Below are 70253 nucleotides of genomic sequence, written 5' to 3'. Positions count from 1 at the left end.
CGTGCCCCGGGGCGACGGTCACGGGCGGCCTGAGGCCCCCGGAGCGGTGGGGGCCGGTGCGCAAGGTCACTTCGAGGCCACGGGATCGAGCCTGCAACCGAGATCCACGGAGTCCTCGAAGAAAGCTTAGCATATTCTCTCTCTGGTCCGAGTCCTTCCCTCTGTGTCCCCCTCCCGGCCTTCCGGATTCCGCCGGCGGTCCTCTGCCTTCTTCGTGCGTTCCGCGAAGTCTCTCGGCTATTCCTTCTCACAGCGCTTTGCGTTTTCCAACGATGTGCCCGCTGCCCCCGGGGGATATAACATTCTTCGGGGAGTCACTCGGGACCTTCCTGACACCTGTTCCAGTAGAACGGCGTGCGGTCGCGCAGGGTGGGCTGCTCCCGAAGGGTCCCCACGCCGCAGACTTTTCGCCAAGACAAATTCCTGCGTGGCCACGTGGTGTGGCGTGAAAACGCGGGCAATTTTATAAGCGACCAGGAGCCTGGTAACTGTTTGTTGTTATTAATCCTCACCCGAGAATATTTTCCCACTGATTTTTTTTTAATTTTTATTTATTTATTTTTATTTTTTTTAGAGAGACTGGAAGGGGAGAGATGGGAGAGAGAGAGAGAAACATCGATGTGAGAGAGACACATCGGTGGGGCTGCCTCCCCGGCCACGTGCCCTGACCAGAGCCGAGGATGGAGCCTGCCATCAAGGTCCATGCATGCCCTTGATCAGAATCGAACCTGGGACCCTCCAGTCCACAGGCTGATGCTCTATCCGTTGAGACAGACCAGCTGCTAGGGCTGTGGTCGGCAAACTCATGAGTCCACGGAGCCAAATAAACAGCACGACGATGGAAATTTCTTCGGAGAGCCACGTTTTTTTTTTAAGCTTAAACTTCTTCTAACGCCACTTCTTCCACATAGACTCGCCCAGGCCGTGGCGTTTTGTGGAAGAGCCACACTCAAGGGGCCGAAGAGCCGCCTGTGGCTTTCGAGCCGCAGTTTGCCGACTACAGAGCTAGGGCAGGGGCCCGGCTTCTTAACCGCCCGCAGCCCAGCGCTCCTGAGGGTCCGGGCTGGTCCCAACATCTCCAGCTCAGCATGGCCCTGGCAGCCCAGCCTCGGCCAGGAAGGGGTGGGCAGAGTCGGGGTCGCAGTCACCCCCTCTCTTCCCACGAGCGGCGCGGACGCTCACTCCATGGAGTTCCGTCTCCGTTGCCAGTCCCGGGGAAGCTGTGCCGGGTTCCAGCCCCGTTGGCACCCCGCGATCCGGCCGAACTGACGTCAGCTGTTTGGGGCAGGAAATACCTTCCTCCCCTGGTGCGGACGTCATGGCTTTGCAATGACAGGGCCACGGACACGCTTCCAGAGCCTGACGCCACCTCCGAGGACTCTCGGAAATGTAAATACAGCGGAGCCGCATAAACAGAACGCGGCGGAGCCTGGAGCCCCCGGGCTCTGCGGCTCCGGGCGGCGTGCACAGCCTGCCCAGCCTTCCGAAGCGAGACTCAGAGAGAGGAGATCCACAGCCCACCCCTGTGCCCACTGGGAGCACGGGGAGGGGGGGGAGAGAGGGGAGGATGGGCACAGGGTTACTCTTCAGGCCCCTACACAAGGAAGGGAGGATCTATGCTCACTGTACTCCTCCTTCCAATGTCTCTGGAGCCCTAGCCAGTTTGGCTCAATGGGTAGAGCGCCGGCCCACGGACTGAAGGGTCCCGGGCTCGATTCTGGTCAAGGGCAGGTACCTCGGTTGCAGGCTCGATCCCCAGTCCTGGCTGGGGCGCATGCAGGAGGCAACCGGTCAATGCGTCTCTCTCTCACATCGATGTTTCTCTCTCTTGGTCTCTCCCCTCCCTTCCACTCTCTCTAAGAATCAGTGGAAAAATATCCTTGGGGGAGGGAAGATTAACCAAACGCCCCAGGAGACAAGACTGCGGGGAGGAGTCCACCCGGCAGGAGCAGGGCGGCGTCTACTGAGCCGCTGTGGGGACGTGAGGTGTGGCAGGATTCCCTTGCCACTCCGCATGGCCCAATAAAGTTTTATTGACTGCCCGTGTGTTCATGTACCCTCTGCGGCTGCTTTCTTGCTAAAAGGGGCCCCACAATCCCTAAGCGAGTTCCTGCTCAGCCTTTCACAGGTGGAGCGGGCCACCTCGGGTTCTGTGGCCCAGAATCCATCTGCGTGGCGTTGCCTGTCTCCCACGCCTTGGAGCCACGCCTGTCCTCACACATGCCACACACACACATGCACACACGCGTGCACACGCCAGCTCTCCACCTCCCAGTGCTTCCACCTCGGTCAAGAGGGGTTTCTCAGGCACAGGTCGCCATGCCAACCTGGTCAGCCTACGCTCCCTGCTTTCTCTTCTCCCTGCGTTCAGGCCACCTTGCAAACCGAGTCCCCAGGCCCTCTGTCCCCTCCTGCCTGCAGCCAGAGTACCCTTAGGGAAGGAGGGCCCAGCACGCAGCTCCCTCCCGGGGACCGGAGGAACAGGGCAGACTAAACAACAGAAGCCCCGGCTTGGGCAGGAATTTAGGATCCCTAGTCCACGAGGCCCGCCCGCCCGCCCGCCCGCCGCCGCTGGCAGGGTCCAGCTCAGCCCCTTGGCCCCGTTCCTTTATCTAAGGCACAGCGCCCTCACATGGTGCCGGAGGGAAGGGCAGCCCCGAGAGCCTGCAGGACGGACACGAGCCCTCATGGCTCCGATGCCATCTGCAGAGGGCCCGGTGCTCCCTGGCTCTCGCTCTCTCGCTCGCTGGGGATTGAAACCGACGCGATCCAGACTCCCACCCCCGGCTCCTCCGCAGATAGCTTAGCTACTCGCTGGAAACTTTACACCGGGAACGTCTACACTCTGACCTCCGCCGCCGAAACTCACGAAACCGCAGCAAATGGGATTCAGATGTTTCCATGTACGGGCTGCGGGGATGTGACCTAGACTTTTAAACGCTTTGGCAGCAGCGGCGAAAATGATGTGGGCCTTCCAGTCCCTCCCCGAGCGCGGTCCGGCCTTGACCCCGGTCCTACCGCGGCTGGCCGGGGCCTTTCTCGCTCCGGCTTCGCCCTCCTCTCCCACGGCCCACGCTCTCTGCCCCTCCCCTCCCCCCTCTGTCCGCCCACGGCCCCTGTTCCCGGTTTCACCAGGGAAATCCATCTCTCCTGGTCGAGCACAAGGAGATCGCATTCCCAAGCGGGACGCGGACACGTCCGGACTGGGGCGCTGGTGAGGGCCGGTCCCTGGACGTTTCCCCGGGGGTGCCCTCCATCGCTCAGGAGAAAACGGAACAGTCCTGGGGACCGGGACCCCAGGCCGCCTGGCTTTGCCGTGGCAGCGCGAGGAAGGGCGAAGGGATTCTAGAAGCGGCAGCCAGGTGAGCTCGGGGTCAGGGGAGCAGCTCCTGTGCCTGGGAAGGGCAGACACACAGCGATGGGTGTCAGAAACTGCTTGCCAGGCCGGGGTGGCTCAGTGATTGAGCATCACCCTATGGAGGGTTGGATTCCCAGTCAGAGCACGTGCCCTGGTTTGCGGGCTCGATCCCCAGTAGTGGGACGTGCCAGAGGCAGCCGATCGATGATATATTCTCTGATCGCTGATGTTTCGCTCCCTCTTTTCCCCTCTACCTTCCTCTCTGAACTCCGTAAAAAAATATATATATTTTAAAAAATAAGTAGATAAAAACAAGAAACCGCTTTGCCGGCAGCCAGGCACGGCAGCAGACAGAGCAGCAGCTGCGTGGCTCCTGCCCTGAGCCTCTGCCAGGCTTGCTGGGGGCAGCCTGCCCTCCGCAGGCCGGAGGAGAAGCCGGGACGCACATGGCTGGGTGTGTGTGCAGCTGAGTGACCCCTGGGGGTCCAGGCAGGTGCCCGGAGCACGGGTGCCTCCGATGCAGGGGGCGGGGGCGGGGTCCTGGGGACAGAGGAAGCTGGGGACTTTTGGAGACAGGGCGAATCTTATGTCCGAGGTCAGCACTCCTCGGGCCTGGCTCTGGGCGGGTGCCCCGCAAACGCCTACTTGTCATGTAATCAGAGCGGGTTAGTGGCCTGGGGGAGGGGAGAGGCGAGTCCCCCAGACTCCCTTTCCCATGCACAGGGGTCTCAAAGGAACAGAGGGGAGGTGAACGAATGCCGCCACCCCCGAGAGGAGGCGAGAGGGACTCCAACAGGTGTCCCGCCTGAAAGTGCACACGCGCCAATAGTGCACACGCTAGCCGAAACCGGTTTGGCTCAGTGGATGGAGCGACGGCCTGCGGTCCGAAAGGTCCCCCGGGTTCGATTTCAGGTCAAGGGGCATGGACCTTGGTTGCGGGCACATCCCCAGTAGGAGGTGTGCAAGAGGCGTCTGATCGATGTCTCTCTCTCATCAATGTTTCTAGCTTTCTATTCCTCTCTCTGTAAAAACTCAATTTTATATATATATATATATATATATATATATATATATATATATACATATACATAAATAGTGCACACGCTCTATAGCTCTATACCTGGGCCAACAGACGGGGGAGAGAGAGTGGGCCTGTCTGGGGGCCTGACGGGCTGAGACACGTCCCCCTGTGTCTGCGGTAAAGCAGCAGCCCCTGGAGGCTTAAGCTGCCATCCCACCAAGGCACCCCAGCCAAACCCTAGCACTCCTGGGGAGCGGGGGACCGTCCCCTGCGCTGCCACAGCCCGAGGGGCAGACCCAGACCCGGGGGAGGGGAGGAGAGGGGCGCGGGCAGTACCAGGCCTCCGGCGGCGCCGCAGGTGCTCACGGAGACCAGGGAGCCCGGGTGGCCCAGCACGCGGCCCGAGTAGAAGCAGAGCTCGGCGGCGGGGCGGCCGCGGCGCCAGGCCTCGCCGGCCTCCTCCACCTCGAAGCGGCCGGACAGGAAGCGCAGGTCGCGGCGCAGCTGCAGGTACAGGTCGCGCCCGAAGGCCGGCAGGTGCAGCAGCAGCGCGCGCTCGCCGGGCGGCGGCGGGGAGCGGCGGGGGGCGGCCGGGGGCGCGCGCGGGGGGCGCCGCCGCCGCCGGGGACCCGGGGGGACCCCCGGCAGCAGCACCCCCGGCAGCAGGTGCACGTCGTCCGGGCGCACCCGCCGCGGGAGCACCACCTCCACGTCGGCCGCCCCGTCGCCGCCGGCAGCTGCAGGGGAGAGAGGAGACGTGTCAGCGCGGCGGGGCCCACCCACCCTCCAGCCCTCCCGCCGGTCCTCCCGCCGGTCCTCCCGCCGGCAGCGCCAGGGGCCAGACAGCCACCGGACAGCGCGATCCCGAGCGGGTGCGCCCTGCCCGGCCCTCGCCCTGGCGCCTCCGGGGCCGCCAGCGCCTCCGCCCGGGGCCCGACCACCCCGGGGAGGTCCCCCGTGCAGCCGCCCGGCTCGGAGCCCCATCCTGCGGCCTGCGCCTCGTCGGCCGGGGCGCTGTCAGCCGATCGATCCGATCGATCCGATCGGAGCCCGGGCAGCGCTGCACGGACGGATGCCTCCGGAGGGCAGAAGCGAGGGGGTCGGCGAAGAAGGGCGGCGGGAGGAGGGGAGGGGGCGATCCGCTACCTGTGCCCGGGTCCACCAGTCCCCAGATCATCAGCAGCAGCAAGGGCAGGGCGAGGGGGGGCAGCAGGGCGCCGTCACACATGGTACCGGGGAGGAGCAGCCCCCCGGGTGGATGGCGGCGGAGCAGGGGCGCGCGAGGCGGCGGCGGCGGCGCCAGCCGGAGTGGAGAAGCCCTCCTCCGGCCTCTCTTGGAAAAAGTAATTAGCGCTGCGGACAAACCCAACGTGGTGAGCGCCGAGGCCCCGCCCCCGCCCCGCAGAGGCGGCGGTGATTGGGCGCCGGCTTCCCCCAGCCCCGCCTCCCCCTCGCCCATTGGCCAGGGCGGGTGAAAACCAGGGTGTGTTGTTAGGTTGTAAGCACTTTTCTTACACGTGGTTTCTGGGCAGTGGCGGGGACCGGGCGCCAGGTGGCGCGCGACCCCGGAGGACCCAAGAGGGGACACCTTGAGGGACCACCATGGGGGGAAGTCTCTTAATCTTGAGAGTTTCTCATGTTTGAAGTCCCCTGATTTGCCGCCCCTGCTGCACACGTCCTGGCCAACCACATCATCCCTAAAAGAGCATTCTTGCTGCATCTGGATGTTTGCTGCTGGGCACTTGCTTGCACACACACACACACACACACACACACACACCTCTGTCTGCACCTGACTGCTGGCTACTCCAACATAGCAGAATTTCTCCAGACCCTTCCCACCGCCTGCTGTCTTTATCCTCACAGAAGCCAGCGGAACAGGTATGGTCACACCCTCTTACAGATGGAGAAGCGTCATGGTGACCTCTTTGGTGCAGCTTTTGTTGGCCAAAGAGCCACTCAAAGGCCTGCCGTGGACAGCCCGTGAGTAGCAGCCAGGAGAACCGTTACTTATGCCTCTGAGGTCAGCCTGAAGGAGCCACTGTCAACCTAACAGACACAGGCAGACTAAAGCAGCAACTAGACAGCAACTAGTCCGTGCGAAACTAAAGAGCTGAGAAACATCAGAAATTGGAGAGCAGCCCTTACTGGTGTGGCTCAGTAGATAGAGCTTTGGCCTGCAGACTGAAGGGTCCCGGGTTCGATTCCAGTCAAGGGCATGCACCTTGGTTGCGGGCACATCCCCAGTAGGAGGTGTGCAGGAGGCAGCTGATGGATGTTTCTCTCTCATCAATGTTTCTAACTCTCCCTCTCCATTCCTCCCTTTTTTTAAAAAAAAAATCAATAAAATGTATTAAAAAAAAAAAGAAAAAGAAAAGGAAATTGGAAAGGACACTCTTGTGCCCATGGCTGGGAGTGTAACCTGGCACAGCCACTATAAAGAGTAGCCGAACAATCAGCAGTAAAATTTTAAATGCATGCACCCAGCCACTCGGTAATTCCCATCTGGTTACCTGGCCATGGAGACACAAGGACACAAGGACAAGAATGGTCACCACAGCACACATAAACTGCCAAAACCTGTATGTCCATCCTCAGATGCACTGCTAAACAGAACACCGGGCATCAATAAACGAAAATGGAGTAATCTGGGGTTTATAATCACAATGGAGAGGCATGTAAGACTAGTTGACAAATTTTTTTTTTTTTTTTTTTTTAATCAAGTTGCACCCAGCGCGGTGGTTGAGCATCAACCAATGAGGTCACAGTTCCATTCCCTGTCTTGGCACATGCCCCGGTTGATTGCAGGCTCGATCCCCAGTAGGGGACTTGCAGGAGGTAGCCGATGGATGATGCTCTCGCATCATTGGTGTTTCTATCTCTCCCTCTCCCTTCCTCTCTAAAAGCAATCCTATATAATAAAAGGCTAATATGCAAATTCTCCCCTTGACTAGGAGTGCCTCCAGGAGTTTGACCAGGGGGCAGGGCCCGCCAGCCAACCACCCAAGTTCCCTTCTGCCAGCCGGCCTGGCCCAATTGGCCCCAATTGGGGTGGACCACCCAGACCCCACCTGTGCACGAATTCTGGGCCTCAGCATATTTTCTTTAAAAAAAAAAAATCACTAGTTGCCATAATCTCATTTCATGTTCACACACACCAATAGCCTTGTCTTAATTTTTTGGAAGGGCGTGGCTTAAACCCATTGTACAGATGGGAGAGTCAGGGGTCAGGGGGAGACGAACACAAGACACGCAAGCCCACCGAAGCCCTACAGGTGGCAGCAGAGGCCTGAGTGTGACGTGCGGGGCCGCTGGCCTTGGTTGGCTCTGGGTCAAAATAGTTCCTCATCGCAGTGGCGTATCCATCCGTCCACCTGCGTTTTGTGAACGACTCTCTTTCCCATCACGCTGCTGGCGCAGACACCAGCAGGTCGGTCACCTGCCTCTCTTGGACCCTTCATTTGATTTTAGGAAATGCCGATGGCGGTGGCTCAAACTGGTCGAGTGATTGATGTTTCTCTCTCTCTCTCTCCCTTCCTCCACCGCCTTCCCCTTCCTCTCTCCAAAATCAATAAATCTGCATTTTTTAAAACTCAGCCATGACCGCTCACAGTATTCACAGCTGAAGGGATGGCCGGGGGACAGGAGGCTGCTGCTGCTGGTGAAGGTGCTGACCGCTGCGATCGCGTAGTGTGTGTGCCCGCGTCAAAGCTTACCCGGCGGTGCCCTCCAGACCGGGCATGTGGGCAAGCTCTCCCGAAGCTGTGGCGGGAGGCGGCGTTGGGTTGAAAATGTGAATCATCATGGGGCACTGTGTTTATGGAATGAAAGCACAAAACGACGCTGTATTTCGAAGCAGACAGTGGACAAGGAAAACATACGTTGAACATACAGACGGCCTCCCTCTCTCGGGGAGTGGAAGGCGAGGGATTAAAGAGGAAAATCACGGAAGAGAATGAAGAGGGTTCTGGGTGGCTGGTGAGGGCACCAGGCAGTGGGATGGCGTCTGAGCTAAGACCCATCCCTGGGGGAGGGCAGGAAGGAGTGCGAGAGAAAGCCGGAAGGAGGGAGAAGAGAAAGAGTCGGAGGGAGGGAGAAACCTAAGGGGAAGGGCAAGGGGTGGGGGGACAGACAGACACAGCGCTGACACACAAATGCATTTTGTACAAATGACTTCTCCCGTTCCGCTGCAAACGTGCCTCTGGCTAAGGGCCAGACCCAGGCTATCTAAGGGTGTAGCTGCCTGGTTATCAAATTCCCCCTCCCCGGAGCCTTCTGGAAGTGGCTGCCAAGAACACAAGGGGGGAGTCCAGCCCTCTCTCTCTCTCTCCCTCTCTCTTTTTTTCCGTTGGACTTGATTTCATGGTTTCCTCGCTTTATTTCTCCCCGGGGACCCCTCGGGCCCTGCTGCAGGTGGGGTGGGTCGTGGGATTCGGGTCAGGCGCTAGGGTTTCACAAGCCTGAGGGCTAGACGGATGCCCAGGCCCTGCTCAGAGCCACGGCCCCCCAGCCGGGTGTGCAGTCAGTAACCCTCGCCTTCCTCTTCCTTCCCCAGGGTCCCAGCCCATCCCACGCCCCAGCGTGTGGGTGTGGGGAGGGAGGGGGGGCTCTGCCTGCACCCCTCCATTTGCTCATCCCTCTGCCACCCCCCTGCCTGGCTCGCCCTGTTGGCTTCTCATGGTCCTGAGCACCGGAAGCTCACATCCTGTGGCTATTGGGGGGGCCTGCAGGGCGCAGGGGAGCGGGAAGAGGTGGGGGGTGAGGGAGGCAGGAGGGGGCAGGCCGTGAACTGGGCTGGTGCTGGCAGCTTGCTCTGGGAGGCATGGGCAGGTCCCACCCTCTTCAGCCTGGAAACGTTTTATGACGATAAAACAAGGTCCCGGGAACCAAAGCAGAGGTCAAACGGGTGGGCGGGCGGGCGGCCAGAGGCACATGGGCTTCTTCAGATGGGCAGGTGGGAGGGGCCAAAGCACAGCCAGCTGTGGTCACGTGCCACCCTGAGAAGTGGGGGAGGGGAGTCAAAGTCGGGGTGGGGGGAGTGAGTCGGGGAGGAGGTGGAGGCTGGTAGGGATGGAGGAGCCGAGCAGAGGGCGGGGTGGGGGGAGAGTTAGGAGGAGCCTGGGAAGGAGAAGGGAGAGGGGACTCTGCCCACTCTGCTCACACACCTGCTGGCTCATTCACACCCCAGCCCATCTCTCCCTCTCTCTCTCCCTCTCTCTCTCTCTCTCTCTCTCTCTCTCTCTCTCTCTCTCCTGTTCTCCCTCCCTCCCGGTCCTGTGTGTGCTTGCAGTCCCTCTCTGTCACACACACCCTGACTCCCAGGCCTGGGCTGTGTGCCCCGCGGTCAGGAGCCAGCCCCCGCAGGACCCCACGGACCCCCCCCCCCATAGTGGCCACAGGCCAGATGTGCTCCCAAGAAGCTCCAATCAGAGTGGCCACACTGACCGCTGTGTTCTTGGACGTGCCTCCTGGACCCAAAGCCCATAATTTGACTTGGCTTACTCAACTGTCCCAGGGTTTTGAGCTTTTTAATTTTATTTTTCTATTTTTTCCCCTCTCTATATATTTTTATTGATTTCAGAGAGGAAGGGAGAGAGTTAGAAATAAAAAACATCCATGATGGGAGAGAATCATGGATTGGCTGCCTCCTGCACGCCCCCTACTGGGGATCCAGCCCAAAACCCAGACATATGCCCCGACTGGGAATCAAACCGTGACCTCCTGGTTCATAGGCAGATGCTCGACCACTGAGCCACACCGGCCAGGACCCCTCTTTTCCTTCACCAGAGCTTGAGGGCCCCCTGGTGGAAGGTTTTATTCGAAAGGACCAGGAGTTTGGCCACTGGGCGAAGGGCCCCTTCACGTGTTTATTTTTGTTTTTTACTATGTTTTTTATTGGGTTCAGAGAGGAAGGGAGGGGGAGGGATAGAAACATCCGGGAGGGATGTGAGAGAGTCACTGATCAGCTTTGGTTTAGGGATTTGGTTCCCACGTTCATGAATGACAGCCTTTAATGGTTCGTGTGTTGTTTTTCCCCTAATTCTCTTGTCAGACTGTAGTGTCCGGATTGTGCTGGTCTTATAAAACAAGTGTGGCTGTGTTCCTTCCCTTGGTCTCTGGAAAAGCTGGCGTGACGCTTGTGTAAATTCTTGCTTAAATATTGCAAGAATTCCCATCGGGGCCTACGGACTGTTTTGTGGGGCTGTGTGTGAGTTTTATAATTTCAGGTTTAATTTTGTCTTATCCAGACGACTATTTCGGTAGCTATTTCCTCGTGTGCCCGTTTTGACAAGTGGTATTTTCCTAGGAACTTATGCATTTTACTCACACCTTTCGATATATTGACGTAGTGAGGGTACGGGCTCTTTTAAAGGTATTTCTGGTATTAACGGTTTTTAGGCAAAAGGAGAGGCTGAGGTCAAACAGCACCAGCCATCTGAGAAAGGCGCCAGCTTGCATTCTCCCGTTATCTGCCCGAGGTCTGCTTTGTCTGAGTGACGGATCTGGGGTTCACTAGCCTGCGTCAGGGCACGTCCCCATCTACCAGCGTGTGAACCTGCTGGTGGGACCAAGTGAGTGGGGCTCCCCAGGCACCCTCGGGGCTCCCCGGAAGCACCCGACGTGCTGACATGCAGATTTCTGTGTCTCACCCCAAAGCATTGGATTGAAACATGCAGTGGGCACCAGGCGAGGCGTGCAGGTCACAGGGATGCTGATGGACCCGGCTTCCCTCCATCCCTGACGGACCGCGGAGAAAACAGCCCCAGGACGGGCGCCCGCCCGAGCCCCTCAGAGGGCCTCTGCCGCGGGGCCCTGCTGCCAGGACTTGTGAGTCCCAGCTTGTAGGTGTCTGTCTGTCCGCACTGTCACCTCTTGTTGGTGCCCGTACCCACGGCCAGCAGCCCCACTGTGCTAACGCGGCTCTGTGGCCCCTGCTTCCTGGCAGGGCGTCTCTGGAGCCTTGAGGAGCGGCAGGCAGGTGGTTCCGCACCAGGTGAGACCAGTCACAGCTCTAAGAAGCCGGGCAGCGTGTGCGCCGAATGTACTTGATCCCGGTGTGCCGGCCCCGTCTTGGCTGCGCCGTCAGTCATTCCCACGACAGTCACGTTGGGGCACGGCGGCGGCTGCACCTTTACTATGTCACCGGGCACAGCCTGAGCCCCCGTTTCCCGTAGGGAGCCAGCCACGCGCACGCCCCACGGCGTACCTACCCGAGAGGCAGCCGAGGGCCCCGGCCACCAGAGGTGGCAGAGACTGGCGCATGGATACCACCTCCACCATTCCGACAAGAACAGAGAGAACTGGAGGGCAGAGCAGCCAATAGACAATTCTTTACCATAAGCGAGAAGATACTGGGTACAGAGACAACACTGCAGTGAGTCAAAGAACAGACACTCTGCCGACCGAAAACACTGGAAAACGCCATCTCAGCATGCTCTCCTTCCACCAGAACAGTAACAAGGTAACGGCAATAACAGGCCCACGGCCGTGCCCCTCGGAGCGCGGGCACGCTGGGCTATAGCATAACGTTATGGGGCCAGTGCACTGGACTCGCAGGGGCCAGCAGGGCTGCGCAGAGGACACGTGCCACCTGCTTTCCCACCGTCCTAGTGCGTTCTCAAAAGAAGGTTCCATTGGGGGAAGAATTCAGAACCGTGTGGGTTTCGGTTTAACCGGAAGGTTTTAAAAACATCTCTTTAGTTAAAAAGAACTAAAATCAAAAAAATAAAAAATAAAAAGACAACAACAACAAAAAAGACAGCAACATCTGTGAAGTGAAACACAAGGTCGGGTACCTGTCCTGCGCACAGAGCCGTCCTGCTCCCGGGCCTGTGTGGACGCGTGAACGGTGCCCACGGTCCTAGCTGTCCCTTGGCTTAAATACGGGCCCTGAGTGAAATGAGACGAAGGTGCACAGTGTGACCAAAGCGTCTGAGAGAGAGGGGGCGGGGAGGGGTGCACGTGGTGCCCGCTTTTCCTTCTGCGGGGAGTGGTCTCTTCTCGGCCTGCACGCTGGGCTCAGGAGACGTGCCCCCCGCGGGGACCGGGCCCCGGAGCCCCGGCCCTCCATCCTCCCAGAGACGCAGGTGGCCTGGGAGCTGCCTGGACGGCTGGGTGTCGGCCAGGCTGCCGCTGGCTCTGCTCTGCTCTTTGGCAGTCTGGCTGGTGGCAGGGGAGATGAATGGGTAGTGCCCTCCCGCTGGGTCTAAGGTTTCCTCTGGGCCAGGAGCTCACATGCATACGGTGCCCAGAGGCTCCGGTTTCCCGGGGATGGTGGCTCAGGGAGCAACCTGACCGGCCCCAGGGCCTGCTGGGTAGCTCTGAGAAGAAAAGGAGGGACAAGGCAGAAAGATGGAATGGGATCCAAACTCCCCTGGGGCAGCTAACAAATAAATAGTGTCAGGGGAGAATGGAAAGGGCCTCTGGGCGTTGGCATTTCCAGAAGAACCCGGGCGGGCTGAGCGGGACGTTTTAAGTCAGTGTCTATCCTTCAGGCCCGTGCAATGCCCGGCTCAGCCTGGTTCTCCCCCAGAGGGGGCGGCGGTCTCAGGGGACGAGGTTCAGGGACAATAACCCCCGAGTTGCCTTCTCTGGTTGGATCCTTCCTCCGAGCCTGTGAGGTAGGAGGGAGTGGTCTCTCTCTCAGTATTCTTCCCCTTGGACAGACGAGCGGCAGGCTTGGGAGGTTTCAAACAAGCCGCTGTCCCATCACCTCTCAGTCGCTCTGGGCAAGGAGCCCTCTGCGGCCCAGCCCCGGGGAGGAAGTGGGCGAACAGCACGGCTGCCCTCGCTCGGATGGGCCAGGCGGGCGGGGCAAGGGGACGCCCGAAGTGCCACCATCTCCAAGGACGGCCCCTGGAGAACCTGGGAGTGCCCGGCCGGCCTGGTCCTGCCTGCGGCACACCCACGGGAACGCGAATATTGAACATTTAACACAACCCGACAACGCTCGTCTTAAATACATCTGAAGGGGCGCTGGGAGGGGGGAGGGCGGACCTGGGGTCCCTGTGGGTCCTGGTGGCAGGAGGGACCCGCGTGGGCGTCCGCTAGCGGCCGTGGTGACCGTTGGGAAGGAGGCTCCGGTCGGGCCCGAGGCCGTTCTGCAGACAGTCTCGCTCCTTGTCTTTGGCCGCCTCTTGCTTCCCCTCGTCCTCCTCCTCTCCCTCTTCTTCGTACTCCTCGTCCTCGTCATCGCTCCTCACGTCCTGGATGTTCTGGACAAAGCAGAGAACGGCTGTGAGTGACAGCTGGCCAGCCCGGCTGGAATGAATGAACGAATGAATGAAGGAATGAATAAGTGGGCCGAGGTCAGAGCCGTGGCCCCCGTCCGTCAGAGGAAACCCGCATCCAAAGGAGCAAACACGCACCGGGGCAGGTCAGGGCATGAGCTCGAAGCAAACCTCCGCGCACTTAAAGGACTGACACGGGCGAAGCATGCTTTAGGTCAGGATGGAATTACACAGAAGACGGCGATGTGGCTCAGTGGGTGGAGCGCTGGTCTGCGGACTCAGGGTCTTGGGTTTGATTCTGGTCAAGGGCAGATCCCCAGCAGGGGGTGTGCAGGAGGCAGCCAATCGATGATTCCCTCTCATCGTTGATGTTTCTCTCTCCCTCCCTCTCTAAAATCGGTAAAAATGTTATCTTTAAAAACCAATGGGATAGATAACCTCCTCGGAGGGAGGCTTAACAAAGAAAGGCAGACGCACACCTCCCGCCACTGGCCCGGGCTTGGCGGGGCTGCCTGCGCCAAGAGGCGAGCTGGTCCTCGAGGGCGCCCCATGGCTCCGGGCCACCGTGTCAGCACCCTCACTTCCAGGAAAGGCCCTGCACCACGCGAGAACGTGGGTTCGCGGTGGGTCCCACGGTCACGAAGGGTGGGGCGTGCCCTGACACGGAGGGGGCAGGGCTGGCACGCCGCACCCCCGGGGTGCAGGCTGCCCGGATGGGCTGCCGGGCCTGCGTGCAGGGGGAGCCCTGGTTACGACGACCTGAGCCCGGAGCCTAACACCGCCGTCACTCAGGCGCAGCCATTGCTGCCTGGCTTCAATATATTCTCCGTTTTCCGGGAATGCGGCGATGCCCATGAATCAAAGGAAGAGTGTGCTCCTTGTTGTTCAGAACCTCAGTTTTAGAAAAGCATGCCACCAGCGGCAAGACTGCCAGTGCCGCCCGAGCGCCCGGCGCAGCCCCGGCGCCGGCTGTGGGCACAGCCGCCCCGCTCACAGTCGGTCCACACACAAGCAGACGGCATCTATCGACTCCAGCTGGGCGAAGCCACACACACGTGCTACACGTGAAATGCGTATTTATCGGAAATGTCTTGCATCTCATTTCTTTTCCATTATGGCGGTGGCATTGCACTGCTTTCTGACATGACGGCGAGAGGTGAGTCATAGGACCCAGGAATTTAATTTCCGGCTCGTGCCGGGGTGCGGGTCCGGCAGGATGGAGGGCCCCGGCCCGAGATGGCGCATCGGGTTCAGAAAGGACTTCCTGGGACTGAGCGCTCGTGTGATGGACATGTCGGCGGCTGCGCGTGACAGCATCTTGGTAATGTAAGCTGGAAACTGTGAGGCATTTAATAGCAACAAAACCCCACGTTACATCCAAATGTATCGTGTATGTGCGATCTGTATACTCACGGCCACAGGCGTGGAACCCTGAAGGGGATGTGTTTTCTGCCCTAAAATCTCCTTCTTCACCTGACACCTGACATCGCCGCAGCGGCACCTGGGCGGGGAGCCAGCTGCCCGGCTCGGTGGAGCTCACGGGCGCTCTGTGATTTGGCACAAAGAACGGGCGTCAACAGTGCTGCTGCTGCTGCTGCTGACAGCTCGCACTTACCATGTGCTTCCTGTGGGCCAGGTCCCAATCCCCTCACCCCCATGTCACAGGGGAGGAAACTGAGGCAAGGACTAGATCACAGCCAGGGGGTGGGAGAGCTGAGATCTGAAGGTACAGGAGCCTGTGCTCTCAGCCAGTGCCCTGCTTGCTGGGCAGGAAGTTACTTGAGGATTAAAAAAAAAATTATTATAAAACGTCTTCTTATGCTTTAAAAAGTCCCAAAATAAGTTAGTTTGTCACTGCATTTTAATTTGTGATCTTGGTTGGTCCATGTATTTACGTACTCACTATTATTCACTTCATACAAACATTTTACATTCATTTTCTAGTTATTTCAAATGAGGAAGTGTTTGAGCTGGGCTGGGGTGGCTCAGTGGTTGAGCAGCAACCCTCACACCACGAGGCCGCTGGTTTGATGCCCAGTCAGAGCACATGCCTGGGGTTTGGGCTCCATCCCTGGTGGGGGTGTACAGGAGGCAGCGATGGATGTTTCTCTCTCATTGACGTTTCTCTCTCTCTCCCTCTCCCTCCCTCTCTGACGTCAGTGTAAAAAAAGACTCAGCGTTTGCGTGAAGAGTGACTAGAAAAGGCGGAGCGTTGAGTGCAGGGACTCGGGCCGGGCACGGCTGCGCGTCCGGCAGTGACTGTGACCTTGCTGCAGGCCTCGCTTTCTCCGCAGCTGTGAGGGCTCCTGTCCCTCTCGCCAGCGGTGCGGCCCGTGTCACGTGTCACTCGGTGAACTCGGGGCGCACTGCCTGGCGAGAGCAGCTGTGGGGCGGGCTGCCAAGGGGCCGGCCTCTCCTCCTGCCTTTCCGGCTCCTCCCTCGCGTCTTGGCCGCGCACCAGGCTAAGATGTCGCAGAGACACGCTCGAGTTGGCCCGCACCCAGCACGCTGTTTACCAGGGAGAAAAGCAAAGCTGAGGGATGATCAGGTCCTAGGGATGGCAACGAGAGCAGGCTGAGCCCCTTTAACGCTCCGACAGCTCTTGTCCTGTTTGTGGGGGAAAGACAGGGAGCACCGGGCTCGCCACGCTTCCCGGTGGCGTGCGGGCTGGTAGCGCGTCACCACGTCCCCACGTCCCCACCTGACGGGACCCCGAGAGGGTTCAGAGCCAAGTCTTGGTCTCGAGCAGCCAGATGCCTGCTCCCCACGCTCGGCATATGTCAGGGTCCCGAGATTATAGCGCCGTTGCTCTTATAAGGCTTGTGACCACAGAAGCAAATGGCAGGTCCTCATTCATGGTATGCATGCAATGACCCAATTGTTCAGGAAAAACAAAGTATGACTATTTCGAAAATCACTATTGAGAGGTATAAAGAGCCGAAACCCATTTGGCTCAGTGGATAGACTTTCAGCCTGCGGGCTGAAGGGTCCCAGGTTTGATTTCGGTCAAGGGCATGTACCTTGGTTGCGGGCACATCCCCAGCAGGGGGAGTGCAGGAGGCAGCTGGTTGATGCTTCTCTCCCATTGATGTTTCTAACTCTCTCTCCCTCTCCCTTCCTCTCTATATCAATAAAATATATTTTTAAAAGAAAGAAGTATAACCACTTTTGTCTTTTGCAGTCTACCATGCAAACTCGTGAAAACCGTAAAAAGGTTCATAAATTATTCTCTAACTTTCTACCCAAACAGCGTGGTTCGCTCCCCCCAGTTATGTATACATTTGCATATTCAAAAGTACTTACGAAGGGCCCACCAGGCAGAAGAGACTTAAAGGGACAAATTCTCACTCTCTGTTATACGATTTAAGAGAAATTTTTGGAGGCCTACAATCTTCTGCAATCCCATGTATTAAATATGGAAGGATTTGTCACTTTAGTAACAACTAAGTTGTGTTACATACTCAATATTTATGAAATATTGCTGAAAACTGACTTGTTCGTTGTTGCTCTAAGAATGTCAACTGTCACCTCTGTCCCCTCCCCACACGGCTCTGTCCCCTCCCCAGAGCTCTGTCCCCTCTCTCCTCCCCCCTCCCCCACGGCCCTGTCCCCCTCCCCAGAGCTCTGTCCCCTCTCCCCCCCCCCCACGGCTCTGTCCCCTCCCCAGGGCTCTGTCCCCTCCCCACACGGCTCTGTTCCCTCCCAGAGCTCTGTCCCCTCTCCCCTCTCCCCCCCCCCACCCCACGGCTCTGTCCCCTCCCCAGAGCTCTGTCCCCTTCCCAGAGCTCTGTCCCCTCTCCCCTCCCCCTCTCTCCCCAGAGCTCTGTCCCCTCCCCAGGGGTTGTCCCCTCCCCAGGGTCCTGTCCCCCCCCCTCAGGGCCCTGTCCCCTCCCCAGGGTCCTGTCCCCCCCCCCTCAGGGCCCTGTCCCCTCCCCAGGGCTCTGTCCCCTCCCCCCAGGGCCCTCTCCCCACCCCCCCCGGGGCCCTGTCCCCTCCCCTGTGCCATGAACGCACTCTGCCTGAAGCAGCATGCTTTCACCGGCGGCCAGGGCTTTGGAGGGACAGGCCGGTTTCGCAGCCAGGTTTGCCACCGCGGAGAGCGGAGTGCACATGCTCGCCAGCTGAAGTCATCGGAACCGCGGCGAGGGGCCGGGGGCCTCCGCCGCCGCTGTCAGCTCGCAATTGGAAGCAGCTTTTCCACAGCGCAGCATGGGAAACCAGCACTTCCTGTCCACAGCCCCCGGCCCGCTGGGCCTTTACTCAGGCCTGGTACGAGCCATCAGGGACGAGACAGATGACAATGACGATGAAACCAAACAAGAATCTCTCCCGGCTTCGAGTTCTGTCCTGCAGGCTCCCTCCGGGCCTGTGGTTGCTGACCCACACCAGGGAATGGACATCCCTGCCCAGGGACAGAGCTCTGGGGGGCCTAACCCACAGCTAAGGCGGTCCAGCCTGGTCTCCTTCCCTCCCTCCAACCCTGGGCCTCGCAGCTGTCTAGCAGCTCAGTCGTATCCTTATCTCAGTCACTTCAACGTTATCAGTCACTTGGAGATAAAGCAGCTCTGGAGAACGAATATTAATAGACTAGAACCAGTCAATGAAATGTTTTCTTGGCACTCCAACCTTAATGGAGAATCTACTCTCAGGAAAACAAGCTCAGGTCAGTAATTTAGATTTAAAAAAAAAAAAAAAAAACACACAGCTTTCAGAACTGGGTGTGGGGAACATGCAGATGTAGCCTGGTTTCCCACCCCTCTGTCTAGATGGAGAAGGTAAGACATGGTGGAAGGTCAGTTATCGTAATGTCCATGTAACTGTCTGCTCCTCGGGGGTCCCCGAGGCCCAGGCACTTCCTCCGGTGGGAAGCGGAGTTAATCAGAAGGGAGCGTGAGCTCATCAGACAGGTGGCCAGCATCTCCACGGCCTGCAGGGCACTCTTTCTGATGAGGATGCGGTGCTGCCAGACACGGAGGGCCCACCTTTCACTGGGAAAGAGCCTTTCGAGCCTCAGATGTATGGTTTACACACAAAGGGGAGCTGTGATCTGATTTTGTTTAACTTGCCTCCAAGGCCAAGTCCAGTCCCTGAAGCCTAGTCCATGAAGCACTTCCTACTGACGCAGACAGTCGCTACAGGTAACTATGCCCCAGATGCTGACTTGCTCGTGGCTGAGGCCCGCTCCTCCCTGTTCTGAAGTTAACATCCAGAGCTGAGCTCAAAACAAAACCATATTCTATTGTCTGAACTGTCCTATCGTTGTGTTGTTTAGGAAAACAGATGTTTTCAGGAAAAAATGATTGCCAAATGATATGCAGTATTTCAGAGAGTAGGAGAAAACTCGGGGGAGTACATTATATGCAAATCAGATGCTCTAAAATATTGTTCAGCTGTCACCATAAAACTCATCTCAACGTGGAGCAAATCTAGACTCATTAGGACATTTTTTAAAAAGCAGCAATCAAGTTTTAGATAAAAATCTCTTGAAATTAACTTGTCCTCTAAGAAAAGCTATTTCTTAAAAGCACCTTTGAGACCTACTTAATGAAAAATCTAGCTAAATTTAGGGGGAAAAAATTTTAATAATGATCAAAATGTTAAAAAAATAATTCTGGTTAACTATAAATTAAGTAGAATATCCCACTGCTGGGCCTCACCTTCAATCTGGCACTGAAGTCTACTTGCTAAGAATAATAATGCCCAGCCGATGTGGCTCAGAAGTTGAGGGTCAATACCACCCTGAACGTGACCGATCTCGTCTGATTTCAGAAGCTAAGCAGGGTCGGGCCTGGTTAGTACTTGGATGGGAGCGTCAACCTATGAACCAAGAGGTCCCCACAGTCAGATTCCTAGTCAGGGCTCATGCCGGGCTGCAGGCTCAACCCCCGGTGGGTGGTGTGCAGGAAGCAGCCGATCAATGATTCTCTCTCTCATCGATGTCTCTCTCTCTTTTTTCCTCTCTGAAATAAACTTTTAAAATACTAAAAAATGAAATCAATAGAAACGTATATATTTTTTAAAAAGAGTAACAAGACGCGGACAGCACTGACCTTCGTGAAAATGCATCTCTTGAGCATCTTCAGGATGAAGTAGCCCCAGTACAGGTGCAGGACCTGCAGGACCATGAGCTGCAGGTTGAGGAAGATGTAGGAAAAGAACGGCTCCAGGTAGAGCATCGGGATCACCAGCGTGCAGTACAAGATCCTGGAAAACCAAGCAGACAGAGCGCTTCGTTCCGGTCCGAGGACTTGGGAATTCTCAGCGAGAGGACAGCTTGTTTTCCTCCCAAGCACACAGCATCCGTTTCATCTCTAACCATGTCCAGGAACTGCTCAGTACACAGCCATATGACAGCACTGCCTTTTATGTCATTATTGGCAAGCGCTCTGCCTCCTGGGAGGAAAGGTAGGGCTGGGGGAATGTTTTCGGCCACCAGCCTGCGCCCCGATGCTCTGGGGCCTCGGTTTCCTCTCTGCAAACAGAAGAGCAGGCACCGACCCCACTCCCCCTCCCAGATCTGGAGAACAAACAAGATCGTGTGTGGATACATGGGGTTATTACCACCTAACGATACAGTCTCATCATGTGGCATCAAAGGTGAATGGGGAATTCTACAAAAGTCAGTTTTCCGGATAAAAGAGGCTCTGAAAGGAGCAGCAATTCCATGGCTCCTCCCACTTTCTAAGGGAGCCGCGTGCCCCCGGGTTTCATACACAGGCTCCTGGACGCGGGGTGTGTGTTGGGAGAGAAGAGAGAGAAGGAACGACAGAGCAAAGGGGACCAACACGAACCAGTGAATCGGGGTGAAGGGCACAGTGAGAGTTCCTAGAATAAATGGGATTGTCAGGAAGCTGGCGTTGTTTCTAAAGCAGTAAAGGAAGGAAGGAGAAGGGCTGGATGTGGCTGAGGCCCATCCCCTCAGAGGCTCTGACATGAAGAAGAGGCCGTGCCGCCCTCTTTTTATTTATTTATTTATTTATTTATTTTTTTTTTTTAAATATATATATTTTATTGATATTTCACAGAGAGGAGGAAGGGAGAGAGATAGAGAGCTAGAAACGTCGATGAGAGAGAAACATCGACCAGCTGCCTCCTGCACACCCCCCACCGGGGACGCGCCCACAACCAATGTACATGCCCCCGACCGGAATCGAACCCGGGACCCTTCAGTCCGCAGACCAACGCTCTACCACTGAGCCAAACCAGCTCCGGCCGTGCCGCCCTCTTAAAGGTACACACGGCAGGGGCCCGGCTGGGGGGTCCGGGAGGAGCACTGCGGAGGCCAAGGGGCGGACTGGAAAGTCTGGTTCTGAGATACGCATCTGCAGGGCGGCTGGGGAGCGGCGGCCTCCCCGGAGCCTTCTCACCCTGCACCGTCCCTCCTTCCCCTGGTGGCCAGGCCAGGCCCCGAGCCCTGACAGGGTCCTGGGAGCCGACCCCAGCCCGAGAGCCGGCTCTGCCCGACTTGTCCTTCACTCAGCGCCTTGTGACACGCATCAGCTAGTCTTTTCTTTCCTTAAACTGTCCTCTCTCTGGTCGCCATTCCAAGCACTTCCATGTTCTCACCACCCTCAGGCAACCACCTGAATGGCGGCCAGGGGACCAGTGGTGGAAAACAAAGTTCCACAAGCACATCTACCCTTGGAGCTGAGGATCTGGGTATTATTCACAGTTGGAGATGATTTTGTTTTCGTGGGGGGAAAAATTCTTTTTAAGGTCAGTATTAATAGTCTTTAGCCTGACTGGTGTGGCTCCATAGCTAAGCATCAGCCCATGAACCAGGAGGTCACGGTTCAATTCCCGTTCAGGGCACATGCCCAAATTGCAGGCTCCATCCCAGTGTGGGGTGTGCAGGAGGCAGCCGATCCATGATTTTCTATCATTGATGCTTCTGTGGCTCTCTCCCTCTCCTGTCTTCTCTAAAATCAATAAAAATATGTATTTTTTTAAAAAAACACAAGCCTGAAATTGAAACACTTCTGAATACACATGCAAACCAAGAGGGTAACCAGGCATTTCGATTAAAGCCATTTGGAGAATGCCAAGTGGAGATTCTGCCTGAGGTTGAGAGTAACGGTGTTTAGAAAGCCCGTGTCTCTCACTCGGGCTGCCGGTGGCTGAGAGGCAGCGGAGTAAAACCGGGAGAGGAGCAGGAGAGGGGAAGCGGGAGCGGCGGGTGCAGATGCCAGAGGAAAGCCCCCAGGGAACGCACGTGTGCTTTGGGCTGGGAAATCCAGGAAAAGCCAAAGGAAGGGAGACAGGTGTAATGTGCAAGCGCCAGTCCTTTCCCGCGAAGCTTCCTTCCAGAAAGGCTTCACGTGGATCTGCTTTCTCCCTGAGCAACCTTCAATCTCACCCCCAGGGGCGCAGCAAAGGCGTCTGGGAAGACTAGAGCGACGGGGCTGCACACGGCTCCCACCGCAGCTCAGAAACGTCTGAACCCCCAAACCGTCTCTCCTCTGCATGTGGTTTGCTCGGTGGGAGACCCCGCCAACCTGGACTCCTCAGCCAGCCTTGCAAAGGAGCGTGCTCAGGGATAGATCCTCGAAACAGGCAACAACAGGGACTCGCTCTTCCTCTCTGCTGTCACAAGGTGATGGATGGTGTGACAGGTTTGGGGGAAGCTACTTAAGCTAGAGAACAAGGCATGGCAATGGAGTCTTTCCAAAAGCCTTGAAAACCCAGCTCCCAGACTTCCAATAGGTTTCCTTCGCTCCAGACAATGTGCATCGGTCAGCAGCGGCACAGGAACATTCTTACCAGCGGAACAGACATTCACGGTCAAGTCTGTTAAGACTGGTTGACTTGCCATCTCTAACTCCCCGAAGACAGCCAACGGTGCTGTGGGCTGCTCTGTGACCTCACTGGAGAGTCAAGGTCAAGACCGTGCCAGATGCATGTGACTAATGCTCCTTGAGATGCAGAAGCGCAGGCATGGGAATGAGTTCTCAGACGTGGGATTTTTAAAGGCAGGGCTGTGTGGGAAAGCAGCGAACCACCTCCACAGTCACGCAAGCCCAGCTGTTTCCCGGGCGGGAGGAAGCGTGTGTGGGTCTGTGGCTTCATGGGAAAGTGTGAGGGAGCGTCCTTCGTTGCTAAAGCACAAGCCAGCCACAGCACAACACCAGAGGCCCTCAAGGAGCTCCCGGCCGGCGTGTTCCCTGGGGCTTGCTTTCGAAATACATCCACAGATTCTCTGACACTGCTCCCATCGAGAAATGGAGCCCGACTCTCCTTCCCTTCATGCGAGCCGGCCCCCCGGACCCGGACCCTCTGCAGAACCAGGCTGGAAGTTATAAGAGAGAGACAGCATCTGCCCCGCTCTCTCTCTTTCCTTTTAAAAATATGTTTTTATTGATTTCAGAGAGGAAAGGGGAGGGAGAGAGAGAGAGAAACTTAAACAATGAGAGAGAATCATGGATCGGCTGCCTCGTGCATGCCCCTCAGTGAAGATGGAGCCTGCAGCCCGGGCATGTGTCCTCACCGGGAATTGAACCGTAATCTCCTGGTTCGTGGGTCAACGCTCAGCCACTGAGCCACGCCAGCTGGACTGCCTCAGTCGCTCCTGAGTTATGAGGAGGTCAGGCCGACGGAGGGGCCATGTATAGCTCCCCCATCTGACGGCCCAGCTGCAGCCCTAACCAACCATCAGCATCAGCCTCGTCTTGCATGTGTTACCTCCACCATGTGGGTAAGGGAGCCTTCAAGAAAACCTCAGCTGACTTTCCAGCCGCCATCTGCCCGAAACCACATGCATACAAACCACGCAGCTGAGGCCAGTCAATTCCCAGAACCATAGCGATAATAATAATCAATAAACGTTGTACTTGTAAGAGTGAGGTCTGCAAACTATGAACTGTGGGCAAAACTTGGCCTGCGACCCATTTTCTACAGCCTGTGAGCTGAGCTGGGTTTGGCACATTTTAAAAGAAACGAAACAATACGGAGAGAAGTATGCAGCAGAGACCATATGTGGCCCTCAGAGGCTTAAAATCGTTATTCCACGGCCCTTCACAGAAGTGTGCTCACCGCTGTCGTAAGCCACTACATTTTCAGCAGGTTTGCTATGAGGGTACAGATCGTGGGGACGTGGGGACCATAACAGGAGTCAGGGATGGGCAAACCCTGGACATGGAGTACCATGAAACTCACCCTGAAAAGCCACAACTGTTATCCTCAACAATATCCAGCCCATCATTAATGACTATCGTGCGATCTTCTGATTTCACAAGCACACTTGCTCAGCCAAAGCGAAGTGGCAGTAATGTGATCCATCAACCAAGAAGAGGAAAACAAGCCTGGATCTCAGATTGGATTCCAGATTAAACTCCAAGGTCTACAAGACTCATCAATCATTTTAGTAACAATAGCTGGCGTTTACTGATACTGTCACAGACACTGCTCAAAACGATTTTGTATGTGTTACTTCAGCTAAGCCTCATGACGACCCTTATTTCCATTTCACAGATGACAACACTGAGGTGCAGATAAATGATCGAACCTATTCACGATCACACAGGCAGTAAGTACAGAGCCAGGGTTTGAACTCAGGACTGACTTGCATCCATGAACTTAACCGCTGCACTCTGCCTCTCCTGGCCAGAAAATGTCTAATCAAGACATGCAGTCCTGGTTTAAAAAATGCAGATGTGCCCAGCTGGTGTGGCTCAGTGGTAGAGCATCAACCTAAGAACCGGGAGGTCTCGGTTTGATTCCCGGTGAGGGCACATGCCCGGGTGGTGGGCCTGATCCCAGTAAGGGGCGTGCAGGAGGCAGCTGATCAAAGATTCTCTCTCATCACTGATGTTTCTCTCCCTCTCTGAAATCAATTAAAAATGAAAAATAAAAAGAATGCAGCTGCTCCCCAAGACAGGGCAGAGCCCTGTCCTCCCTGCCCAGACTTCCCTGGATGCTGGTCAAGGGTACAGTCCCTCCACCAGGCCTCTGGCCTTTACCCTGGTCTCTGGATCTTGCCCCTGGAACGCCGGAACTTCAGTAGCCCTAGGTTTTCTGCCGAGAGGATCTGAGACTCCTAGGCTAGCCCCAAACTCTGCCTGGTGACAAACTGTTCCTTCCAAACCATCAAAGACGGCCTCCCGGTTTCTCCTGGCTTCTGTCAGCCCACACAGGGAGCACGGAGCTTTTTGCCAGAGGGATGGCTGTCAGGGAAGACACGGGTGCTCCACTGCCAGCCCCGGGACCAAGAGCCAATGGGCATGGAAAGGACACGCGGACCACGGTGGGGACCAGGGACGGTGGAGAGTGGAGAGAGGATCACTTTCCTCACCCGTGAGCCGGGAGCCATAGCAGCCGTCGGGTTTGCTGTGCAGACTAGTGCCAAGACAGACAGAGGGCCTACCTCAGGGGCTGGCCTGCAATTAATGGCGGTTATAATCGCTATAATTTTGACACAGAACATGCCTCTCCGTTAAAGAGCCGGCCAAGGGCATTCACTGGAATAACTGGAAAAGCTGTTCATCACAAGGAAGAGCCACAGTCACGGCCAGGCAGAGGGGAGGAGGACGGCCTACCTGCTGGAGCAGTTTCCACCTCCCGTGTCACCTCTTCCACAGTGGCAGGTGTCAGTGTGATAGAAATATAAGTGTCTCTGTGTGTGTGTGTTTATATATGTGTGTGCGTGTGTGTCTGTGTGTGTGTGTATTTTTTTCATTTTAGAGAGGGAGAGAGATAGAAACATCTATGAGGAGAGAGAATCATGGATCGCTGCCTCCTGTACACCCCACACTGGGGATCGAGCCCGCAACCCAGGCATGTGCCCTGATTGGGAATCGATCCGAGACCTCCTGGTTCATGGGTCGAAGCTCAACCACTGAGCCACACCAGCTGTGCGGCACTGCTTTGATTATATGTGAAAAAGGTCCCTTCGTGGTCTTTCTCCCACTGAACTTGGCACAAAGAACTGGAGATCAAGGAAAGGCAGGCCAATGCTCCGACCGGACCCCCGTGCCAGGCCACCTGGGCGCGGGGACGGGCCGCGGGGCGCCGGCTACTCACCAGAAGGGGAAGATCACGAGGCGGCTGATGAAGAATATGGCGGAGAAGATGAAGAACAGGGTATTGCAAGTTTGCTTCCATCCGGCATAAGAAAACATCTTGGCAGACTGAAAACAAAGGGAAAAAATGGTGTTCAGATAAAATATGAGCACACATTTCTAAAATTAAACATTTATAAATGATGGAGTGTCTGGGATTTGCTTCCAAACAATCGGGGGAAAGGTGGAGTGCAAGTGGGGAAACAGATAAAATAAGATTTGCAGCATTATAAGTAGGGTGTCTATTTTAATCCTCACCCGAGGATATTTTTTCTATTAATTTTTTTTTTTTTTTAGAGAGACTGGAAGGTGGAGGAGAGACAGAGAGAGAGAGACATTGATGTGAGCAAGACACACTGGCTGGTTGCCTCCCACACACGCCCCAACCAGGGCTGGGGATTGATGCCGGGGTTGTGGGCTCGATCCCCAGAGGGGGGCGTGTAGGAGGCAGCCAATCTATGATTCTTTCTCATCATTAATGTTTCTCTCTCTCTTTCTCTCTCCCTTCCTCTCTGACATCAACAAAAATATGTTTTAAAAGTAAAAATAAAAGTTTTGTTTCTCTGAGCTTGAAGGCTATGGGACCAGAGCCGGCTGTGGGCTGTGGCTGTTTTCGGGGCTCACACACGCTGCTTGCCCTGAGGGCCCTGCACCCCGGGCGCCCTGTGTTGCCGTGGGCGATGGCAAGCGTGTACCTCCAGCCAGATGTCGGCCACGTCGTGCACAATCATCACCAGGGTCCCGCTGCGGATGTAGTTAGCGCACCAGGAGAAGCTCATCAGGCTGAGCGCAGCCAGGTGGTGGATGACGTGCGCGAGGAAATCCTGCAGGATGGGGGGAAGTGGAAGCCATTAAGGAAGTGCAATTAGTTCCCAACACTGGAAGAACTGATGAGAAGGAGGAGGAGGAGGAGGAGGAGGAGGAGGAGGACTTAAAAACTAATAACATTTGCATGTTTTAAAATGTGTAAAATGCTTTCACTTTAATTCTAAATATAATCCTTGTGAGGGAGATAGGACAAGAACTGCCCTCACTGATAGTCACTTAACTGTGAGAGATCCCCTGGAATCTGTCCTCTAAGTCCTGGCGTCTGCTGTTTCTCCCGCACTGGGAATATGTACACACACACACACACACACACACCATATTCCTGTGTACATTTACGTGTGTTGTTTGTTCCGTGTCTAATTCCCAAAAGGGAAACAGACTTATAAGAAACACTACACAACCAATGAAATAAGAGGTGTTGCATCCGAAAGAGATAACAAATAAAAGTGGAATAACCTAGCCAATCCAGGCTTAAAAAGGTGCCACAATTGAGCATAAAAACACAAAGGTTTTCTGCAGCGATGATGTACCAGTGGCCAATAAGTCCTTGAAAATACGCTCAACCTCATTAACCATCAGGAAAATGCAAATTTTCTCTCCACAGGAGAGAGATTCTACCTACTTCACACCCACCAGGATCGCTATAACAAAAAAGATAAACAATAAGTGTTGGCAGGAATGTGGGGAAATGGCAACGCTTGCAAACTGCTGTTAGTGGTGGCTGCTTCGCTGAGTGGTGAGGCAGTTCCCTAAAAGGTTAACCATAGAATTAACGTGGAGCCCAGCAATTCCACTCTGAGGTATGTACCCGAGAGAAATAAAAACATATGTCCTTGCAAACTTCTGTATCTGAATGTTCATGGCAGCTTTGTTCATAATAGCCAAAAAGGTGGAAACAGCCCAAATAGCCATCAGCTGGTAAGTGGATATCCATACAAGGACTATTTAAAAAAAAAAAAAAAAAAAAAAAAAAAAAAAGGAATACTGACACGTGCTACAATAGGAATAAACTTTGCAAAGACTGTGCTAAGGAAAAGAGGCCAGATACGAAAAGAACACATATTGTGTGACTCCATTTATATGAAATGTCCAGAAGAGACGAATCCATGGAGACGAGAAGCAGGCGAGTGGTTGCCTGGGGCCACGGGAGTTGAAAGAAATGGGAACTGACCGCCAGAGCCATTCATTTCTGAGGTGATGAAACGCTCTCAGATTTGACTGTGGTGACGACGGCAGAAGTCTGTGACTAGACTCAAAACCACCGAATTATGCGCTTTAGATGGGTGAGTTGTATGGTATGTGACTATTTCAAAAGAGTGCTTTAAAAAAAAAAACTTAAAAGATTTCAGTTTCCTTGTGGCCAAAGTAAGAGACTAAGCATGATGATAATAACAGCCTAATTTATTGAGCACTTACTGTATACCAGGAAGTGCTTCATGTGGTTTAATCCCCACAGCAACCGGAGCAGACAGGAACTCTGTTCCACTCCGTGCTATAGACAAGGAGATCAAGGTGGGGGAGTTTAACTATCTAGCTCAAGAGGTTAGTGAGGGTCAAATGAGGGATTCAAACCCAAGCAATCTGACCCCAGAGTCTGTGCTTTACCCAACTCCTAACCATTTTATGTCTCCGAAGATATGTGTTTATAAACATGTGACATATATCTACACTTAATTTTTAAAAAAAAGACTCAATGCACCTGTACATGATAAAGAAAAATCAACTACTGAAAGAAAATCAAAGGTTTTATTGCCTTAAGAAATCAAAAAAGACAGAATCATTACAGAATCAACCTACCTGAGGTAAGTATATGTGTGTGTATGTGTGTGTGTATGTGTGTGTACCTAAAATGATTTTTTTCAATTCTGTAGCTTGAGAAAATGACTCAGTTAGTTTCATTGTTAATCCTATATAATAAAAGGCTAATATGCAAATCAACAGTGGAACGACTGGTTGCTATTGATGCGCACTGACTACCAGTGCTAAGGATATCCATCATTCGAACATCCCCTGAGGGCTTTGGGACTGAAAGAGGGCACAGGAACCTCTGCCCGAGTGCATGAATTTCATGCACTGGGCCTCTAGTGTTTATATAATGCTCCACTACAAATACCTAGGCACCCAAGTATGAATATAATTTGCATTATTCTATGTGCTATAAAAAGCAGAAAACAAAAAAAAACAAAAACAACCCACAAAACTATGAACTAGAACTTAACACATATAAAATACAATTTAAAGATTGAGGTTTGGGGTAGGGGATAAAAACTTTGGAAAAATAATGAATAAAGTAACTTTGTAAGTGAGACACTTACCTTCCTCTTCACATCGGAGCCCAGGCTAAATAAGAGAGAACAGTAAAAACTCATTTCCAGGATGTAGTACCAGTACTGGGATGGCAGCAAGGGCTGAGAAAAATGAGAGTATTCGCTTTAAGGCCATGTAACTCGTTTTATACTTATTGATATAACATTCCCCAGGAACCCAAATCTGTATTAATCCTAATAATTCAAGGATGTATATGGTAATCTCTAGGATAATTACTAAAATAATAAAGTATGCATAAATGAAAAGCTATATAAGGAAAGAAGTGGAATAATTTTTTAAAACTTGACTGTCCCATAAAAATGTAAGAAAAGAAAATCATTTTTTTAAAAAAGGTGGTACAAATAGAAGATAAAAATAGCAAGGCGGTAAATTTAAACTCAAACACAGAATGAGCTGTACACAGACTAACAGAATGAGACACGTGATGGGTAAGTGAGGACGAGTCCGTTCCAACAGAGGAGGAGGAAAAGGCCTACAGATGTGGACAGAGCAGGACCTAACGCAGGGGGACAGTATTGAGGTCAGAGGTCCTTACCTGTTTGGGATAGCCATTCCACACCTCCCCGAGGTCATACACCCAAGGTTTCTGGGGGGAAAAGTTTGTCAGAATCAAAGGCTAGCTTCAGCAGAAAATGCAAGCTCCTCCTGATGGTGCTGACAGGGGCAGGCACATGCAGAAAGATGCGTTTGTGCATCCCGATGCATGTCTCTCCCTCCGGAGATAGCCACACACGTCGCCATACAACACCCTGGATTAGTGGATGTGGGGCCAAAACCCGCCCTGTCTCACAGAGCAAATCATTTCAAACGAGTGCCTCTTCTAACAAACTGATTTTCGAACCAAATCTATGACTGCTTCTGTAGCAATCAGATAATCTGGAGCAATAAAGTATCTGAAGAGAAACTGAGAGCAGTCTCTAAAAGCTGGTTGTCTTTTATTGTCCATGAAAAATGTACCATTAAGTTTACAATCAGTAATTACAATTAGTAATTATTTACATAACTAGAGGTCTGATGCACGGAGATTCATGCAAGAATGGGCCTTCCTTTCCCTGGCTGCCAGAACCGCCTCCACTCTGGCCAGAGCTGCCTTCCCGCCTTCCCACGCTGCCCAGAGCCCTGGAGTGGCTGCAGCAACATGAAATGCCCCCAGCCTCTCGGCAATTGTGTATGTAAATTAACCCGCCATCTTTGTTGGGTTAATTTACATAGTCACTCCTGATTGGCTGGTTGGCATTGTGAAGGTACAGTCAATTTGCATCTTTCTCCTTTACTCATGTAGATGGTAAGGAGAGATTTAGTTTTTGATAGACGAGTAAGGAAAGTCTTCATGGGACAAGTGGCATTTGCTATGATGCCGGTTGGGTTGGATAGGCTGAGAGAGATAGGAGGGGCAGGACATTCCTGGCGGTGGGGGAAAATGTGCGAAAATCCCCAATGGGGATGTACCAGGCCTGTTCTGGGATTGTCAGGAGTCCAGCTTAGGGGGTGCATGAGTTGCCTAAGTGGACACAGGGAGAGACTGGGGTTAAGGAGGAACTTGGCAGATGCACAGTTTAATGGAGGCACTGGGAGGGTGGGCAGGCTACGAGCTGCTATCTCCTGGAAAGCACTAGATCCTCGGGGAGTCAAGGGCAGGGATTTTAAAGATTAAAGACAAGTTCCAGTCAAAAATATCAAAAAGACAACTTACATCATAAAGAAATGCAATTCCAGCCACAGTGATCATCAAGTAGAATGCAAATCGCCAGCTGCCAAGAGAAAGGAGTCCGGTGAGGGAGGTGGGCGCAGAGGGGAAACACACCCGGAGCGGCAGAAAGCCCGAGCATGCTGCAGGCGGGTCCATCCACGGTACTGAGAGACTGCCACGCGGAAGGCCGCACGTCAGCTCAGTTTTAACCGCAGGGAGCCTACCTTCTTCACTTGTCCCAAAACGTAAAAAGAACTGAAAATAATTTATGAAAAATACAGATCATAGTGTCCAGTAGGAAGTAAGCAACAGTAAGTGGCAGTTGTTTATTATTATTATTATTATTATTATTGATTTTTTTACAGAGAGAGAGAGAGTTAGAAACATCGATGAGAGAGAATCATCGATCAGCTGCCTCTTGCACGCCCCCTACTGGGAATGTGCCTGCAACCAAGGTACATGACCTTGACAGGAATCGAACCCTGGACCCTTCAGTCCCCAGGCTGACGCTCTATCCACTGAGCCAAACCGGTTTCGGCATATTATTATTATTATTATTATTATTATTATTATTTGCTTAGTGTACTTCCTAAGACACAATAAATGATGGTTTGATGTATTATCAAATCATTTTATTCCCATTTAGTTCCCAGTGACGAGGTTTCCATGTGGCCCAACGTTTTAGTCTTGCCTTGGAAAAGCATATTTTGAACAATTATCTTTTTGTCGTGGATGGAGAAAGACCTATACATTAAGAGACTTAAAAGACACAACCCAGCTGTAACGCAGGGGTCTTATTTAGACCCTGATTCAGTGGTTGAGCACTGACCTATGAACCAGGAGGTCACGGTTTGATTCCCATTCAGGGCACGTGCCTGGGTTGCGGGCTTGGTCCCTAATAGGGGACGTGCAGGAGGCAGCTGATCAATGATTCTCTCTCATCATTGATCTCTCTCTCTCTCTCTCTCTCTCTCTCTGTCTTCCTCTTTGAAATCAATAAAAAAAATATATATTTTTTTTAAATTGTAGCACTTCAAAAGCCGGGACTGTCCTTCTTACCAAGCCTCCTGGAATTTTTTCATCCTGCAAGGCCTGTCCTGGTTCCGCCGGCTCCGAAACCATCTTTCCACCTGGCGCTCAGTCAGGTTGCACTTCTTCGCCAGGCCGTAAACATCGTCCTGAGAGGGATGAGACGGTGAGTGAGTGATGAAGAGCAGAGTCAGGCTGGCAGGCAGTCAAGAAGCAGTGTGACTGGATTACGAGAGCTGGTGCACTGGAGGGGAGAGGGACTCAGCATTCCAACTGGAGCCAGAGAATTTACCTCTTTTGTTTATGGATCACACACACACACACACTCACTCACACACACACACACACACACACACACACACCATGGCCCCCAAAACCACAGAGAATGTTAGTATCCCAGAACTCTTCAGTTCCAAAGAGAGATCAATTCTCCATAAGTTCGTAGCAACACGTATGTTCAGGCTGCATAGCAAGCTCATTCATTCAGCTCCAGGTTATGTCGGGCGTCCCGGGACCAGGCAGAGGAGCAGCTTAACATGCCGTTCAAACCAATCGGCATGGAAACCCTGAGAGTTCAGTAAATGCACAAGATGGAAAGCCAGTAGCCACGCGAGGCCTAGAGCGTGGGCCGCTGCATCTTCCGGTACTCCGCGTGGTCCGGTAGCTCCCGCAGACAACACGGGAGCAGCTCACACGGTGCTGGCTGTCGCTCTCACGCCGAGTCAGATGGAGAGCCTAATGCAAACCGACCTGAGAGAATTCCAATCCTCAGAGTCATGCTTGCACAACACAAAAATGCTGACTGCTCCTCTCCCGGAGAGCAGAAGCTGCAGGCTCTGACTGAAAACTGGAAACGGTGTGGATAATGGGTTAGCTCCAAGGTCACAGGATCGGCTCTCACAGGCCGGGCAGGACACGGAATGGCTGAGCGGACGGGTCCGTGGCAGAGCTGATTCTCTCCACACAGGCTGCGTGTTAAAGGCACACTCCTCTCCACTTCCACAGGGAAATGAGCTCTTGTCTTTTATTTATTTTATTTTTTTAAGCACTAGCTTTCTTGATCTTTCCTTTTCCAATGTGAGTACAAGAAATACTGCCCGGCTGGTGGGGATCAATGGTTAAGCACCGACCTAGGAATCAAAAGATGGCGATTCGATTCCCTGTCAGAGCATATGCCTGGGTTGTGGGCTCCATCCCCAGTAAGGGGAGTGCAGGAGGCAGCTGATCAATGATTCTCTTTCATCATTGATCTTTCTTCCTTTCACTCCCTCTCCCTTCCACTCTCTTTAAAATCAATTTAAAAAAAACACACATAAAAAATAACTTAATCCAATCCTCAGGAGAGCCCTGTGAGAACAGCGATGTTATCACGTTCAGTTCACAGAGGGGGAAACTGAGGCACAGCGAGGCTCATCTGCCCAGCTCCACCCTGCCTACAGCAGACCGGAAGTGTGGACGGCAGTCTGTCCGTGCAGCCTGTGTGTTTAGCTCTGACACCAGGGGAGCCTCGGGGAGAAGCAGCGTGGCCGGAGGAGAGGTTGTGTGAGGGGAGGACAAGCCAACCCCCGGAGGAGCAGAAGATGGCCTCACCTCGATGGCTCTCACACGCTCGGCTGTGACATCAGGGACCGCGAGAGCGCTTTGCTCTGAAAAGCCTGAATCTGTGGCTGGGGCCTTCGTGAACGTCAGCGCGTGGCTTTCTGTCCGTCTCCCGGGCCACGTGCTCGCCAGAGCTCCTCCGGAGCGACCCACTTGTTTTCTCTGCGTCCGCCCTCGCTGCGGCTTCGCCCGGGGAAGGGGCTAACCCCTGCGTGCGGCCTTCACTCCGCTGTATCAATAGCAGAATAATTGATCTGTTGGCCGGGGCCGCTGGGCTGCGACCAGGGCTCACTCCCAATACATCTTGAAGTTATTACTGAGATATATATAGAGAGACGTAAACATGTGTGTAAATAATGGCCTCGCAGCTGCACATACACAGGCCCAAAAGAATGGTGCGAAGTCATAGCTCAGAACCCTCCTGGGAAGCGGATGTGCACGGCGTCTGGGCCTCGTCAATCCCGCGTTGTATACCCTCCTGTGCTAGCCGGCCGGAGTCGGCGCTGTGCACTCTGGGTACTTCTGTTTCTACAGAGGCCGCGGAGGACAGCTGGAGGGGCTCCCTCAGCACCACGCACTCAACTCTGCAAGGAGTCATGTGTTCTCCATGCATCCCCACTGCAGTTCCTGCCGTTACAGCTTTGGAATATGTCGTTGGAGGTAAGACCCAGATCTCGAAGCAGCAATTTTTTTTTTAATTATTATTTTTTTTAGTTCTCCCAGCAACTTGTCTTACCTCAGCCAAATTTATGGCTTTGTGTAAGACAGAATACAGACAAGACGCTGATGGTATGACACCAGCCAAGTTACTATGGGAGGTATTGTGAGATTATTTTGTTTCCACATCTGAAACCACTAGGAAGTCGTGTACTTTGCCTTCCTCTATTGTATTCTGTCTTCCCAAGTGCCAGCATTTTTAATGGATGGGCATTTTTTGGACAGCTCGTTGTCATGATCTGCTTTGCAAATATTGTCTCAATTTCATAATCTACAAGCGATGTAAGTTAGAGATCTTCATTATTTTCCTTCATCTTTCTTCTTGGTCTGAGGGTGACGCAGATGTCCACGCTGCGTGTGAACTGAGTTAGGAGAACAATGACTCCAGGTGCTCCAGCCGCTGACACACGTTTTCAGTCTTCTGTTCGCGGGCGAAGAAGGCCCTCGGGCATAACGGGAAGAGCGCGGAGAGGGGGCGGGGCCGGGTTCCCGCTACAGACAGATTCAGCCGAGGTCACTCAGCCGCATGACCTTGGATCTCCAAGATCATGAACTTACCTCAGATGGTTTCCCCGTAGAGCGTCTGTAAAAAGTCTCTAAGACAGTGTTTGGTATAATCTTCCGAACTTCCTCTTTGATACCCACAGCCTTTGCTAGGGGTGTGGCGATAAATCTGGAAAAAAATGAAAGACAGTTCAAAATCTGATAGTGAAGCCACAACGACACCAGTTCAGGGGAGAGGCTGACTGAATGGGGACACTGGGAAGTTTTTCGGCTGATAAAAATCTCCTGTCATAATTGTGGTGATGGTTACATGACTGTATACATTTGTCAAAATGCATCCAATTTTGGATGAACTTTGTTACATAAATCATATCTCAATAAAACTCAATTTTTAAAAAGAAGACTAGATCCCAATTCTTCCTTCAGGCCTAACAAAGGCTCCACCTTCAGCCAGGTCGATCTATTCTTATCCTTACTGAGGAGTTTCTGTGTTTGATTAAATGCTGGAGGTTTTAGTTATGAATGACCACTTAGCCCTTCAATTCATTTTTTACAGCCATAGGAGCTGAATAAAAATTTCCTAGGATAGTCTGATAAAATGTACGAACCAGTCCAACTTCCAGATGGACTGAGTGCTCCTGGAAAGGGCCCATGCATGTCAGGGCCGTGGGAAAACAAACGATCGATGCACACGGAGCCATGTGCACAGATCATACCCCACAGCGCCATGCTCAGGAAAAGGAGCAGCAGAACACGGGCTCATCGCGTACCACGTGTCAGCTAACAATACGTACCACTTATGTGTATGCACATGTTTCATGGGGTCATACAAACAAAAAGCCTTAAAAAAAACAAGAGAATCCATCAGGGAGGGGAATGGGACTAGGAACCAAGGATGAAAGGTAATTAGTGGAAAAGTTAATTCCAATCAATCAATCGATTAAAAGATGTCTTACTCAACACAGACAAAAGACAGCATGCTGTGATTAGGGAAGTGTGGTTAATTATTTGCACAATAGGTCCAAATGAAACAAAAACTAATGTGTTCTTAAAACTAACAGAGTCTCAAGAATGTATCTGACAGGGTTTTGGATAAATAGTGGGATGGGTTCATTTAGCCGACCTACTAGTGGAGAATTGTTACTGGAGAACAAGCTCATTGTTTTTACTGGGACAACACAGATACAAAGCGGTTTAATACGGTAGTGTTCTCCATCAGAATCACTCAGTGCTATCTCCTCGGATGTTAGAAATGAAGAAATCAGAAAGAAATGAGAAAGCAAAGCAGAGCCGAGCCAGGAAGGCTTATGTGGTGAGGGAACCCAGCCAATCTCAGAGCCAGATGAGGGTAACATTCCCTCAGAAGGGTCATGTGAGAGTAAGTATGTGGATAAGTATACACAGTGGATAAACACACATCCATAGCATGCTTGGTGATATGAGAAACATATCTATTATTAATTTAAACAAGAGAAATACGGCCTTGTGGTTGTTTTTGTAACATGTCCAGGCTCGCCTGAACTTGCATTTTATTGATATGGAGTCGAAAAAAGCCCAAGAGGGAAAAAGGAAAAAAACACACACAAAAAAAAAAACAAAAAAACACATGGACTTCTGCTCCCATGTAAATGGCTCGGAGCATGGTTTATGAATTACAGGAGAGGGTCTCTTAGGTTCGCTACTATTGCAGAGCCAAGCCTTCACATGGCCCCAGGCGGACACCCCAACCGGCCCCTCTTCACCTGGCACGGCCTGGGTCACCTGTGAGCCAAAAGCCTCGCAATCCCAGAGGCCCCCTCTCTTCAATACTATTTTACTGAACAAAAGGCAGGCAGGCCTCGGCGGAGGTTAAGCAGATGAGGTTTAAATGCGTCTCCTACCAGGAACAATAGCCCGCTGCCTGGGGCTGCTGCCTTGCTCCGGGAGATTTGAAGGCTCTGGACCAGAGTCTGGTCAGAGGGTTTTATGGGAGAAAACAGAATGCCTGCAGGAATGCAATCGAAATAACACTTAAGTCTAAGGTGCAAATTTGGAGACCGTTCCAATGAGGACAGTAATCTTTTTTTAAAACAATATATATTTTTATTTATTTCAGAGAGGAAAGGAGAGGGAAAGATAGAAACATCAATGATAAGAGAGAATGATGGATTTGGCTGCTTTCTGCACGCACCCTGCTGGGGATCAAGCCCACAACCCAGGCCTGTGCCCTGACAGGAATCAAACCCTGACCTCCTGGTTCATAGGTAGATGCTCAACCACTGAGCCACACCGGCCGGGCTAGCAAGCCTTCCTGAACTCCTGTGGATTGCTGCACACACCCTTCCTGAAGGAATGATGGACTGCTGTCCACTGAGCCCTGTGCTGCTGAGGAGAGTGATAAAGACGGGGAATCCACTCACTGCACAACTAAGGAAAGAAAAGTGATGACCTTCTGGCTTTCCCGCTCCACCCCTGCCGTGGACTATTCTGGGAACTTAATTTACTCTGAGATAATGTGTTTATTCCACAAGTGTTTAAATTTGAGTAGCTCAGATCCCTTTAAATCACACTTGAGACACATAAATGCAGAGTGCCTGGATACGCTGGTTAGAAACTGCAATTATAGACACATACACACACACACACACACACACACACACACGAAATCAGCCATAAGCCACAAACTAACATTCGTAAGGAAAGGAAATCCTAAAATACAAAGCAAATGTCGCTCACTTTCAAACGAGGGACTTGCCTGTCCTTTACGGGATCTGTCTGCACTTGGCTCCCTACAGCCTGAAAGGGGAGGGGCGCTGTTTCTGGTTTAAAGGCTCCTGGCTAGCCCTGCAGCTAAAGCGAGCAGCCAAACCACAGCCTGGTCACAATTCCTAGGACAACAGGAGGAAGCCTTCTCGCGATAAACATGGGATACGCTGAAGCTGAAACGCAGTGTCACATTTACATTAATTTCTTTTTGTTGTTAATCCTCACCTGTGGCTATTTTTCTACTGCTGTTTAGAGAGAGTGGAAGGGAGGGGAGAGACAGAGAGAGAAACATCGATGTGAGAGAGACACACCAGTTGGTTGCCTCCCACACAGTCCCCGGCCAGGGCTTGGGACCAAGCCTGCAACCAAGGTATGTACCCTTGACCAGACCTGAACTTGGACCCTTCAGCCTGCCAGGCGATGCTCCAACCACTGACCCAAACCAGCTAGGGTGACATGAATTTTTAAGATAGTCCAGAAAATTTCACATTTGCTATCATCCCTTGAGGCTGTGTCTTCTGTATTCCTAGGAGATAATAATTTACTCTCTTTGACCATCAGAGGAAGTTCATTGTGAAAGTCACGAAGTTATGGGGAAAATAGAAAAGCAACAACCTTAAACCTCATGTTATAACAAGTGGGTTCAAGTCCCAAATCTCCTCCTTACATACTTTCTGTTTCACCTTGGCTGGGTCACTTACCTCTCATTTTCTCCACTGAGATGATACCATTTGTGAGTTTATGTACCTCTTCAACTATAAGTTACTATTTAAATGCAAGGTGTCAGTAATAATTTGATAGTAAGTGGTTTAATATAATACAAACGATATACAAACCCTGGAAAAAAATATGATTTATTTTTCAAAAAGCATGCTTTTGCCCAGCTGGCGTGGCTCAGCAGTTGAACAGTGACCTATGAACCGGGAAGTCACGGTTCAATTCCCAGTCCCCCCAAGTTGTGGGCTTGATCCCCAGTAGGGGACCTGTAGGAGGCAACTGATCAAAGATTCTCATTCATGCTTCTATCTTTCTCCTTTCCCTTTCTCTCTGAAACCGATAAAAAAAAATATATACATTTTTTTCAATATATTTTATTGATTTCTTACAGAGAGGAAGGGAAAGGAATAGTCAGAAACATCAACAAGAGAGAAACTTCAATCAGCTGCCTCCTGCATACATCCTACTGGGGATGCACCCACAACCCAGGTACATGCCCTTGACCGGAATAGAACCCGGGACCCTTCAGTCGGCAGGCCGACGCTCTAGCCACTGAGCCAAACCGGTCAGGGCAAAAAAATATACATATTTTTAAAAGCATGCATTCTCTCCCATGTTAACCTTTCTTACTTCTCGTTCATGAAGAGCGAGACGCGTGGAACAACACACAGTGCTCCCAGCTCACAGAATGGAAGAGCTCCCTCCGGAGAATTCTGGGAGTTCACGTTATAAAGGCGATGCCGACCTGGCTCAGTCCCCTGAGAGGCCTCAGGAACGGTCGTGGGAATTAACGGAGGATTGGATTCCCTCCTAATTGTTGTTGGCGAGGCCAAGACCAGACCAAGGTGAACAAGTTGGTCCTCCCCAGCTGCGCTGCTTTGGCAACCAGCAGAAGTTCCTAGCTCTCTGTCCCGATCAAAACCTAGAAAACGGAGCTGTCCACCCAAAAAGGCGGGAAATGTGCAATGCAGATGAGCAGAGGACCTGGGTGCCTGATGCAGAGAGCACCAGGCGTGCGAGGCAAGCAAAGCGACGCTGTAGGCCAGGGGGAACCCTCCTTTATTAACATGCATTCCCTGAAAAATCCAAACGTCTGAGGAAAAAGCGGGGCCCGCTGTCAAAGAGGAGGCACATTTGCACATGTTCTCGGCTAGGGTTTCGTGGCATCCGGGGCTCTCCCTGCCTCCCAACGGCAAGCACGTGGTGGGCCCATGTGAAGATGCTATTTGCACAGGAACCTGTGGGGCAGGCGGTCCGTGAAACAGAGCTGGTCAAGCTAACTCTCAAGATAAGGCCCCTGCAAATGGTTATGCACATATGATCCGCATTACGGTTAGTCTTGGACGGAATGATCTTTATCAGATTTCGTCTCAAGTTTTTCCAACTCTTGACATTCAAATATTCTTTTTGCTCCAAAAAAATAATGTGCTAATAACAGGTTTTTGAAACAGAGACAGCTACAGAGATTACAGATGGACATTTATCTCCCGTTATCCTGACACTGGTGCAGTTTTAATAAGAAGGCTGGAAGTAGTATCTGTTTAAATTAAAAAAAGAAGAAGTTTGCTTTTCCTGACAAAGCAAATTTTACTTTTCTCTTTGACTTCCTTATACCTTGGAAAGAAGGGCAGCTATTGAAACGTTCAATAAACCTTTAAAATAAACGATGAGTAAAGCAAGATGAAGTTTGCTCTTTAAGGAGCCACATTTGCTATGTTGCAGGCATTTGGAAATGCTAAGCAGAGCTCTCCAGCGCTGTCTTTCCGGGGTGCGTGTCCTTTGTCACAGACCTGGCCCAGGGAACGTGAGCCGAGTTCCCACGCTGTCATTGACTCTGACAGGCTCTGTGATACTTAACCCCTCGGCCTCAATTTTCTCAGTGTGCAACGAAAGCACTTGTTTCTCCTTTTATTCGTTCGGCTCCTAGGGAGCAGTTGGTGTGCACTGATTTCATGCACGGCCCCCCCAGAATCTGCACCCCATCTGATCAGCAGATCCTTCAAGGATCTGACCGGGACACTCTCATTCTACAGCTGGAACCAGGAAGGGGCAAGAGAAGGGAAGACACACAAGCAGTACTTACTTTTCGAAGAAATGCCGGATAATCAGCAGGCCAAAGGCATAGGGGATGGTCATGTACAGATGAGAGGGTTTTACGAAGACGAGGCCATCGTGGTCCTCGAGGTCTGACCACTTTATTGCTGGAGGGAGCCAGAATCTTTCCAGCCAAAACCAGTCTTTAAACGTCTGAAACATTCTAGAGAGACGGAAAAAGAGCACATTAGATTTGCAGGACAAATAAAACTGAGATAACAATGAGAGCCTTTGCTCAAAATGCTGAAATCAGTCAGTTCTGCGTTGGGGGTGGGGAGGAGAGGGGAACAACAGAACAGTATTATGTGATGGGTTGCCCACCCCTTCATTGCAGTCAGCGAGAATCGCTCTGCCAATATTGAACCATTTTGGCCGTGGGGGGCAAACTGAAGTTCAACAGCACTGTTCATACTTCACAGTTCATACATGTGACTGTTGTGGGCAGGCACCTTCCTCTTGTGTCACTCTGTGGTATGAAAAATAAGCTCTACAACGTCAACAGGCCAAAGGTCAGCACCACGACAGCTCCAGATATGAATACATTTTCACTAGAGCCCTGAGAACTTCCCAGCAGATGCACAACAAGCACATGTTACTTCATGTTAAAATTCACTCCAATTAGTCCACGCCAACAAGTATTTCTTTAAGTATATTTTTCTTGACTTCAGAGAGGAAAGCAGAGGGAGAGATAGAAACATCCATGATGAGAGAGAATCATTGATCAGCTGCCTCCTACACGCCCCACACTGGAGATCATACCTGCTACCCAGGCATGTGCCTTGACTGGGACTTGAACACTGACCTCCTGGTTCATAGGTTGACACTCAACCACTGAGCTACACCGGCTGGGTAAGACTTTTTTTATGTTGTTATAATAATTTCTATATAAAAGTTTGGTCACTCCTAAAATAGGACTCCAGGCAGTACAGATGAATTTGCCCAGTGAAATAGAAATACTTTTTAATGCATATTTATTATAACATTTATAATTCCGTGAATAGATGAGCAGCTAAGCTTTATCGCTCTGATTAGATAATTAAAGGAACAGCTTACGGGGATTACGTAGGAGTCGCTGCTCTGAATAGTGCCCTGCGCACCACATGTGAGCAATGAATCAAGACGTGTTGAGAGCCACAGTAACTGCAGTGCCCGATGGCCAAGCACAGGGAGAGGGGAACAGACACGGAAAGAATTCAGAAGTTGAGGGTGGGCCCCCGGGAAATGCCGTGTGCAGATTGAGAAAATAAGGAAATCTTCATTATTCACTCTTTCTTCCCGAGTCACCACGAAACATCCATTACTGCTGCTCCAAAAGAGTTAAAAGCCAATGCAAAATGAGGACGGACGTTAGAGAACGGCTAGAAGAAGATTCTAAAGGAGTAGGTCTCCGCGACCCTGGGCTAGGCCAGGGGTGGGGAACCTTTGCCCTGCCAAGGGCCATTTGGGTATTTATAACATCATTTGCTTAATATAATCCACTTACTATACATTTACGTTGCTAGGAAAACAGCTCTGGATTTATTGGATGTTGTGTCCCTCCTGCGGCTGCCTGGGCAGGGCCAAACCAGATGAGTTCTCGGGCCTGATGTGACCCACAGGCCGGACCTTCCCCGCCCCTGGGTTAGGCAAAGCCTTCTGGTGTAGGACACCAAACGCAAAGCGACGAAATATGAAACAGATTAAGGTGGACTTCAAGGAAGTGAAAAACCTTCTGTGCGATTAGCCTCTCCTGCCGCACGGCCACAGGCCCCTGCCCCTGCCGCCCATTCGAGTCACGTTTCTGGCCTGGGCACCGGAAGTGCCATGTGGAGGAAGCCAGCACCCGCCCTCTCGGTAGCAGGGAAACCATCTTTCCCACCGTCCGAGCCAAGGTGGACAGCTCCCCATCTGCCTCGGCTTGGCCAGTTGGATGCTGCTCCCGGGACTCTGAGGCCGGAGCCAACAGCGCTGTCCAGCGGCGGCAGCTACTAGAAATACAGCTGTCTCTCCGCCCGCTGGCCCTCCTGACCTCCTGGTCCCTAGTCAGCCAAGTCTGGCCACCGCCCTCCGACGCTGGGGGTCACTGCCAATCAAGTCCGTTGCTTTGATGGTAAGAGGTGGACACAGTTGCTTATGACCAAGAGCACTGGCTGACACACCTGGTTTTGATTTCCGAGACGAAGGGAGAGGGAGAGAGAGAAATATCAAGGAGAGAGAATCACTGATCGGCTGCCTTCTGCACGCCCCACACAGGGGATTGAGCATGTGCCCAGGAATTGAACTGTGACCTCCTGGTTCATAGATCGACGCTTACCCACTGAGCCACACCTAGCATTTCCCGACCTTCTTGATTGAAATCGAGGGCTCACTTCAGCTGTGTGAACCTTAACTTTAGCAGAAGTGCCCGGATTAGGGTTTTCTTGTACAGTAACGAGGAGGGGCTGGCAGCCGGTCCCTCTGTTTTGCCTCCGGTTTCATCTTGCTGACACTGGGCACCCATTTGTCCCTTTTCTTCTCTTCCTCCCCCGTTTCTGACCCGGCTCTAAATTTCAAATCTGACAGTGGCCCTCACAGCCACTGCTCACTGAGGGCTTTTTGTTCTTGGCGTTCAAGTGTGAAAGAGGCTGCGGCCTCCTGGATACAGCCGCAGCAAGACGCTGGGTGGGGTGCAAAACCCGTGACTGACACGGTGAGCAGAATGAGACCTCCGTGCTGTGTTAGCTATCTAAGGATTGCAATACTTCAACAATATCCAGTTAGAAAATGAATTAGAAAGGATGGACATAGGGAGATACCTGCATTAAAAAGCCCACAGCCCAGCCGGCGTGGCCCCGCGGTTGACCGTTGATCCATGAATCAGGTCACAGGTTCAATTCCCGCTCAGGGCACATGCCCAGGTTTTGGGCTCATCCCCAGTGTGGGGCATGCAGAAGGCAGCCCATCCATGATTCTCTCTCTGTATTGATGGTTCTGTCTCTCTCTCACTCTCCTTTCCTCTCTCTCTCTCTAAAATAAATAAAAACATATTTTTTTCCGCCGAAACCGGTTTGGCTCAGTGGATAGAGCAGGGGTCTTCAAACTACGGCCCGCGGGCCACATGCGGCCCGCAGAGGAGTCTGATCCGGCCCGCCAGGTTTTTTGGGCAGTGAGCGCAGCCGAGGTGTTAAAGTAGGAATTAGTAGTTCATATAGTCCAGCCCTCCAGCTCTCTGAGGGACCGTGATCTGGCCTCCACTTTAAAAAGTTTGAGGACCCCTGGGATAGAGCATCTGCCTGGGGACTGAAGGATCCCGGGTTCGATTCCAGTCAAGGGCATGTACCTTGGTTGCAGGCACATCCCCAGTGGGGGGTGTGCAGGAGGCAGATGGTCGATGTTTCTCTCTCATCAGCGTTTCTAGCTTTCTATCCCTCTTCCTTCCTCTCTGTAAAAAATCAATAAAGTATATATTTTTTAAAAACAGATTTTTTTTCCAAAAACCCACACATTACTGCTCTTAAAAAAAAAAATCTGAGCATTGGCAACAATCTGGAGCAGGGAGGGGACCTTCCTGTGACTCAGTCACCTTCTGGACAGTCTGACTCCCACACGCACCTTGCAGCCTATCTCTCATCTCCATTTCTCTGGCTGAACTCGAGGCCTTTCTGGCACCTAGAAAGCTGTTAACACTCCTCGGCCTCTGCTTGGTATTCTCTGGGAGGCAGACAGGTCTATTCATCAGTTTACTCAAACTCCCCTTTTCCCATCGCGGGTGCTTTCTTAAGGGCTGCGATTTTTATGGATCTAAAAAATGCAAAGCTATTTTTAAAAAATAGTGACAAGATTTCTCTCTGTTTGGGGAAGTGTCGGTAACGGGCGTGGCATCAGAGCCCAGCTGTGTTTTCCCACCTGCCGTGACTGTGAAACGTCCAGACCCTATGTTCAACGCCAACTGCCAGTCGTTTGCAGGAAGACACTCTAACTCATGGAGGTTCTTCTGACTCACTCGTTGCTGACCTCATGGATACAGAAGCAAACAGGGTGAAGGAAGTATGCTGAGCCACTTTCTCGGATGAACACCATTAAATGTGACCTCGGGAATGAAGAAATAAACCCATCTGGGCCGCAAGTTTGCCAGTGTTTGAAGCAAGATTTTTGTGAAGTACTAAAAATACTGCACTTGCCCTAGCCGGTTTGACTCAGTGGATAGAGCATCGGCCTGTGGACTGAAGGGTCCCAGGTTTGATTCCAGCCAAGGGCACATGCCTGGGTTGTGGGCTTGATCCCCAGTGGGGGAGTGCAAGAGGCAGACAATCAGTGATTCTCTCTCATCATTGAGGTTTCTATCTCTCTCTCCCCCTCTCTGAAATCAATAATATATATATATATATATATATATATATATATATATATATATATATATTATTTTTTTTTAAAATAAAAATACAGCACTTGCCCACCCCATGTGGCTCAGTGGTTGAGCACCGTCCTAGGAACCAGGAGGTCACGGTTTGATTCCCAACTTGGGGCAAGTGCCCGGGTTGCAGGCTCGATCCCCAGTGGGGGGCGTGCAGGAGGTGACCCATCAATGATTCTCTCTCATCACTGATGTTTCAATCTCTTGCTCCCTCCTCCTCCCACTCTGAAAATTTTTTAAAAAGAAAGAAAGTCAGCCTCAGAAGAGCGGGGACTTCTGCCCGGCCTGCCCACTACTGCATGCCCAGAGCTTGCACAAGACGCTAAGAGTTTGCTGAATGAATGGATGGGAAACTTACTGGGGCTGAGAAATCAAGAAGAGGTGTTGTGGCCAAAAATGTTATCTAACTTAATATCTACAAACAACTTCATTTTTTTTAGTTGCCAAACGATTTTTGAAACTTGGAGCAGGGGTCAGGTAAACGCGCTTATCTGCATTGAGTCTGTTGGTGTTTTCTTTGGCACCAACTCCATGAACTTGGCCCAAAATACTGGTTCTGCCTTTAAGATAAAACACGAAGGAAAACAAGAGCCCCTGCTTGCCTTCTGTCCACGGTGCAAGGACAGAGCCAGATGGAATCCTACTTCTAAGAGCGTCTTAAATCGGGCCGTTTCACACGATGAGCCGTAAGCACCAGAGCAACTTAACTCGGGAGCATTTGTTATGATTCAGTGAGTGCATAAGAGCCTGGAAATGTCAAAAAACTGCAGAGGGAAAGCAAAAACAACTGTACTTCGTGTAGAGAAGTGATTAACTTACAGCAAGATCAAAACAGCTTTAAGTAACTCTCTCATACTAAATTTTCCAATTATATCGCTATAAGCCTTGAAGAGATTCAGAACAGACTGAGAGACCAAAAACAGAGAAACTCAGAGTATTTGCAACAAAAGCATGGTGTGGCCTCAGAGATGTCACCGAGGGGTATCAGGACGTCCTAGGGATCCATTCATTCTGCCCTTTAGCCAGGCCCTCACCCCAAGTTTTACCAGGCTCATGGCTGCCTTGACATGTAGGTCAACGTTCCCCAACCTCCCTCATGGCCAATGTGGCCGTCTGGGGTCTGGGGGAGCGACACAGGCGAGGAATTGATTTGGGTAATCTTCCTAGAGACCAAGCTGCCTGTGTCTCCCTTCCTGACAGCTGGAAAGGGGGGGGATACCTGAACTGTTACATGCAAGAGAAATAAACTTCAGCCCGGCTGGCACGGCTCCGTAGTTGAGGGTCAACCTAGGAACCAGGAGGTCACGGTTTGACTCCTGGTCAGGGCACAAGCCTGGGTTGCAGGTTCCATCCCCAGTGTGGGGCGTGCAAGAGCAGCTCCTCAATAATTCTCTCATCATTGATGTTTTTCTCTCTCTCTCTCTCTCCCTCTCTCTCTCTCTCTCTCTCTCTCTCACTTCCTCCCTCCCTCTCTCCCTTCTTCTCTGAAATAAACACACACCTAAATCTACAAATGAGAGAGACAGCTGCTCAGACTGAGCCAGGGGGACCAGTCGGGAGTGCATGTGGCGGGTGGGTTTTAGGCCAGTTCACCCTTTTTGCCTGCTCTGTGAAATGGGCCTGGTCCCTTTACTTATTTCTCTCTGCCAGCAGAGGGCGGCAGAGAGGCAGTGCGGAGGAAAGAAAGGTGCCTCTGGCCCTGGAGAGATCCCGGGATGGCTCCCCCCGCCCCCAGCAGCCAGCAGCTGCCACCCGCACCTCCCTCAGGAGTTTTGTGGCAGCTGACACTCCCAGTGAACAAAGAGGGCAGATCTCCAGCAAGTTCCAGGGGGCTGGCTGCCAGCCAGTTCTGTGGGTTCCATAGCAACAAAGACTGCACATCAGCCCCGGAAGAGGGCGGGTGCGGGGAGGGGGTCTTCCTTGGGGGCTCCTTCAGCCCTACAGCGTCCTGCAGCGGTGATTCCTGGACTCTTCAGAGCTGCTCCTACCTGGCCTTCTGTTACTCCGATCCTGATTGGACCAAGACCGCCCTGATGGAAAAACCCAGCCATCTTGATGTGCTTATTCGAATACTAATTACCAAGAGCTAAGTTATTCTGAGCCGGTCTGAAAGGCCTCTGAAATGCCAACTCGGAGGGAGGCCACCGCCCTGCTCCCTCCCAGCGCTGGGCTGTGCCCAGGGTCCGGAGCTCGGAGGAGAACGCGGGCTGTCGGAAGGCTGCGCGCCTGCCCTTGGCTCCCACTGGCCCTACAGCCTAGAGAGGCCCCGGCCAGCATCGCTTCCCGCTGGGCGGTGCTCTTCATCGCTAGCGAACAGAATAGGCACATTCTTCCGGCGAAATGAATGAGCCCTTAACGTGCCAACCAGCCACTTGGCGTCTACATGGTCAAGTTCTCTTCCCAGCCAGGGCTACCCCGGGAGAGAAAATGTCACAGTGAGCCTTCGCCGGCTCCTCCCTCAGCGCCCGCCCTGATGTCAGTGTGGAGCCCGGGCAGTGCTCCTGGGAGAACAGCACGTCTGCTGCTGCTGCGAGCGGGAGGAGCCCTGCCTGGGGACGGCGCGGCCGAGGCTCTCCGCCGCTGCCTCTCCCGAGGTGTGGTGTGGAGGCGGCTTCCCAAACACGTTTTTTGAAGTAAATGTTTAATGTGCAAAAGCTAATAGCTGGTTTGAAGTAAGGCAAGTCTGTTACCTACGTAAAACTCATCTCAGCCTCCTGACACGCACATACGCTGACCAGGAGAGCCTTTGGCATTCTAGCAGTTTCAAAGAAAACAGGAAATATGCTTTCCGCCCAGCCAGTGTGGCTCAATGGTTGGGTGTCGACCTATGAACCAGGAGGTCACAGTTCGATTCACATGCCTAGGTTGTGTACGTCCCCTCCAGTAGGGGGCGTGCAGGAGGCAGCCGATGGATGATTCCTGATTCTCTCTCATCATTGATGTTTCTAGCTCTCTCTCCCTCTCCCATCCTCTCTGAAATCAGTAAAAATATATACTTTAAAAAAATGTTTAATAAAAAAAAATGCTTCCTTCCTGACTTGAGACGTAGAGGTGATAAAGATAAAGCGGGAAATGCAGTTTAAAGAGGCAGAGTCCCCAAAATGTCACTCCTCCGGGTGCCTCTTTGCCTGTTTGGAGACGCTGGCTCGTCTCCGCCCTGGGCTCAGTGACGGAGGCCAGGGCCCAGCGGAGGACTAGGGAGAGGCAGGTGGCGGTGGAAGTTTCCGCAGACTGATAACAGGGGTAGGAACCGGCGGAAAAACAGGTCTGACTGCGACCAGAAGGACATGGAGCAGAGCCAAGCACAGGCAGATCGTAGGGGAGAGCAATTCCCAGGCTTCAGGGAAAGGAGCCCAAGACCATTGGGTGGAAACCCACGACAAAGTGGCATGGGGTTGATCACGAGTGACCTGCTCTCAAAGCTGGCATCTCGTCCCCACCAGTGCTTTTATTTAAGGCAACTTTAGCCGTCTGCAATGTACACGGAGGCTGGGTAGCCAGGCGAGGGTCCCGCAATCACAGAAATTTAACCCAAGTAGGGTCACGTCAGCACTTCCTCTCCAGTTGCCATGAAATACTTTGCTCCTCTGCACCCAGTCATCCCATGCACGCTCCCCTCCCCGGCCTGGTGACTCACACGTTCTTGCTTCGCAAATTACTCTGTTATTAGGCCCAGTCGCAAGTGAGTAATGAATGCAAAAGCAAGGGAGTTGCGAACCTCTTTGCCAGTGACTCACAGAGGGGCCCGAGGCAAGGCCCCGATTCCGACTCAAGTTTTCCCATTTGAGCCTCGAGATGGGCTTCCTGTCCACGAGGCCCTCCCTCAAACCGGTGAAGGGAGCTGAGGAGCTTCCCTGTCACTCAGTCCCGGGGAAAGGGGGTCCGTGAGGCCGCTATGCAAATGGCAAACCCATAGCTGAGAATAAAATGAAAAATGAAGGGGGTAAAAAGCATCACCAATCCAGGGCTCACATGTCACCTTGGTAGCTAGCTGCCTTTCAAACAGCCGAAACCCTCGAGAGAGAACTATGGGTCTGGAGCCAGAATGCCCGGTGCAGGCCACCTGGGAACGTAATAGGTAAGGGGTTTGGGGCAACTCCATCTCTCCGAATGTTCCCTGCTCACTTGCTGCTGATTCAGCCTACTGCAAACACCCGCCGTGGGCATGTGAAAATATCTGAGTGCAATGGAGCGCTGAGTCAGTGTCACGTACTAATATTGTCTTATCACCCTAACCTTCTTGGGATGGGAAAGAATCCGTGTCAGGCTTGTTTAAATAATGAGATTAAACAATGAGTTTCAAAAGACTACTCAAGAGCCCTAGCTGGTTTGGCTCAGTGGATAGAGCGTCAGCCTGTGGACTCAAAGGTCCCAGGTTCGATTCCGGTCAAGGGCATGTACCTTGGTTGCAGGCACATCCCCAGTGGGGGGTGTGCAAGAGGCAGTTGATCGATGTCTCTCTCTCATCGACGTTTCTAACTCTCTATCCCTCTCCTTTCCTCTCTATAAGAAGTCAATAAAATATATATTTTTTAAAAAAGACTACTTAAGAGAGAGCAATGGGCACCCTCCACAGCCGCCTCCCCCAGCTCTCCACAGGCTCGCGGCTGGGAGGGGTACCTGGGTCATGTCCTCGCAGTGAGGGGGCCTCCATGATGGGCACAAACAGTGCTGAGCAGCAAGCCCAGCGGCATGGCCTGGAGCCACTGCACATGTTCTCTAGCGTCCGCCTTCCCAACCATGAGGTTCCCCCCACAACACGCGGAGGTGGGATTCCCAGGACAGAGCCTGTGGGAACCCGAGGCCTATTGGCTTACCAGTGATTAGGGCTTGGGCCCAACCAGCGGGGCTCAATGGTTGAGCATCCATTTATGCACCAGGAGGTCACGGTTCGATTCCCAGTCAGGGCACATGCCCAGATTGCAGGCTTGATCCCCAGTAGGAGGCGTGCAGGAGGCAGCTGATTCAGGATTCTCTATCATTGTTTCTATCTCTTCCTCTCCCCAACTCTCTCTCTAAAAATCAATACACATATTAGTAAGAAAAGGGATGAAGGTTTGGGACCCTGAATGCCCATTCTCTCCCCTTCCCGGCTACATGATCTCACAGGAGAAGCACCTTCCACGCGCTGACTACCTTGGCATTTGAATGGGGGTAATGATACTTTGTTTGGGTCAGGATTGAGCAATGACTTGTGTCTACATCGCTCCATAGAACGCCCGGCCAGTTAGGTTAGGTTAGTCAGTGCCCAGTAAGCTGTGCGTGTCGGAGCAGAGGTCACTGTTCGCACCTCTGTCAATGGCCCCGGGGGCCCTGATCCGTGTGGGGTGACCCAGAGGGACGAGGGCCACCTGCTCCCCTCAGGGACGGCAGGACCTTCCACGTCGGGACCCGCCGTGGGCAGTGCCTCCCCGGGAGTCGTGTTTTGGGGTGAGACCCGCACGAGGGCGAGGCCGTGGGGCCACATCACGATCAGGAAGGAATCTGGAGCGTCCATCGCCCTCACAGCTGGAGGGGCAGGGCCTTCTCTCCGGGAAGGGCTGGGGTTACTCAGGCACACTGGTGAAGCAAGCCCCGCATTTTAACATTTTTAAATGCACGCTTACGTAATGTGTGAAGGCGGGGTTTCCTGCGGTGCCGCCCGCCGCCCCCACGGAGCGCAGCGCCCCTTGGGAAAGGAGGAGATGACAAACATGCCGCTCACCCGCAGCGAGGGTGGGGTGCGCCGGGTCTGAGAGCCCACAGGACAGGGCAGGGAGGTGGCGAGGGCGGGCAGAGAACCCAGCTCCACTGCGCGCGCTCTGTGGCTGTCGTCTGTGGCTGGGAAAGCACAAACAAAGCCTGAACGAGAAACGGCCGCACTTCCCTCTGCAATGCCTGCAAGGACAGGCCGGGCCATGGCCCTGTGTGGGCGCCGCCGCTCTCTCCCGCGGCCGGCCAGCTGCCCCCTCTGCCCGCGGACACCAGCCCTCGCTATTTCTTTAAAATATATCTCTATTGATTTCAGAGAAGAGGGAAGTGGGACAAAGAGAGAGAAACATTGGGATGATAGAATCGCTGATTGGTTGTATACTGCCCGCCCCACACTGGAGATCGAGCCCACAACCTGGGCCTGTGCCCTTAAACAGCAATGGAACTGGGACCTCCTGGTTCATAGGCTGATGCTCAGCCACTGAGCCTGGCCGGCTGGACAGGCCTTACTGTTTTTATTCACCAAGAGAAAATAACCAATAAACTCTCACCACTGAGAAGAACTAGTCATTCCTGTCTAGTCATTCCTTTCTCTAATGTAAGAAGCCCCTTCGCGGGAAAAATCAAAACAAAAAAAGTGTAAGGCCAGATCTTTACCAGATAAGGGAGAGAGAGATACAGCGACAGAGATACAGAGACAGAGATACAGAGACAGAGATACAGGGCATCTACAAAGTCTGGAACATAGAGAGACTGTTTCATTTATTCAAGATACTTTTTTTGGATTAATGATGAAATCTATAGCTTCAAATGTAGAGATATTTTGTATGCAAAAGTGTTTGGAAGAAAAAAGTCTCCAGCCTACCGCATGAATATGTCACATAAAAATAAAACATTTCCCAGGTTTCCGGGCTGTCAAACATCCATTTTCCCAAACGGGTGTCCTTACATGTCTGTCTGTATGCTCCCTGACCCGGCAGGAGTTGGTTAGGCTGGGAGGGTGTAGACCCGGCCAAGCCCACCGACATGTCAGCCAGAAGAAAGCTTAAGGCGAGTGATTCAGATGACCGGCGGCACCGGCACACAATTTTGCTGCTGACAACCGAGAATAGCTACACTGCTTTCCTACAGAATACAAATTAAAGGATGATTAAAATGGTAACAACTAATCCCAACTTACTAAGTTTCTTCCACACGCGTGAGCTCATTGAATCCTCCCAAAGACAGGGTCTAGGAATGCCTCAGTTTACAAGGAACGAGTACAGTGGGGAGGGGTCCAGTGGCCAGCTCAGACTGACACAGAGCCCACGCAGATGGAGGCGTTGAGGGCAAAAGCTACTTCTCTTGCCCTGACTCCATCCCGCTTTCAGAATCAGTGCTGGGGAGCGTGCTCTGCGAGTAACTACCCACATGTGTTTGAGTGTCAGCTGGGATGCTTTCGGAGAAATGTGATTGCGGAAGTTCTCTCACGGGGAGAGACCGGAAGCGGGAGACCTACAGGACAGAGCCAGCCCTCCTTCCACACTGAGCAGCAGGCTTTGGCGTGTGGGAAGGAGCAAGGAAGGGGTGCATCCAGAGTAAGCAGGGTGAACGCCACTGAGATCGAGGCTCATGCAACAACTCCCGTTCCAAAAAGGAAAAGCGAGGAAGCTACTGTATTTCACAGAGAATAGTATGGTACTGGCCTGGCCCATACACCATTGCTCCCAGGATATGAAAAACAATTCCATGCGATAAACTTTAGAGTTCCAGCTGGTATTTTCCACCATTTCAATTAAGAAAGCACAGTAGAGCCAAAACCGGTTTGGCTCAGTGGTAGAGCGTCGGTCTGCGGACTGAAAGGTCCAGGGTTCGATTCCGGTCAAGGGCATGTACCTTGGTTGCGGGCACATCCCCGGTAGGGGGTGTGTGCGAGAGGCAGCTGTTCGATGTTACTCTCTCATCGATGTTTCTAGCTCTCTATCTCTCTCCTTTCCTCTCTGTAAAAAATCAATAAAATATTTTTTTTTTAAAGAAAGAAAGAAAGCACAGTAGAGGTAAAATGAAACGTAAATAATGATAATTACCTTGAATGTATATGATAGCTCACTTCCAACGAACCCAGGTACGGTATATATATATATATACCTGTGTGTGTATATATATTAAAGTGTCACGTTTCTTTTCACAGCATCCCTGCAGAAGCAGAAAAGGGCAAGTAATTAGTAGACTATACAATTATATCCATAGGTTTCCTTCTAACTATAAAGTCTTTAGTCACCGTTACAAACCAGTGGTAGAACTTGGTGCCAATCGAATTGGGCCGGCCAATCAGTTTTGTTTGCCCGTCACAGCATTTAAAACAGTTCGAGCCCACATTGAAAACATAGTGTCTGGGAAGCCCAATGGAGCAAAGGGTGCCTCTACCTACGGGAGCTACAGGCCGTCGCTGACCAGCCTGGACCACTGCCAACTCCGTCACCTGACTGGCTTTCCAAGGCACTTCACTCCGGAGTTCCCTGATTTGTCCGTGTGAATTATGTCTTCCAAGTAACTTGAGTAAAGGTAATCATGACCTAGCATAGCCTGGTGTGATTACAGTCATATTAAAGCAGATGGTTTCCCAAAGGGCCAGCTGTGCCCCTTCAGTGCCCCGACGGTCCACTCTGGCCCTACATGGGATTACTTGGGCGGGATTTATAAGCCACACTCTCCCCTCATGCAGACCAGGGTCTCTGAAGGCACTGGTACTGTTGTTATTGCTGCTTAGCAAACTCATTTACTGAGGTACGGCATACGAAGAGCAAAGTGACACACCCTGAAGGTGAACACACCTATGTCATAACCAGCAGCCAGACAGAGAAGAGGGATGTAACCAGGGCACATGTATGCGTTTCTGTAGGGCATGTACCTAGGAGTGGAACTGCTAGGCTGTTGTATATTCAGTTTCAACAGACATTGTCGGACTGCTTTCCAAAGTGTTACCTCCACTTATGCTCTTACATCAGAGAAAGAGAGAGAGAGAGAGAGAGAGAGAGAGAGAGAGAGAGAGAGAGAGAGAGAGAGAGAGAGAGGGAACACAGAGAGAAAACAGAGAGAGAGAGAGATTTTTTGTTTCACTTTTCATGCATTCAGTCATTGGTTGATCTCCTTATGTGCCCTGACCAGGGACCGAACCTGCCACCTTGGCATATCGGGACAATGCTGTAACCACAACGCTACCAGGCCAGGGCCTGGCTTTAGTGTATATATATATATATTTTTTTAAGTTCTCTATTGGATCTTATTTTCAGCCAGTATTGAGAACCACTATCCATGGGTCAGAAGAGTAATTCATAGGCCATGACCAGAGATTGTCTACAGTGGAACAGAATAGAGAAAACATCAATATGTATCAAGCATTGTTTAGTGAAACTTTTTTTTCTGTTAGTGTGTGTGTGCATGCGTGTGCGTGTGTGTGTGTGTTCGAAGGGGTCTAAAAAGCATTTTCTTGCCATCGATGATAATAAAAAAAAATTATTAAATCCACTATAATGGTGTAATCAGTAAAACAATTACTTAGGAAAACTCAACTTGCATATCACTTTACAGTCATCATCTAGAAATGCTCTGAGAGCAGCTTTTCTCTCCCCAGCTGGCTGAGGACCAGAATTCCCAGAGAGCAGCTCTCGCTGGAGACAAGGCATGGAAAGCCCCTGACAGCTGATGCACCAGAAGGAACTCATTAGAGGCCCCTGCCCTCTGACCCACAGGGGAATATGATAATGAGCCCAGGATGTGAGCACCGTAAGCGAAAACGGTTAATCCGCACAACCTGGGATTTGTTCAGCATCAGCATATTCTAAGTTTGTGAAGTTTTGATCAGATGTTAAACAAGAAAACACACTTGAGGGCAAGAAATCGAAGCCAAGTTAGTTATTAAATGATATCAAGTCATCTTCATTACTGAGGAATATGCTCTCAGGATTTTTGCTTGCATTGTGACATGATGACTTTATTGTTCAGCCTGAGTGAGGGCCAACCTAATCAACAAGTTTTTACTGACTACCCACTAAAATACACATGTCTGGCAAAGGAATCAAAATAAAAGAAATAGACCTTGTTTTCGCATATGCTATCGATAGAGGATAAGTGGATTAACGCATGTGACTTTTTCTCTCTAAGTGCTTCATTTTAGAACATGGAGATAGTAAATGAAAATGATTTTAAGCCTTTTAATGTAATATTTTATCTCTTCAAATAACCCAAACTTAGGCTCCAGTTGTGAATTCCGTGATTTTCCCTTTAGTGAGAAATGTACTCGGTGACCATTTCACGATGCATACAAATATTGAATCATTCTGTAACATCTAAACGACTATCACGTCATGTCAATTACTTCTAAATTAAAAGGAAAAGCTGGAGACCTTCCACTTCTCCCTCTGCCAGGCTGGTGACCCATGCCACATGGGTCAGAAGGCACCGCTGCAGGACAGAAGCAGGCAGCTCAGGAGAAGAAATCAACCTCGGGTGGGCACACACACACATGGGTGCCTTTTGGCTTTATTTTACATTTTGCACATGCACACGAATGTGTGTGTACGTGAGTCTGTCTGTGGTGTGTGTGTATGTGCCTGCTTATGGTGTGTGTGTGTACACGCGCGCATGCCAATGCTAAGCAGAGGTGTTTGGAACTTGTGGTGAAATATCTGAGTTTCCTGGCATTTCCTGAAGATATAATTCAGGAAACAATAAAAAGGAAACTTTCCATTGAATTGGAACTTCTGTAAACCAAACATCAGCTATGCGTTAGGCCTCTGGTCTGTTCCGTTTACTCTCTTAAGAATATAGCACAGCCTGACTGGTGTGGCTCAGTGGTTGAGCGTCCTATGAACCAGGAGGTCATGATTTGATTCCCAGTCAGGGCACATGCCCGGGTTGCTGGCTTGATCCCGAGACAGCTGATGAATGATTCTCATCACTGATGTTTCTAACTCTCCCTCTGCCTTCCTCTCTAAAATCAATAAATATATACATTTTTAAAAGAACTTTAAGGTAAGACAAGAATGAAATTTGGAAATAACTTAGCTGTTTGAAAAACCCAGCGATTGCTGAAATCTATATATAATCAAGCATCTGTGCACCATCAACAGAAAGCCCCGGGGGAATTCTGGCTGTTACAGCGGTGAACAAGGTCAGATTCTTACTCAATCTCTCGCTCTCCTGCCATTGGAAGTTTTATACCTAAGCCCAAATTTATTTTAATTGGGATTTTAGCTTAGTTGATGTTTTCATCGTTTAAAATCCTTGCTACAAGACATAGTCTTAGGGCAATACGTGTAGTATGAGCCATAAAACGATGATACTGACAGTTGCATAGGACAAACTGCGGCTCGAGAGCCACATGTGCCTTTTGGCCCTTTGAGTGGTGAGTCTATTTTGAAGAAGTGCCGTCAGAAGAAGTTTAAAAAATTTGGTTCTCAAAAGAAATGTCAATGGTTGCACTGTTGGTAGTTGCCTCTGTGGACTGAGTTTGCCGACCACTGACTTGGGGAAAACGTCCTGCTACTTGGGGATGCCTGGCATGGTGCTCAGTGTTTGGTCTGTCCAGGGCGGACACAAAGAATCTCCCAACCGTCTGGCTCCACCGAGTACAGGAAACAGCCGATCGGGCTGTGCAAGGCCAGGAAGGCCAGCTCGGGCGTTTCCAGGAAAAGGGGGTGCGACTGCGCTGGATCCCAGAGGAATTCCTGGGGCTCCCGCCTCCTCTCTGTGCTGACCTGCTCTTCCCCGGAGTCAGAGATGCGACAGGCTGTCCCAACATCGTTCCTGATGCCAACCCACCTACTTGCCAAACATGACTTCAGGCTTTCAGCCAGAAAATAAGCCAACCACGCATGCCCCAAACCCATCTGTAGGAAGGTGTGTTGTCTCCAGCGCAGTCTTGGCACTGTATCCCTGAAGTCACATTGGGGAGCCTTGGACACCACACAGGCACTGACTTGGGAAGCATCTGATGTTCTTGCATTCCCACCTACATTCACTCCGCTTTAGGATGGCCACAGCCCTGGCCCAAAGTGGGTCAGCTCCACCGTGAAGGATCCCCATAACCGCAATGGGATTTTCTAAGAAAGTCAGGCTCACTGTGGTATAACGAAGCATCAACGAATGACCAGAGATGTGAATCCAGATGGAAGGTCCACCACTTGCCAGTCACAGGGGAGGTGCTTTGCTTCGATCGGTTGCCTCCTGCATGCCCCCTACAAGGGATCGATCCCGAAACCCGGGCGTGTGTCCTGACTGGGAATAGAACCTCTTGGTTCCTGGATCAACGCTGAGTCGCTGATCACATCAGTCAGGCTCGTCTTTCTGTTCTTTATAGCAAACAACCCTGTGCAGTGGGCATTATAATGATCGCCTTATCAATAAGGAAACAGGTTTGAGGAAATTCTCTGACTTGCCCAGGCCACTGAGTTAACGAGCAGATGGACTGAAATCTAGATCTGTCTGCCTCTCTAGTGCACATTCTGCCCACCAGACCATGCGTGCCCCCCAACAGTGAAGCAGACCACAGACTGACTTCTGGCCTTTCGCTGAGACGCCACATGAGCGTGTTATCGTGGGCTCGGGGCTGCCCACAGGACGAGGGCTCCGTGCAGGGCTGATGGCATCGAACAGGAATGCAGAAGGCTCCAATCGCATGGATCTCTGCGTGGTGCCCTAGGCAGCTCCGTCCCGGCCCCCTCCCTTCCCTGCTCTGCCTGTCAGCCTCACTCAGACCACACTTCCTCATCGAAAGCTGCCCAACGTGAGTTTTATCTCATTGAAATAAGAAAATGCACATATACACAGCGGTGTGTGTGTGTGTGTGAGAGAGAGAGAGAGAGAGAGAGAGAGAGAGAGAGAGAGAGAGAGAGAGATTGATTACTAACCCAGAATTCTCATGAAACTTGTGTTGTCCCCAACTAAAGCCATCCCGGGATGGTGAGGCTTTTCGCTTCTCCACCTGCCAGGCTTCCCCAGCAAACCACGCTGGGATCTCCCTCTCCTGGGGTCTCCCTCTCCTGGGGTCTTCCTCTCCTGGGGTCTCCCTCTCCTGGGGTCTCCCTCTCCTGGGGTCTCCCTCTCCTGGGATCTCCCTCTCCTGGGATCTCACTCTCCTGGGATCTCACTCTCGGGCCATTCTCCGTGTCCCTCCAATGAATCAGTGCAAACTCCTCCGCCGGCCAGGTCACCGGTCCCCAGTAGAAGTCTGGAGGCCACACTGACTCTCCCCACCAAAAACGTCTGAAGCACCGCTCACCGAGCAAAGGACTCAAACCCCTTTTCTGCCTCTCTCCCGGAAAATCCGGCCAAAATGAGCATTGTCACACACACACACACACACACACACACACTCACACCTCTCTCTCTCTCTCTCTCTCTCTCTCTCACACACACACACACACTCAAGGCCTCCTGAGTTTGGGTTTGAAAGTTCTCACCAGCAGCATCAGCCAGAGGTGCCTACCTTTCCGGAGCTTCAGTCCACAGAAGGCGCCCGGCCCGGGCCCGGCTCCGCAGCCCCGCCGCCTGCCCGCGCTCCAGCCTCCAGCCCGGCGCCTGCTACCAGCGGGCAGCGCTGCTCATCGCTGCTGCGTGCGCCGGGATTCCTGCAGGGACCCACCCTCCGAAGTTGCAAGTCAAGATTTCTGACTGAGGGCGATCCGTGACGGGAGGCAGAGCGACCGGATGGCACCTGCAGGTTCTTCCAGATGGGACGTCCTCTCCTGCCTCACCGCTGGGAGAGGAGAGACGTGGAATTCAGTCCACACCGAGCCACAGCCAGTTGCCTCATCCCAGGGGCCTTTCGGGGCGCACGGCTATGAGTCAACTGCCGAACAGGATGGTCTTGTTAGCACGGAAGGAGGGGCGGTGCGGGTGGGGAGGAACCTGAAACACGGCTAGCAGCGCGCTGCCACCGAGCTGGTAGGGCAGCCGTGGAACTCTCCAGAAGGCCGCGAGGGCTGGCGTGGCTTTGTGCCCATCACCTCGGAGTATCAGCCCACATGGGTGCCTATTTCTTAGCTTTTCCGAGCCCTATTCAGCCAGTCTCAGGGACACCATCCCAGCCGGCGGAGGACACGCCTATGAGAGGCCTGATCTGCAGGTGGTGACTACCGCTCTGGGCAGGTCAATGTCAAAGGCATGGCCCCTACAGCGTATGTGAGACCATGTGTGTGTGTGTGTGTGTGTGTGTGTGCGCGCCTTTTGGGGCCCTTCTCACTTTCTCTCGCCTGAAGAGGAGACGTCTGCAGGCGTGGGTTACTGAGAGGCGCTCCGAGAGCGACAGAGCTCGGGCAAGTTGGGTCCTGCACCCCTCACCAGCCAAACCTCACCTGCCAGGGTGCAGGCGGCACCGCCCACTCCGCAGCCCGACTCAGGGCTCCTCTCACTGGCTGCAAGCCCAACTCAGGGCTCCCCTGATTGGCTGACTCCACTGGGGAAAGACACCTTCCAGTGTCAGCTAAGCGATGACAGAACTGACTGGAGGCAGGGAAGGGGGAAGGCCACGTTTCGATTTAGCCAATGAATTTACTTCAAAGGACCTGGAAAGGCCCCTTCACTCAGCACTGGCTCTCTCCATCCTCCCGGCCTGGCTCTTCTCTCCCGGGCTTCCTTGTTCTCCCAAGTGTCATTGTAAAACTCCTCTGGCAGGAGGGCTGAGCTTGCGTCACTGCGGGTGGCGGGTGGCCGGTGGCGGTCAGACCCTCAGCACACCTCACCGGAGGCTGCATAGCTGCCGGCTCTTCCGCCCCAGACTGTCCATTCCTAGTCCACTCACCTCCTCCAGCTGCCACCTATTACCTTCCTAAACAGACATTTCTTTATTTTTTTATCCTCACCTGAAGATATTTTCTGCATTGCTTTTCAGAGAGAGTAGAAGGGAAGAGAGAGAGAGAGAGAGAGAGAGAGAGAGAGAGAGAGAGAGAGAGAGATATCAAAGTGAGAAAGAGACACATCAGGAAGTTGCCTTCTATACAAGCTCCAACCAGGGGCAGAGAGTGAACTGACAACCAGATATCAGGAATCGAACCCGAGACCTTCCGGTGTGCAGGCTGATGCTCTAACCACTGAGCACACCGGGCCAGGGCAAGCATTGTTTTCTTCATCAGGACTCCCTCCCTGCGCCTCCTTTTCCCTAGAGGCTTCCTTAGCACGGGGACAGCCTGGCTGCAACTCATTTTCCAGAATCTCCTTTTGCTCCTTCCCGAGATTCTTTAGGCAAAGCAGACAGGCAGCTGTCAAACTCAAACGCCATCCATGGTTCAATGTTAGGCAGGAAAGTCTTCCACTCCAGGGTAATCTGGGCAGGAGGAGGCCCCGGAACCCCACCGCAGATTCCCTGTCTCCGGACTGAGTAAGCCAGAGTACTGCGGTCACAGTTTAGGGGTTTTGAGGGGGTTTTTTGCTCTGGTCATTTGTATTTTTCAGTACATGTCATCTCCCGATACAATGGAATGTTCGCATGGAGTCTGAAGTGTTTGCACACAGCTCCGTATCTCCTCCGTCATCAGCAAGCAGATCGCTATCGGCTGTATTTCTTGAATCAGTGTCAAGGTGTAGTTCCGCCTCATTCTTCAGGGACAGGTGTAAAACTAACCTGCTGAGCGCCCTGTGCGGCAGGGGCAACAGCCGGAAAAGTGGGAGTGAGGAGTTCTGAGGGTTTGCTAGGTGTCGCCTGGGCGGGGGGGGGGGGGGGGGGGGGGGGGGGGGGATGTACCCTTGACTGGGAATTGAACCCTGACCTCCTGGTTCATAGGTCGAAACTCAACCCCTGAGCAACACCAGCCGGGTCGCTTATGAATTTTTAAGCAGGATGTCTGTAACAGCAGACGCAGCGCCCTGTGAAAACACAAGCCGGGCTAAGCTCTATGATGTCAGCGGGCTGAGACTCATTCCCACGGACCAGAAACTCGCCCCTCTGCCTGCGGGCTGCTCCACGGGCACTGGAAGCACAGCCCAGGCTCGCGGTGACTGTGGCTGCTGGGCAGGCTCGGTCACGCTCTGGTCATCCCCAGGCCCTCCTGAAAGGGAGCTCTGTGCCATCGAAGCATCCTTGGGGACCATAAAATCCCAGTGGCACCCAGACCCCATCCTGGGGCGCTATTTTCTTTTCCTTTCTGGCCCCTGAGGTCAAGGTGCCCTCTGCCTGCCAAGTTATCAGATAATCTTAAAATTATATATATATATATATATATATATATATATATATATATATATATATATATATATATCAGACAGGAAGAGAGAAGGAGAGGGAGAGGGAACCATGGATCGGCTGCCTCCTGTTCAATGCTGGGGATTGAGCCAGCAACCTGGGCATGTGCCATGATCGGGAATTGAACCATGACCTCCTGTTCATAGTTCAACACTCAATTGAGCCATGCTGGGCAGGTTAGGTAATCTTAAAACACCGCTCTCATCAAATTCCTTCCTTGCTCTGAAATGTACGGCTCCTATATGCTGGATTCATGAACTATACACTTCTATGACTATCTATTGCCTACACTCCCCTCTACAATGTCATCCCCACCCAGCTTATCCCACTTTACTCTCTACCTGCACCCCAATTTCTTTCTCCCCTTGGGCTGGGCCAGTGGCTACGTCCACTCTGACCTTTGCTCATTCATTGCTCCACCCAAATCTGCTTCTCCATCCGGCCTGGGCCAACCTTTCTCTTCCCTGAGTCTTCGCACTGATTGTCCAAGTCACGCCAGGATTCCCTGTGTATCCCTATCCCCATTCTTTCACAATAAAGTACAAAAAATACTTGATCGGTGTGTGTACTTGCGCACAGACACACACACACACACACACACACACACACACAGGTAGGTCCCTTGTCTGCACGGGGCTGTTAACACCCTGTAAGCCCAGATCTCACCCCACCAACACAGGAGACCAGGATCAGTATTACTGATACTACCTCTGCCCCGGATGTCGAAAGCTGGATGTACCTTGTGCAGCTGCTCTTGCTCCTTCCATGGGATGCTCATTCCTTCAGCAGTTACTCACGGAGCACCGCGCATGCGCCTGAAAACAGGGAGGTCACGGTGAACAAGGCAGTTAGGGTCCCTGCTTTCTGCAGACTGGGAGTCTCGTGAGATCTGGCTATGGCTGGAATGTGAGGCCCACTCTCTGGATGGCGACAGTCACTCTCCCTCCTTGGGGTCTAATAGGTCAACTGAGCTACACACACAGCAAGGGGTGGGGTTTACCTCCTCAGAAGACACTAAAGGGAGATGAGCAAAATGCCATGCACCAAGCTGATTATGAAGTGTTCCTACTGAGATATCAAATGAGGAAAAATATCCTTTTTATTGAGGCTGGTCTTGAATTAAAAATTGAGACATCACATTTGCCCAGCTGGCATGGCTCAGTGGTTGAGCATCAACCTAGGAACCAGGAGGTTACGGTTCCATTCCCGGTCAGGGCACATGCCCGGGTTGTAGGCTCCATCCCCAGGGTGGGGTGTGCAGGAGGCAGACAATCAGTGATTCTCTCTCATCATAGATGTTTCTATCTTTCCCTTGCTCTCTAAAATCAATAAAAAAAATATTTAAAAATATAAAATATAATAAATAAATAAATAAATAAATAAATAAATAAAACATCATCTGTGGGCCAACTTAAAAACCAGCCTGCCATATCTGGTCCAACATTTCATTAACTCGCCCCTAATCTAATGCCTTGGCAGGGCCAGGCAACTTCTCGGGCCTTGTATCTAGAGCACAATCTATGCATATTTTCACAGTAGCAATGATGGCCCGTGGCCTCGGTAATCGGCGACCATCGGCGCCACCACTGGCAGATGTGAAGGCAGTTCTGCCATTCCATTCCTCGCCCACCAGCAGCGATCTGCACCGGGATACCCACACGGATGCCATGCTAATGTCATGTAAAGCAGACAGAAAACACGGAGCTAATGAGGGCAGAAATGCCACCTGCTGGCTTCCACGGTCTCAGTCATGGAACCAGCTGGTAAGGAGATAGATGGTGACTGCTGCAAGGGGACGTGGTGATTACATAACCTATTTACCCTGCTCCCAACCCGTAACTTATAATTTTTCAAATGGAACCCACAATCGATATATTTTGCATTGTGACCTAGAACAAATACACCTACAATACAAACCCAAAGCAACACTTATCCATACTGTGGGCAATGTGTTTTTCATATATATATATATATATATATATATATATATATATATATATATATTTTTTTTTTTTTTTTTTTTTTTTTTACAGAGCCTGTCTTCCTGATTTATATTTTTTACTTTCCTTATTGATTAAGGTATCACATATTTGTCCTCATCCCCCCCATTCCCACCCCAAACCCCTCTCCATGCATGCCCCCACCCCCCTGTTGTCCGTGACCACTGGTTAGACTCATATGCATGTTTAGAAGTCCTTTGGTTGATCTCTCCCCTTTACCCCCACTCTCCCCTACTTTCCCTCTGAGGTTTGACAGTGGTGATGTATTTTTCTGTTCTAACCTAACATAGACGCGTTCAGTAACGCTGGTCTGGACCGACTGAGTTGTTTTTACGGACCTTCTTAATGAGACACGGTGAATTGCTGCCCAAACCAACCTATTTGGATTGTGTTTGCCCATTCGACAACTCCATCTACTACTTTTTTCTCTTCTCATTCCAACGGATTTAAAGACATTTTATGATGGCATTAAAAAATATATAGGGTGTCCCAGAAAAATGCATACACTCGCTTTGAACAATTATAAAGGTGGTGTTCATTAAAACGCATTTCATTTTCAAAATGGAGATGTCAGGGGATAAAAGTGAGCATGCATTTTGGGGACCCCCTGTATATGAATCAGCGTCCGCTATCGGGGTGACTTAGGCCCACACAGACTAGGACAAGGAAGAGGGTAGGTGACATTCTCGCCTCTGAGGTCCCCATACCTCGACCTCTTTAGTGTCTTCTGAGGAGACACAAGGCCAGAGCGGGGACAGGGACCCGGATAAATGCCTGTGGGGGACAGGGACACGGCCTGTGGGGGGACAGAGCCCCGGATATAAGGTCTGTGGGGGACAGGGACCCGGATATAAGGCCTGTGGGGGGACAGGGGCCCGGATATAAGGCCTGTGGGGGACGGGGACCCGATATAAAGTCTGTGAGAGACAGGGACCCGGATATAAGGCCTGTGGGGGACAGGGGCCCGGATATAAGGCCTGTGGGGGACAGGGGCCCGGATATAAGGCCTGTGGGGGACAGGGGCCCGGATATAAGGCCTGTGGGGGACAGGGGCCCGGATATAAGGCCTGTGAGGGACAGGGACACGGCCTGTGGGGGACAGGGGCCCAGATATAAGGCCTGTGGGGGACAGGGACACGGCCTGTGGGGGACAGGGGCCCGGATATAAGGCCTGTGGGGGACAGGGACACGGCCTGTGGGGGACAGGGGCCCGGATATAAGGCCTGTGGGGGACAGGGACCTGGACACGGCCTGTGGGGGACAGGGACCCGGATATAAGGCCTGTGGGGGACAGGGGCCCGGATATAAGGCCTGTGGGGGACAGGGGCCCGGATATAAGGCCTGTGGGGGACAGGGGCCCGGATATAAGGCCTGTGGGGGACAGGGGCCCGGATATAAGGCCTGTGGGGGACAGGGGCCCGGATATAAGGCCTGTGGGGGACGGGGGCCCGGATATAAGGCCTGTGGGGGATGGGGGCCTGGATATAAGGCCTGTGGGGGACGGGGGCCCGGATATAAGGCCTGTGGGGGACAGGGGCCCGGATATAAGGCCTGTGGGGGACAGGGGCCCGGATATAAGGTCTGTGGGGGACAGGGGCCCGGATATAAGGTCTGTGAGAGGACAGGGGACCCGATATAAGGCCAGTGGGGGACAGGGGCCCGGATATAAGGTCTGTGAGAGGACAGGGGCCCGGATACAAGGTCTGTGAGAGGACAGGGGACCAGACATGACCTGCGCGGGGACAAGCACCTCACCTGGAAGGTAGGCCGCCCCCCAGCGCCCCCGCACACACACCCGGGCCTCTGTCCTCGCGCTGCACGCTCCGCACCATCTCCCGCACCGTCCGTGCCGCCAGGTCCTACTGCGCAGGCGCGGCAGCGGCGCCTCTGGGCGCGGTGCATGCTGGGCCGGCACTCGAGGCCCGCGCGCGCGCGCACATGGCGGCCCCTCTGCGTGCCAGAGAGGCGCGGTGCATGCTGGGCCGGCACTCGAGGCCCGCGCGGGCACGTGGCGGCCCCTCTGCGTGCCAGAGAGGCGCGGTGCATGCTGGGCCGGCACTCGAGGCCCGCGCACATGGTGGGCCGCCCGCGCGCACCAGGACCGCAGCTTCCGGTCGATGGCAGGCGCCGGAGACAGGCTGCTCTGAGCGGAGTCCGCGTCTTGAGGAAAACAGAACTAAACCCTGGAAATCTTCGTCAACGAGGAGGGTCGTGTAGTCTGGGGACCCCCACCCAGACTCCTCAAGTTACTAACTTTGGGGGTTGGACTGGGGGTGGAGGGTAGCCTTGGGCTTTACATGGCCTTTTGTTTACTTTTATTATGTACTTATTTATCTTTATTTCAGAGAGGAAGGAGGAGCGAGAAATATCCATGTTCATTTGCTTTTTACAGTGCTATTAAGAGCCGTGTGCCCGGTGGAATCCCAATGGCTTTTCTCTCGTCGGGCTTTCTTTGCGATGCAAGTACAGCCCGGCCAGTGTGGCTCTGTGGTTAAGCATGGACTTATGAGCCAGGAAGTCAGGGTTGGACTCCCGGTTAAGGCACAAGCCTGGGTTGCAGGCTCGATCCCTAATAGGGGGTGTGCAGAAGGCGGCTGATCTAGGATTCTCTCTCATCGTTGATGTTCCTCTCTCCCACTCTCCCTTCCTCTCTGAAATCAATAAAAATATATTTTAAAAATATATATATATAGACTAATGAGCTTTGTAATTAGGAGTAAGGGATGCGCTGTGTAAAGGCTTCTATGGCTTTGCTCAGCTCTACCTTCTTCAGAACGATCAGAAAAAGTTAGGCCTGGTTTGCTAGTCTGACCTGTGATAACACTCAGAGAAGCATTTCGTCAACCACAGTGTCTGAGAGGGCATTCAAATAAAGCATCGCCTCTTTCCATAAAGGACGGGACCAATTAAAAGTTCAGTATTTAGGTCAAGTTTCCAAACATCTGGGCAGCTCCAGCCTGGTGCCCGCAGCCCCCGTGGGGTGTGCTCCCAGAAGTGGGAGGAGCCAGACAGGCAGGGCCTGAGGCCCAGTGACCTTGACGTGGCCTTCAGGGACTGCCTTCCGCCTTTCTGTCACTCAAAAACTCCCAGTGTTGAGAGAACTTGACATAAGCTGAAAACCACTGTCTTTCTGCCGTTTCTCTCTCCTCCTCCCCTGGGAATCCAATTAAAATTGCTCTCTCAGCCCTGGCTGGTGCGGGTCAGTGGATAGAGCACCGGCCCCTGGACTGAAGGGTTCCAGGTTTAATTCCAGTTGGGGGCACGTGCTTTGGGCCCTGGTCGGGGCGTGTGCTGGAGGCAACCAATCCATGTATCTCACATGGATGTTTCTCCCTCTCTCTCCACTGTGTGTGAAAATCAGGGGGTGAAATATCCTCGGGTGAGGATAAAAAAAAAAAGAAATCCTTAGAAAGGGTGCCCTTCTCATTACCTCGGCATCTGTCATGTGCTCAGATCGGGACCGACGGGAGGCATTCACGAGGGACAAGGGGAAAAGAGCTTGGCAAACAGAGACTCTTCACGCATGATTAACATGTAATGTGTCAAATGCTACAACGCAGGGGGAGAGCCCACGGGGAGGACTATTTCACGGTTCAAAACAGGCGGGGGGGGCCATAGTCGGTTTGGCTCCGTGAACAGAGCGTTGGCCCACGGACTGGAGGGTCCCGGGTTCGATCCCGGCCGAGGGCACAGGCCTCAGTCGCAGGCCCGATCGCTGGCCTTTGGTCAGTCAGGGCGAGTGCAGGCGGCAACCGACGGATGTGTGTCTCCCTCTCCCATCGATGTTTCTCTCTCTGTCTCTCTCCCCCTCTCTTCTGCTCTTCCTAAAAACCAATGAGAAAATACCCTCGGGTGAGAAGGAACGAAAGAGATGGGGGAGGTTTCCCAGATCCAACAGGGGAGGTGGGGCGTGACGAGGGAACGTGTGAGGAAATCAAGGTGGCAGACACGGGTGGGGGAGGGCCTCGGGTGAGGGCAGCAGGTTGCCCGTTGCACAAGGCCCTGCGGAACCTGTTTGGGTCTGACAAACAGTCTGTTTGTCAATGCCGCCGTCCCAGCACCCGGGGAGTGCTGGGGACGAGGCAGAGAGGTTTAATCGCGGAAATGCAGCGACTTGACCATTATTTAAAAAAATAATAATTTAGAACTTGCTTCCAAATAGCGCTGAAGCAGCCGGACGCCAAAGAACCCGTAAGCTGGGGTTCCATTTGTAGAAAAGACAAAACCAGGCGATGTTTATCTACGTCCTCTCCATTCGGGATAGAGCTACCTTCATGGCCATGAGAGGGAGAGGGAGAGAGAGAGAGAGGAACATCGATGAGAGAGGATCACTGATCGGCTGCCTCCTGCACGCCCCTTCCTGGGGATCGAGCCTGCAACCTGGGCATGTGGCCCGAACGGGAATGGAACCTCAACCTTTTGGGGTTCATAGTCCGGGCCTGCTATCTCTTTTTAAGTCACCAGGCTGCCAGTCTGACCTGTGATCACACTCAGAGTAAGTTAAAAAGAAAAGCCTTCCTTAAAGAATCCTTCGGAGGTTTACTTTTTGACCGGCACCTCATTCGGGCGACACAAACAAACAGTTCCCGGAAATGAAATGCCACCGTTTCAAAAAGGGTCCGTGCTTTTATTACACATCGCCTCGACCTGCTTTAACAACCTCAGGAGGGCCGCCGGGTTATACGGGAAGAGGTTTTTCCTCTGCAGACGGGAAACGGCGCCTTGTAGCGCTCGGAAGCACTTGGCTGTCCGGTGAAACGTTTCCACTTCGTAGTCTGCGTCCCTTGGTGCTTGGTCACGGCCCACGGAGAGAGGAGGACCGGCTTCGTCCAGAACCACAGGCCCCGACGGCAGCTCCGAGCTCCGTTCCTTCTCGCCCCTCCTTGTCCCCGCCGCGTCCCGCCTTTTCTCCGTGGCTTCTCGGTGTGCAGGTGTCTGCTTAGTATTTGCGGAGCACACGTCGGGGGACTCCGCCTCGGAGTCGTCGGAGGTGTCGTAATCCACCAGGCTCTGAGCAGCTTGCAGGGGAGACCGGCTCCCGGTCTGGGGTGTGGCGTGGCTCTCCCGGGACACCGAGACCCGGTGCGGTGGGTCCGGAGGAGCCTCGGACGCCCGGGAGACACAGGCACGCGCGCCCCTGTGACGGCCGAGGGCAGCCAGCGGCCTGGATTCTGTGCGGCTGCCACCTGTGTCTTGGCCGAGGGAGGAGGTCCGACCACAGGTATTTGTGCTATCGGCGCAGTCAGCGACATCAAAGTGCTTGCAGACGGTCAGAAATGCATCCCAGTCTCGGGGCAGGAGTTTCAAGTATCGGACGAAATATTCCAGGAAACAGGTTTCGGATGAAATCAGAAAGTCGAGGAGAACCGTGGAATCAAACCCTACGTTTTTTAGAAGGAATAAAAAAATGCAGTGCGGGTTGTAGCCATGGTCGTGGGTGTGACGGCTCCACGTTTCTCGTTCCCGGGCCTCGTTCTGAGCAGCTTCACGTTCTCTGAAAACAAAGATAACGGGGACCCCGGGTTAATGACCTTTTTCAAAAATACTAAGTGTTGGCAGATGTGATTCACACGTAAGAATTCACCTACCAGGTTACTGCGTAATCTATGCATTATTTGAAAAGAAAAAAAAGTCAAACCAATCTCTTTCTCCACAAATTCTATATTAACCTGATTCAACAGAATAAATTGAAGGATGAATTCAGAGGCGAGAGAAGAGAAATAATCAACCTGCTGGTGTGGCTCAGTGGTTGAGCATCGACCCAGGTACCAAAGGGTCGCCAGTTCGATTCCCAATCAGGACACATGCCCGGGTTGTTGGCTCTATGGCCAGTAAGGAGTGTGCAGGAGGCAGCCAATCCATGATTCTCTCTCACCATTGATGTTTCTCTCTCTCTCTCTCTCTTCCTTTCTGAAATCAACAACAAATATATATATTTAAAAATAAATAAAGCAGAAATAGTAGACAAGGTCATCAGTTATTAGCTTCCTAACCGATGACAGAGATGTGCCACAAGAAGGTATTACCTCCAGCCCGGCTGTTTTAATAAAGCAGAAATAGGATCAGTATGCAATGTCATCAGTAATATGACTTCATAATCCATTTCACAGCGCGCTGCCTCTAGGTGGCAGCGGCCCCAGTTGAACTGGGTATAAAAATGACAACTTTCCCAACCAATGAATAGATATTAAGAAAAGAACGAACATGAAAACTTAGAAGAGCAGCTCCTTTGATGACTTACAAGTTTTTACTCGCCTTTACAGCGGCAAACGCCACCTTATAGAAGCTCCATATTGAAAAGTCAGTCTTAGAAGCAAGAGCTCCTACATAAGTCGGTGAGATTAAGATTTGGACACGGGTAACACAGAGATGAACACTAAGCTGGCGCTTCCTTTTGCTAAGGCCAGGCTAGTTGTGCTAACTTGAGCTGCCTCGCCATCCACATCTTCTAACGAGAACTAAAATGTCATCTCGCTTTCATGTCGGGCAGGGTTGAAGGAAGGAGCTGGCTCTCACCAGGAAACCACAAGATTGTTAGGGATTTTTTTTTTTTTTTTCCTTCCTAATGATGGAAAGTAAACAATAGGGCCAGCGCAGCATCTCTGCTTTCCTGGCATGCGGTGGGTGCAGTGACTTGACGACAGACCAACCTGGTGAGCTTGAGGTAGATGCCCATTGATGCCTTGGCAGCCTCCAGCATGTCATCGTCTTGTTCTATGAAGACCCGGGACAGCCACTCGCACGGGTTGTGTGCCTGCACCGGGGGCTGGAGGTGAGGCTGTAAGAAGGCCAGGAGCTCAGACATGTACCTCTGCAAAGCAACTTCAAAACACCAACATTTTTAAAGGGTGGGCAACGGTTCACCAATACATTCAGTTCTTGCCTGGCTATATACACAGTGACAGCGCCTGAAGTCCTTTATAAAGAAGGCGTTATTATGGCCCAGGAGGTGTGGTTCAGCAATCCCCAGGAGGGGGCGGGAAGGAGGCAGCCAATCCATGATTCTCTCTTATCATCGATGTTTCTCTCTCTCTCTCTCTCCCTGCCTCTCTGAAATCAATAAAAAAAAAAAAAAAAAAAAAAAATGTTTTTTTTCCCCAAAAAAGACATTTATATATATATATATATATATATATATGGTTACCAATAATTTACATTAGTAGGTATATCACACTCAAAATGTCTGCAAGTTAGGGAACTGAGCTCCAGAGAAGAAAAGTGACTAATCAATCGAATACCATTAAAATGAACAGTCAGACTGTTCACGAATTCTTGTTGAAAGTACATAAATTAATGAATGGGCAGAAGACAACAGGAATCACTGAATGTCATAGCCATTACTAGTGGCAACAATGCCAGGAAACAAAACGAATTTTGCTTTCAAGATAACAAACTTCTTTTTGGTTATTCAGAGCATTAAAAGAAAATACTACTATTACTAGTAAGCACAGAACTCAAACACAAGTTTGGGAAGTGTTAAGGGCAACGTAGAACTCTGAATTATGTAACACATGCCACCTAGTGTTGTAAATTATAACTGCACACAATTATATCTAATATATACAAAAGTATAGCTAAATGTCCAAAGCAATTCAGGAAGTCACTGCTTACAAGCCAAACCTTTTGCTAGAACTATCCGCTGCTTGTTTAGAGATGTCTGTTCTTTATTTTTCTCAAATGAAGAGGAGGACATGTCTACCCAATACCTAAACTGAATATCATATATTTAAAAATAAATATATTTTTAAATGGCTATAGGTAGGACTGTACATCCTGGAAATTACATGCAACAATTTCTTCATAGTAGATTAGTTTCCATCCAATACCTAATTATCAATAATCTCTCTTCCTCTCCCTTCCTCTGAAATCAATAAAATTACATATCTATATATCCATATATCTATATATCTATATATCTATATATCTATGTGTGTGTGTGTGTGTGTGTGTGTGTGTATATATATATATGAGTCAGAAGAATTACCTTTCATTTCCTCGGCTGAAGCACACTTTTGAAACTTGATTTCTAAGGACTTCATGATAAGCAGGCTCGTGGCT

The 70253-nt window shown here is 52.0% G+C and overlaps 3 protein-coding genes across 8 annotated transcripts in view; all 3 read right to left on the bottom strand.

Annotated features, from left to right (window-relative positions):
* Nucleotides 1-5707, bottom strand: part of ADAMTS17 (ADAM metallopeptidase with thrombospondin type 1 motif 17) — a 62959-nt gene extending 57252 nt beyond the window's left edge. The window contains 2 exon segments of the mRNA XM_084869052.1: nt 4716-5116; nt 5526-5707. Coding sequence (XP_084725178.1) covers nt 4716-5116; nt 5526-5607 — 483 coding nt within the window. The 5' untranslated portion in view covers nt 5608-5707.
* Nucleotides 5708-11691: 5984 nt separating this feature from the next.
* CERS3 (ceramide synthase 3) lies at nt 11692-61051 on the bottom strand. 5 transcript variants are annotated; one of them, XR_014793639.1, is made up of 14 exons: nt 60935-61051; nt 57445-57714; nt 52043-52151; nt 39903-40076; nt 34412-34526; nt 31568-31686; nt 30512-30569; nt 29354-29404; nt 28806-28898; nt 26358-26486; nt 25625-25731; nt 19660-19813; nt 13377-13594; nt 11692-12269 (listed from the first exon to the last, which is right to left on the bottom strand). XR_014793639.1 is itself a non-coding variant. In XM_084869241.1 (13 exons), exons 4-13 carry the CDS (start codon nt 40073-40075, stop codon nt 13427-13429), a joined length of 1167 nt encoding a protein of 388 aa, XP_084725367.1. In that variant the 5' UTR covers nt 40076; nt 52043-52151; nt 57445-57714; nt 60935-61051; the 3' UTR covers nt 11692-13426. The 5 variants fall into 5 exon arrangements, 4 of the variants coding, with proteins under 4 accessions (XP_084725367.1, XP_084725369.1, XP_084725368.1 ...); XM_084869241.1 differs by having other exon boundaries at nt 11692-13594; XM_084869243.1 differs by lacking the exons at nt 52043-52151; nt 57445-57714; nt 60935-61051 and adding an exon at nt 48265-48324 and having other exon boundaries at nt 11692-13594.
* Nucleotides 61052-66134: 5083 nt separating this feature from the next.
* LINS1 (lines homolog 1) overlaps nt 66135-70253 on the bottom strand; it is an 8073-nt gene continuing 3954 nt past the window's right edge. Inside the window, exons 6-8 of one of the 2 annotated variants that reach the window (XM_084869107.1) lie at nt 70180-70253; nt 68846-69017; nt 66135-67689 (exon numbers count right to left, since the gene is read on the bottom strand). The exon at nt 70180-70253 is cut by the window's right edge and continues 517 nt beyond it. In XM_084869107.1, coding sequence (XP_084725233.1) covers nt 66804-67689; nt 68846-69017; nt 70180-70253 — 1132 coding nt within the window. In that variant the 3' untranslated portion in view covers nt 66135-66803. The remainder of the gene's footprint in view (nt 67690-68845; nt 69018-70179) is intronic. The other variant, XM_084869108.1, reaches the window with a different exon arrangement.

Source organism: Pipistrellus hanaki (assembly GCF_964339955.1).
Source record: "Pipistrellus hanaki genome assembly, chromosome: 21".
NCBI classification, from domain to species: Eukaryota; Metazoa; Chordata; class Mammalia; order Chiroptera; family Vespertilionidae; genus Pipistrellus; species Pipistrellus hanaki.
The sequence above is the reverse complement of the archived record's forward strand: the minus strand, read 5'-3'. Positions and strand labels throughout refer to the sequence as shown.

What these genes read in the sequence shown, in the direction of transcription:
- CERS3 (XM_084869241.1), bottom strand. Translation starts at nt 40,075, where the DNA reads ATGTTTCAGACGTTTAAAGACTGGTTTTGGCTGGAAAGATTCTGGCTC. An exon ending in ATCCGGCATTTCTTCGAAAA is followed by an intron (nt 34,527 to 39,902) that starts GTAAGTACTGCT and finishes ATTTTTTTCCAG; the next exon opens with ATTTATCGCCACACCCCTAG. An exon ending in CTACGGGGAAACCATCTGAG is followed by an intron (nt 31,687 to 34,411) that starts GTAAGTTCATGA and finishes CATCCCTCTCAG; the next exon opens with GACGATGTTTACGGCCTGGC.